This window comes from Macadamia integrifolia, chromosome 5 (genome assembly GCF_013358625.1).
Source record: "Macadamia integrifolia cultivar HAES 741 chromosome 5, SCU_Mint_v3, whole genome shotgun sequence".
In the NCBI taxonomy this organism is placed as follows: Eukaryota; Viridiplantae; Streptophyta; class Magnoliopsida; order Proteales; family Proteaceae; genus Macadamia; species Macadamia integrifolia.
The window spans coordinates 34,385,330-34,446,939 of NC_056561.1; the positions used below are offsets into that span (position 1 = coordinate 34,385,330).

The following is a 61,610-nucleotide window of genomic DNA, read 5'->3' on the forward strand; positions in this document are numbered from 1 at the left end:
TACCCAATCATAGAACAATTGGGGGTCATGTCTCCCATCAAACTCCCTCAGATCGAGCTTGACCTTCTGTGAATCTCCAAAATACCTCTGTGGCACGGAACTCTCAGTCTCAAAATATCCTCTTACATGCTCTTCAAAAGTAGATTGTGCTACCGGAACCCTTTGTGGTGCTCTCAGATTAGGGTTTGCTCTCCTATTAGTCAACTGAGCAACTAAATTCAATGGGGTTTCTACTTCAGGTGTTGTACGTGAATCGCTAGTAGGTGGTTGTGGTGGGGTCTCTTCATTCAACAACCTGGCATCCAATTCAGCCTTCAATTCAGTTTTCCATTTTTGCAAAAACTCCATAATAGAAGCTAGGATGGGGGTGTTGTTCTCAGCCATGCTCTGATACCACTTAATGTAGGACAAAGTTTGAAAACTCAAACTAATCCAACTGCAGGAACTTTTAGTCAAAAGAACAGCCACTAAGCACCCCAAAAGTAAACAACAAACAACAGTCCAGAAATAGGAATCGAACAGCCCTTTGTAAATCAGAAATTTTGACTCAGAACTCAGATTTTCATAAATCAGATATCATACCAACTGAGGACAATTCAATAGCAGAAAATAGAGTATTAAAATAGACCATACTCAGTAACAACACCACAGGGACAGAACAACCAAAACAGAACTCAGTTCTGGGCAGAAGCACAATCGACCAGAATCAGAGAACTAACCAGACCAGACCATCCCCTGGTCTGATGGGCATGAAATTAGGATCGAACCTCCCTTCCAACAGGGGGACACTCGATCCAAAAGGGAGCTCAATCCGATGGCTAGATAGCCTAGTAAGAGTAGTCGATACTTGGAGAATTCTGGAAAAAAACTCAGATCTGAACTTAACAGTAGATTAGTTCTCTTACCTAAGTTGCAGAGCAATAACAGCAGCAATAAGTCTTGCCACATTAAACAACAATAACACAATAAAGAAAACCAGAAAATAATAGCAACCCACTCGGACTTCTCGCCGCAGAGTGTCGCTTGGATCAAACACCAATCCTTATGCCTTGATCAAACACAAGGAGTAGTCATCAAAGCCAGCGACAGCAACAAGAGTCTTTTTTTTTTAAGCATAAATCGTTCTAGGCTTTTAGGAGCCTCCTCTTCTTTATTTATAATATTAATGGGGGAGGAAATTACAAAATGGAAGGTTCTCAAAAAGGAAACCAAATATTCTCCTAATACTATAGTTACTAAAAACTAAAATTAGAAACTAACTGAAATTAGAAACTAGTTGAAAAAGGAAACTAACTACTAATGACTTGACTCAATTAATAACTTGACTCCTAAAGAAACAAATATAACTCAAATCAAGCCCAACTAGAAAGGAAACTAATGAAAATGGAAACTAACTAGTAAACCCGTATTCAATCTTAGACCTCCCCTTTTAGACCCATAAAAGTGGTCTATTACACTCAAAACACATGGGATCAAAGGCCCAACATGTATGGAACCCAACCCTATGCTTATTCCTAATAAAACAAGCCTATTTTGGTAATTAATCTGCATCATTAGCCAAGGGAAAGGAGGCCTTGAAAGAGGTTGTTTGTATTGGGCCATACCTTAATACATAAATATAAAGCTGTGTTTTTTAGCTTCTATCTTGTTTCATGTACCACTTCCCAAAAGTGAGAACCTTGTTTTCACTATTTGTAATTCATCTAATATTTTTCCTTTTGAGGTTTACAAAAATAATGAGGGAAAGAAGAAGAAGTTGTCTGGCCTTCATAAATGATAAATTAACACAACTTCAGGGTACCACCATTTGATTGGTCCCAAAAAGGAGATTCCAATCCAAATTGGACAAATAAGATGACTATTCAACCAGTTGGTTCCAAAAAAAAAATTATTGCATTTCCATCCAATGGTCGTCCCAGAAAATTATACAGTATTATGTGCAATATTAACTCAAGGAGGACAACTTCCTTCGAATTCCGGGGTCAATACCCATTAAAAACTTAATAAAAAACTAGAATAACAGTAGGTCTGGCATATAAAGAGGCATGATGATAACAACAGAGTTCTCCTTGGCACTTTCATTCCACTCTGTACATACAATCCAGGAACATCGAACAGAGACAACCAATCAATTGGAAGAAACTTAATTAAATATGGAACCATTTCTAGTGTACCTTCCTTTCTGGTTGACAAAATCCGGTAATAATCCTCCACTGTAAATTCATTGGAATCATCAGACTCGTCTGCCAAAACAATCAAAGAGTCATCAAATAAAATCTGCACAACAGATATCACAGGCACACACAAATCCTGAAAGAATCATCAGATAGAGAAGCCATGTAGATACAAAAGGATTGAATAAAAAAAGAGACTACAGATAAACAACGTTCAAGATTGCAAGTTCAAGCGGGTGCTTACCATCATTCACTGTCATGGGCGCGGAAACCTTTAGAGAAGCTGCTGATGTTTCAAATACACGAACTGCTCGTCCAAGTTCTTCTGCCACAGCAGCTAGCTTATTCTGAAAGTGGGAAAGGGAAGTAATTAAATAGCAAAGGTACATCGGCTGGTACATGACATTCATTTTATAAGACAGCTAACAAAATAAAATCCAGATTAACTGGTGGCCGAAAGGTGAACAGAAACTAATTTTCTTGAAAACAATACCAAGTACTAGCAATTCATACAAATATTTAATTGAATAATATAATTTGCAAAAAAATAGTCACCAACTCTCACTTTTCATGTCAGAGGAGACAATGGGACAAATAACGTTTAAAGCTTAAGGAGTTTCAACCAACAAGAATGATGCAATCATGCAACATCTGGTTACAGTTAGGAGCAAAATATTAGAACAACTAGGAGATAATAAACAATTTTGACAAACAACTCCAAAACTCAAAAAAATCAAGTACACGATCTCTTACTACAATGGCCAATCGTCCTCCTCTTAATGTGATCACCAGCAAAGACAGCTTCCTCACATTATTTTGCTAGAAAATTTTATATATACATATATATATATATATTCTTCCACAAATTCTGTCATTTCATACATATATAGTAATAATTAACTGAACTTTTTACCTCCTACCAACACCCCACCCCCCCCACCCTAAAAAAAAAAAGATGTGCAACAATTTGCATGCTCATGCCTATTGTTGAGGCAGGGGGGTGACGATATTGACTATTTAGCATTTGATGGAAGGACTGAAACAGCTGTGGCTCTAAATAGGAAACTAAATGCTACCAAAAGCATTGTAAGGCATCAAGATCCAAAATTCAAGCTTACTATCACCAAGTTGAGGTATTTCAACGGCTGCCCCCATTTTTAGTGAAGTAGAAGGAAACATTTACAATGAGATTTTTTTATTAGGTCAGAAAGTACCAGATAGTATGTTAAATAAGTTTGTCCCCTTCTCTCTCTCTCAACTAGCTTACAGCATCAATATGAGGTCTGAGGTAGATAAAGAAAAGCACACCAGACTTTCAATCTAAAAGCATCCTACTGAATAGAGAACAAAATGCAATAGATAATGACTAAAAATTTCGATTGCAAAGTCCACATATTCCTTCATCTTGCCAATCAAAGTTTCGGTTGCAAAGTGCAAAAGACTACAAGTATACAAACTTGGTATAATCGTTTCTATTGGGTACTTCCTACGACCGTTAATCTCAAGCTCAATGACTCACCCCAAAACGTGCTCTTCACTACGAGATTTCCAGCTACTATCACTGAAACGGAGGAAACGCACCATCAAACTTCCTTACCGGTTCACATCCAACCCAAATTCTGAACATTAGTAAAATTTGTCATTGGTCCTATGGCCACTATAGGATGAGATTTGGGTAGCACTTCCCCAGTAACAAATAAAACCAAAGAAAATACTGAATGGAGGAAAAAGACTACATCCATGAAAGACAACAGGAGCTCATAACCTGTATGACGATACCAATACTCATAGGAATCCACCGATTCAAGACAAGTAGGCTCTTGTGGTGGAAGTGCACAAGATTATTGACTAGAACAACTTTACACCTCACAAAATTTCCCTTGGATATGGAAGGTGAAGAGTTTTCTTGACCACAGAAGAAAATCTGTGTTCCTATCGAAGTCCATGCAAATCAACCAGAACTAATGTAGAAGAACAAGTACCGAATTCAATAAAGTAACCACAAAGAAAGAAGGGGGAGGGAGAAAGATAGACATCAAATTCATGCAAGGAGTCCAGAGAATCATCAAAATTGGAGATTCTTGGAAAAACCAACAAACCCATTACCAGAAACCAGAAGATAAAGATCACAAAATATCCCATCCAAGAATTCCCAAAATCACATAAACTAAACTGAACAGTAGATGATGATGATGATTACCTTGGCTATTTCTGCTTCCATGGGATCAAAGCTTGTCAATCTTATCCTCTTGAAGAAACAACCTATCAAACCCTTATCTCTCATGAGATAAGAAATAGAGTAAAGACGCAGAGAAGAAACAGAGTTGAGATTTAAGAACCACTGAGAGCCCTTAGCGATTAAAAAGGAATGATGTTTGTTAAAAGAAGTGTCCTGTCGTTAAAACAGGGTCGACAATGATTCTATTTACTGATCTCCCTTCCCTCTTTCGCGATTTCGTGTACGGTTCCCTACATATAGAAACCCATTATCATAAGCTATGACATGGAGGAGGAGGAAGTTTCCATATTCCCCTTCAGTATGAAACCACCGACATTGATACTGATCGTATCGGGACGTATCAGCCCATATCGGGCCTGTGTGAGGTGTAAATTGAAAAAGAATCGCTCTTTCGTGGATACCGTTTCGTATCTACATTGGGTAAGTGTGTCAATCCGTTGTGTCAGGCCAGTCTCGGTCGGGCCTGACAGGCCTACACCCATGCACCGTGATCTATCTAAGGAATGAGTCGGTATCATGTCGGATTTGATTGGGTTCTGAATTTTTCCTAATCAAACTATAATTGAACCTTAAATGGAGTAATGTACCAAAACAACCTTAAGTGGGCCTTAAATCGATATTTAAATGTCTTAGATCTAAGAAATTTTAATATATTTTATTATGATTAATAACAGAGAAAAACATATTACACTTAATCACACTCCGCAATTGATAACAATATATATACATATATATATATATATATATATATATATTCTCTATATAAAATATAAAATATACATATAAACGATTGGACTAAACGTATTAGTCTGAGTCAGGCTTATAAACATGTGAGGCCAATCGAGTGTTCATCGGTCTTAACCTTGTATTGTGTACTACTAAAAAGGACATGTCTGAACCTGACACGTTTAATAACTGGTGCGACCCGAGCCAATCTTAAAACTGTTAGAGTCAATCAATCCAACCGATGTGGGCTCGGGATTGACGCCCCTAAATTTTTTTTTTTTTTGAGTGAAAGACACCCCTAAAATTGGGAACTGACTATAAGATACATATCAGCCTATATGTTACCGATACCTAAACCATGGGCTGGCTTGGTCGAACTAGGTTTAGGGGAGTTTTATACAGCTTCTAAGCCAATTCTGACCCAAATCATAACCAATCAAGATCGAGCCAGCTACTGATTATGTTCTTTAAAACCTAGCTCCTGCCCTTGTTTGTAGATGGTCGATAATACCCTTTCCAAATGCAATCCAAGGGCTCGACGAGGTGGCTCCAAGAGGTTCCCTTATCACCGTTGGTGAAGGGACACATGGGTCCAATTTGAATTAAAACATAAATTAGGAAGTCTTCTAAATGAAAGTTTAAGGAGAAAGTTTTATTCACGATAATTGAAAGGGAATTTAGACATCATGCCCCATATTGACATTGGGGGTGTCATTATTCCTTATACCCGATGTTTAGAAGGGGTGTTAAACGGTCGGTTTATTTTGATTTTGGTATTGAAACAAATAGATAACTAATATTAAAATCACAAAATAAACCATATTATCTAATCAATTATTTAACTTTCTAATTAATTTTATATAGTGAACAAAGAGATGAAGCATTGTTACAATTTACAACTCTATTTCTCTATTCATAACCTCATATTCATCGATTTGTAATAATTCACCTTACAACAAAAAAACATTCCCACTAAAATTCTAAAAGATGGATAATCAATTCACCTATTTATAACATCATAATTACTATTTTTTATCGGTTTGATCGGTTCGATTTGATCTGATTTTCAATGATCCCAACATACCTCAGTCCAAAATCAATCAAATAAGGATCATTTTGATTCGATTGATTTTTATTTATTTTATCGGTTTGAGGTAGGTTTTGACATCCCTACCAATAATATATGAAGTTTAAAAAGCCTTTAGCACAATTCTAGGAGTCCCATCCATGGTTTCAAGTATTGGTCTGGTATCAGTCATATCAGATTGGTATCGGCTAAGACCGATCCCTGATCCCTGACCGATCCATATCGGTTATCTATATCGTATCAAGGGTAACATAGTAAAAAATTAATACTTTAAAAAAAAAAAAGCATGAGTAAAATCAACTGATACCCACCGATCCAAATTGATCTAGATACCAATACTGATATCAATACCATCCCCTAAATCCATGGTCCCATCAAACCATCATAACCCGTGGATTAAGAAATTCCCTTTCTAGAATAGGCGAAAGAAAACAATCCCATTTTAAAACACAACAACAATAAAAATTATATTCTTCCACCAGTAATGGTGATGCACAGGACCAGACAATGAATGTAAGTAAGAAGGTTGAGCTAGGTATGCACCTAATCTTCTAGGCGGCACCATCTGTGCTGCCAGGCGCCTACCTAGGGTCTATATTCTCCATATCAGGATTGAGGACATCTAGGCTTTGTACTGTAACATTCTAAAAAATCAATTCTATTGTTTTTTCATTTTTTTGGAACAAAAATAGGGTAAAAGTTGTATGATAAGTCCGGTTCAATTTCTTGTTTTTTGGAAATGAATCGGCACTTTTTAGGTTTTAGAACCCATTTTTTGAAGCATGAAAAGCAAGCTTCTCACACTCATAATCTATTATGATCAGAAGGTGTTGAATCATATGAGTGACTAAAGTTAAGAGGGGTAAATCTATCCTTTACTCTCAAAACATAACAATAGGGCTGATCGAAACCCTATTACCCTCTTTTCTTTTGCAACGACGAGAGGAGAGAAGTGTACAGAGCTCGGTGAAGGAAACTGAAGCAAGAACGCTGCATACTCTTCAATGTCTATCGATCTGCCGTCTGCCGTCTGCCGTCTGTCATCGGTGAGGTGGGTGAGACACTCTCTCTCTCTCTCTCTCTCTCTCTCTCTCTCTCTCTCTCTCACACACACACACACACACACACACACTAGTACTTTTTTCTTGTTTTGCAATTTATTTTGTTGTTCCAACAGGTCGATGTTTGTTGTAGCCACTATGCATGAAGACGAAGCATATCTGCCGTCGGCGAGGTAGGATGATCTCAGTCTCTCTCTCTTGGTCAAGATTTGAAGTTGCAACGAGGTCTCATTCTGCAGATTCGTTGATTTGTTCTAGTAGATTCTTTTTCTTGTATTTTGATGTGGATGCAATTATGTGTCAATTTGTGCCTTATGGCTCTCTTTGCACTCAAGTCATCTCAGATGGTTCCTCTATTCTGTAATATTCAGCCACTGACGTGGTACTATGTTAGGTTCTTAGATTTAAGATTCATTATTTTTCAACCTAGTGGTCCAGGTTCATCTTTGGTAAGTTTTGCCCGAAAATGTAATAGATTTTGACTAAGATAGCAGGTTACTTATTGCATTCTTTACCTGGACGAGTATACATGTAACGATATGGTGGGAATTTGCAAGAAATTCTGTAACTATCATTATAATCTTCTATCATATTTGGGTTGTTTTCAATAAATTGGGAACTAGAATGCCATTTGAAGTTAATTAAGATTAAGATAGGTAATGCAAGTTATTGTTTATGTTGCTCTGTTCCTATAGCCATATTGGCATATAATCTGAGGAGATAGCTCGTATATATATATATATATGATTCCATGAGTCTCATCCATCAATTGGAACCATGAAACAATCATTTTAGGATATTATGTCATACAAGAACTTTATAGTGCAAGAGATAGCTTACAGTTCATGTAGATTAATGCTGCAAAAATTTGTGTTTGAGAGTAGGATCCAAAGAGAGGAAGATCTTCTTCTCTACTGCTTGTGCTTACTTATTCTTCTTCTTCTTCTTCTTCAGATCATTGACTACAATTTTGTTACTCATGGTATAGATGGAATTTTATGTAAATATTGGTTTTTAACATAAATGATTCTCTTAAGTGCGAACCATACATGTTTTTGTTTATTTCAGGTAACAAAATATATATATTTTTTTTGTTGGGTTACCATATAACATTTATGACGCAGAATCACTCCAAAAAAATAGAAATGCAAAAAAGTGTGCCAGACCCATAATCAAGCTTAAAAAACATAATCGTTACAGTACAGAGCCCATAGTTTCTATTTTTGGATTTATAGTGCATCCATGTTTTAGATGCCTCAATCGGTGATTGGAGATGCATCACATTTTTTCTTCTTATTTCTCCGAACGTAGTGCAACTCATTAGCATATTCATTAGTTAAGAAGGCATTGTCCTGTACGAGTATGATAGTTTGGCCAAATTCTACTTTATGGTTGATGGAATCTTGTAATTCGATAACTATGAGCTACGCTAGCTTTAATGAATAGATTTGTGTTTACCCAAGGAAAAAAAAAGTACTCATGTTGTGTTTGGTAGCCAAGAGAAGAAAATAATATAAATGAAATGGTAAGAAAATAGTAAAAAGTATGTATGTTTGACTGTCATTATAAGAGAAGAAAAGAAAAGTTCTTGTGTTTTCTTTAGTTTTCTTGTTTTTTGGCAATATATAGAAAACTTCATCACTCCCATGGTGAATTTTGAAATTCAAAAAACAAATCTTCTTTCAGTTCGAACATGCCAAGCACAAAAATAATTTCTTAAACCAAGAAAAAAATTACAATCTTTGTACTTTTTTTCTTTTATTCTCTTAACTACAAAACACAACCTCAAATAACACCTATTGCGTACATCATAAAATATTTTTTGATGGATTTAGTGGTGAAAAAGAGATGAGAAAAAAGGGGCTAAATTATCATATTTTGATATAAATTTAGTACATAAGCAATCAAGAAAATGAGCCAAAGTTTGGTATGTCCACTTCCTGAAGCGGTTATTCTTTGCAGCGAGTGCGACAATGCGGTGAACATCAAATGGCCGAGAGCATTAAGGCACGATGTTTTCACCACTTCCTAGGCAATGCCTAGTCGCAGCCTAGGAGATCTGTTGCCTCGCGAAGCATAAAAGATTTGACAACCTTGATTACATGTAAACAACATAAAGAGATATGTCGGATCACAAGTACATACCTCATCTTACCTATTTGCATGGATAAGTAGAAACATTCAATTAGTGTATATTGATTCCTTTTCTTTTGATGAAAGCTTCAAAAGTCCAATCCAGGGGCAAGCTAGCTAGAATATCTTACCCTCGTTACCTTTCTCTATTAGCCGATTAAATTTTCTAAGGTCACCAAAGACATCCTTCGGACTTTTTATGCAATAAGGTTTTTATCGTGGAAGGTTCAAGATAAAACAAGGAAGGAACATCGTAAAAGACATTTAAGTTATTCAACATCACAAACAAGCACTAGCAATGAAATAAAAACATAATGGAACTGAACCAAAGAGAGATATAGATGGCAACAATAGCTCGCAAATAAGCTCACCTTTCTTATGATCTTGCGTAGCGAGGGACATATCCATGACCTCTGATCTATGTTGTGTGATTAGGCTCTCCACTGATATAAACTTACAATCCTAACATAACAACCTATCGAAAAATGGTAGTAAAGCTCTTAAGGCATATATTATGCAAATGCGATACATCATAGCTCAATAGAAGACTTTGAATGTAGGCATCTTAGAGCCTTTCTTAATGTACTACATTATGAACAATCTCCCTAAAGAATTCAGTTTATTTAAAATCTCTACACACATCAACAGCAGTGGTTGATAAATGAACTCTCAATCACGTGTTTACTAGAGGAAGCAAGAGAGATACTTGAGAGTGCAATTTGACCAAGAAAGAGGGCAATCCAACAAATATTTTCAAAAGAAGAACAAGGGAAAATAACATGAAAACGAGAAAAGGCATAAAGACAACTCCCAAGTATTATTTTTGTAGGAAGAAGGGACACATGAAGGAGGATTCCTTCATGTTCAACCAATGGCTGGAGAAGAAAGATGTATTCAAGCAGTTGTTGTATATGGGATGAGTGAGGCAGAAGGGGGTTGCATCAGCCATGTTCGCAGATGGGGTTGGGACGAGGGTGAGGTAGAAGGTGTTGCAACAATGGGGATAGTTTGGAGTTGGGGAAGGGTGAGAGGGTGAGGGGGGGGACTATCGTAGAGAGCCAAGTCTCATCACATTTGTAGTCATCGGGTTGCCTTTGTTGGGAAGAAGAAATTAGGGAAGACGTAAGAGAAAATGTTGAATTAAAAAAAATAGGATAGATCAATGACAGATTTAAACTACCTAATTTAACGGCGGATAAACACTAGCACATTTTATTCCTGGGTAACCCACTAGCTTACCCACCCTTCTCCCTTATTATTATTATTTATTGTTTTGTTGAGAAGAATTATAATTATCAAAACTCATTCTTTTTCTAGAAAGGGTCACAACTCACAAGTCACCTAATCCCTTTTAAAACCAGCAAATCACATTTTGGTCCTTTATTTAGTCGATACACTCATACTGTTCCCTGTTTGGGCCATGTCATAATTATGTGTTTCTTCTAGGGCCCATATGAAAGGAAATTTCAATTTCAAAACTCTTCCAACAAAATAACATCAAATAAAGGGTAATTTACAACGCCACCCCCCTGAAGAATGCAAGATTTATAGGAGCACCCCTTATCTTTCACCAAATTAGACTCAGACCCCTTGTCGTCAGTCATTGTTAAATGAAGAGTTAAAATTACCGTTATACCCTATTCCCTAAAACTCACGTTTTAACCAAGATTCATTAATGATGTTTCTGCCGTTGCAAGAATAAAAAACAGAAGAGCTTGAGATCGCCATTGAAGTCCTTCGATCGAAGGGCTATAATCTCTTCGGCAATGTGATCAAACCCTTCGATATTCAGTAGGAGCTCCTTGACGGCAACGGCAGAGAGAGAACCAAAACGATTCATTCCACAATCATTCACAGATAAGCAGCAAAGACCTAAATAGATAAAGAGCCAAGGAGAAGAAGAAGAAGAATAAGGAGATATGCTACGTTCGTGTTACAGACCATTGGAGCGATGCTTTGGGGGCTTATGAGGGGGAGACGGACATTTTTATTATTTATTTATTATTATGTTTTTTTGTAGCAATTGATGGATTCAGTGGTGGAAACTGGGAAGTAGAAATTTGTGTGGGATAGGGCTTCATTTTTTATTCAGTTTTGAGGCTTTGTGGTTAGGTGAATTTGGGATTTGAAGATGAAGAAAACGAGAAACCTCTTCCCACTTTGATCCGGCTTAATTTGATGGTTATATGAGCTTGGTTAGCTTGATTGCACTGAATAATTGAATCTAACGAAGAATGGGATCTCATTTGGATTTCAAGAACATTGGTGATGGACAGCTACAGGAAGGAAGTGGTGCTTGTGTGGGAAGGCTACCGGGAAATTTTCCACTAACACGACAATCTTCCGTCTATTCGTTGACCTTCAATGAGTTTCACAACAGCATGGGTGGCCTTGGGAAGGATTTGGCTCGATGAACAGAAAGAACTCTAGGACTAGCAGGGAGCTCTTGTTGAAGAAAAACCCTTAAAGACACTCATTGTTTCTCAATAACTAATGAAGCACAAACAAAATTATACCTCGCATATGAAATCGCCTCTCCCACTCCAGCCAAAACTGCAACAAACAACAACAGCAGCACAAAACACAGAGAAAACCACCTCAGAGAAACCGCCATTGTCGCTTCAGAACTCTCTCTCTCTCTCTCTCTCTCTCTAAGTCTTAATCTCTGTCCTTCTCATTGTCTTCCTCTATGGATCTCGAACGTTCAATCCCATCAGTGGCATTTCATTGATTCTTGACTTAGTTCCTATCTATTCCTATGGTCAATTATCGCTTCCTCTGAAAACCCTAAGACGCTGGAAGGGACGGTTGAGGTGAAATCACCTGAAGGAAACGTTCTTCAGCCGTAGTCGCCGTCGTGAGAAGGGTTGTGGTGAAATCGATTTGGAGACTACAAGGGTTTGGAATCAACCTATCACATTTTTTTTAAGGGTAAAATGGTATTTAGAAAAAAAAAATAATTTTACTGATGTCAGCATTATTGGTATATTCTATAACAGTGACTGATGATAGGGGTCTGAGTCTAATTTAGTGAAAGAGAGGGGGTGTTTTTATAATACTGACATTATCCAGGGGTGACACTGTGAATTACTCTAAAATAAACGAGCACCTGTTAGCCGGAAAGATAAGAAAATACACTCACACAGAGACTTCACGCCGGGAGAGAAATAGGGACAGAGAGAGAGAGAGAGGGGAAGGAGGAGAGAAGAAACACTGAGAGAGGGGGAGAGATAGAGAGAAATGACAATGGAGAGAGAGAAGGAGAGAGAGGTAGAGCTAGAGAGTGCAATGTACACAAACTGTTTGTTACTAGGTCTTGATCCTTCGATCCTTGGTATCGTAGGCAATAATGGTAACCCTCGAGTCGGATTTTTTCGCCATTCAAACCCTAAATTGGGTGAACAGCTTCTTTATTTCATCTTATCTTCTCTTAGAGGTCCAATTCAATCTGCAAAGGTTCACATTTTGTTCTCCTCATTGTTTATTTCGCTTTTTTCATCTTATGTTGAACTCTTCTCGTTCTGAATCCATCGAGATCTTGCAGGATTTTGATAAGGTATGGCCGATCTTTGATTCTGCACAGTCTCGTGACTTCCGTAAGGTAAATTTAGAAATTACTATGTAATAATTAATCGTGTTCATTGATTTCTAAATTTTATTTTTGTTGCTTGTTTGATTCCCCTTTGGTTACGCAATTTTCTTATTAATTTGCCCCTTCCTCTGTATGCTAGGTTGTCCAGGGAATTATAAATGAGCTCGAATTGCAAGGGGCACTTCCGAGAAGCAATTCAAGGGTTTCCTCCCTTGCTACTTGTTGCGGGCCGAGGTTGGTGATATATCCAATTGTGTTTCAGTTTATGTTATTTGTTGATCCTTCCACCCCAACCCCCCAAATACTAAATAGTTTTGGTGCAGTTGAAAATTTAAAGCAACTTTTAAATGTAGCTCATCTTAGCGCATTTCTGTGTCATACTATCATAGACCTTCCGTGAGTTCTGTATAAGGCTATGAGCCACAAAGTTTTTGCAGATTCCAAATGGGATTTGAGACCTGATTTAGGATCATCAGGTGTTGTTATAAACCATCTGAGTTTGGTTATTTAGCTAAACTTCTGCCCCATGTTATATGAAGATTCATCGTGCATCTGTCCTTTGAAACCAAGAATACCTTTACTAGTTGTGTCTCATCTTCCAATTCTACCATTATTTATCTAACTAGAAATAATTGGAGGCTAGAACACTGTCGAAATATTTCTGTGGCTTGGTGAGTCGTGTGAGAATGACGTTTCTATGTTCTACTTCGAGTGAGCTAACAACTAAAAGGCCTACATTTGTTGCTTCTATGGTCTTGTTTGAGTAACAAGAATGATGATTTCGTTCTTGCAAATGAGATGCAAATACAATAGTTGCAGTAATGGATGCCCCAGCTGCGTAGTAGATCACTCTTATCTTTTTTTTTTGGTTGGATGTGAATTTCAGTGCCATATTTTTTAATTGCACACACAATATTGTCACCGATACCTCATTTCTATTCTTTTGATTCATCAGGAGTGTTAGGGACACTTTTCGTGATTTCCATATGTCCAATGAAAATAATCGAGATGCCAATGCCCAGGGAATCAAATGTATTGAATAAATGGGTCCTTACCATTTCCAGGGTTGTTGTAAAGAGTTCCAGTGTTTTTTCATAATTTTAGAGTACATGAATAATTTACTCCCCACCCCCCACTGAAGATGCGAATGCGACTAGACATATTTATGTAACATAGTAGTCATTGTTAAAAACTCTATATGATTTGGAATCTAGCTAGGTTTGTTTACCTTACTTCTTAATATTGGTGTTAATTTTGTTCTTAAGATATTCTGGTCTTAGTTTGCATCTGGTTATCCATATTTTTATTGATGTGCATATTGCCTGAGGAACTTTGCCTCATGTATTTTTTGGATTTTGTGCTGTAACATTGTATAATTACTGATGTGTGAAAATGTTACCCTTGATCATTTCTTGTACTTTTTTCTGTTTGAAATCACAGATAATCCAAGTTATTTAGTTTTGTAGTGGCATAGTGATTAATGAGGAACTGAAGGATGACTTTGTTACTGTTACTGCAGATTTGTTGAACTTCTGTGGCAACTTTCTTTGCATGCTTTACGAGAGGTTCACAGAAGAACTTTTGCGGCTGATGTAGCTTCTAACCCTCTTCCTGCTTCATTGACAGATGTAGCATTTTCACATGCAGCTACATTACTTCCTGTGACAAAGGTAATATTAGATTTTCTTAGGGAATTGCCTTGTTGATTTTTCTGGAACTTTTGAGCTATTCCTTACTGAAACTTTTCCTTCTAAGTTTTGAGTTGACCATCTCTACAATAATGAACAACTGGCTGGTTGTTTCAGAGTTGGGATTTCATGCATGCATTAGGTTGTATTTTCATTCTGATTGTTTGGTTTCCATATAACAAAATCCAATTTGAATGCTGTTGTAGTGATCAGAACATGGTTTGAAAGAAAAGGTGTTGGGGGTTGGGAGTTTTGCACTGCACTTTCTGCTATTCCTTTATGGTGCTTTCTATTTATTTAATTTCCTCATGTGCTTACTAGTAACAACCTCGGTGAACAGTCATTGGTTTGCTCTTAACTCTGTCATGTCAAACAGGCTAGGATAGCTCTTGAAAGAAGGAAGTTTCTTAAAAATGCAGAAACAGCTGTCCATAGACAAAACATGTGGTCAAACTTGGCTCATGAAATGACAGCTGAGTTTCGCGGTCTTTGTGCCGAAGAGGTAAAGGTTAACTTGTTCCCATTCATTTAGAGGTACCAGCTTTTCAACATGTTCGTGGTTATATCATTTCTCACATTTTCCCGTAATCATGCAACACAGGCTTATTTGCAGCAAGAGCTGGAAAAATTGCAGGACTTGAGAAATAATTCAAAGTTGGAAGGGGAACTATGGGATGACCGTGTCTCTAGCCCCTTGGGTCAAAACTCACATTTGGTTTCCAAGGCGACTCGCCTATGGGAGTCCTTATTAGCTCGTAAGAGTAAGTATAACTCCATTGCTTTTTGCATGTGTATTGTTGGTTTTCACATCCCTTGATTGAGTTGATTCTGTAAGCTTGTTATTTGAACATCAGCAAGCATAAAACATCAACTCTAGAAGGTGGACGTTTTCCCTAAATCTTTCTTATGCAATCCAGTGGAAACTTTTGTTTTTATATGCTTAGATGCTCGATCCCACTTAACTACTTAGCTGGTATAGTATGATTTGATTTTGGTGGACCACCTCTAATCAATCCAATATTGGGATTTTTTCAATCTTCTTTTTAGAATGTCAACTGTGAAAAGTCCCGCTGCTTCTTAAAGAATCACAATTTGGGCACCTTGCCAGGGACATTTTCCAAATATAACTGTCTTTGACGTTTACTGGTTCTGTTTACAGGTCAACATGAAGTTCTTGCTTCAGGCCCAATTGAGGATTTGATTGCCCATCGTGAGCATAGGTAATCCTCCTTCTCTCCATCCTTTCAAAGTCTGTAAATGGCATTTATCTACTCTCATATATAATATTCCTTCCCAGGTACCGCATTTCTGGATCATCCTTGCTTGCTGCCATGGATCAAGGTTCTCAGGTTCCATATCCACATGTATCATCTGGTCAGCCTGGTCATCTATCTTTGTTAAAAACAGATGCTAGAGAACCAATAAATGGATTATCTCCCAATGTGAATAGGGAAAAACAGAAAATCTGTTCAGATTCAACTCATTTACAAGTAAATGAAGAAACACATTCTAAGGTGGATGATAGAAGTGGAAGGGTCCACCCAACTGTTGACGTTGCAGAAATTCTTAGACGTTGGACACATGCTCTACAACGTATTCATAAGCACTCACTTTATCTGGTACAAGATTTTCTTTTATGATATTAATCTGTTGTGCCATGTATTGTTTATTGTCTTATGGCATCATTCAATAGTTGCATGTAGCTACCTTTCTGTTATTGTGGTCTTATTGGTGCATTCATAAGCAGCAGTCACCTTATTAGTTTATGAAGCTTTTATTATACTGGGGATGACCTAATTTTAAAATATGGTCATACAGACATTATTTGATTACTGTTGTACAGCAGGCTTTTATCACGTGCTTGTTAGTGGATCCATGCCATCCATTTCATTTTCTTTACCTCATTATCTATGTTTGCTACTCTGAGTTTTTGCATATTCCAACCCCGAAATTGACTAGGCATTGATTGTCATTTTGTTACTTTTTTGCTTGGGCTTATACCTTGCCTTTATAATGATCACTCTAGTATATCGGACACTTCAAAAGCTCTATTTTCGGTGTACTATAACTGCTTTATGTTTCTTTATTATCTTTGAAGAAGTAACCAATGATAACACACCTGCTAGCTGCTATACTGTTGTAGGCCAAAGCTAATGATGGAGAGGGTCCAGAGCTTTTACGAAGTGCGCATGATGGTGGTACTAGTGGCCATGTTGAATCTTTAGCGGCAACACTTGCAGAACATCGGCAACATTTAGCTAGTGTACAGGTAATAAATAGCATTATAACCATGGGTGCATGAAACTTTTTTACTTGGGTATGTTTTTCTGATTTTGGTCCTGCCTGTAACTTCAGTATACCACCAAACCTTTCTCATTTCTACATTGTATCATTTTCTGTTTCTTTATTTATTCATATATGACATTTATGTTTCTTTCTCTCGATGGTATTGTGGTATATGATTCATGGTCTCCATCTCAATCTGATATATATTTCTTATTTCCTAATATTTGATTTTCTACTATAATCTCAATGGAGGAATAGCTGGTAGAGGAGTACCGACATGTTGCCCACCCACAAAAGGGCTACTGACACATTGCATCTATTCCTTGAAGAACGTTACCTCACAGTTCCATTGGTTTATCTCTATGATAAAGGTTTCCTACCTGGTCCATTATGGAAGCCATACCGAAATGGCCCTAATAATCTGGCATGTGGCTGATCAGATGGGGCCTAAATTTTGTGGTCAGGTTAGACCCATAGGTCCCTTGCTCACATATCAAATTTCAGTCCAATTGGAGTTTGCTATGTGGAAAATTAGGACTTTGCAAATTCAGGACTATTGGAGAGTGCACAGTGTTGGTCCGGGTACTCTACGCATGCATAAATGTTCATGGGGATGTATGCCCACACACTGGAGGGTGTTTGTTTGAATTAGGCCCTGAAATTTGACACATGTTTAACGCGGACCATGTCCTTTCTATTCCAACATTCAGAGTTACCACGTCGTCAGTCCAAGTGGCTCAAAATGGACTGTTTAGGAGGCCCTTCCTAAACAGGGCCATGTAAAGGCACTTTTCCCTGAATTCTATTGGCTTATACTAAATTCATTCATGTAATGGTTGGAAATGGTCTAGCTAGTGGTTCCATATTAAATTGTGCTATTAAGGTTCCATTTCTTTCCATGTAGAAAGGAGGAAAACGAAAATTTCCGTTGTTTGTTTGGACGTGAAATGCAAAAAAATGACATTAAGAAATGAGAAAATGGATTTATTATGTATATCATTTACAAAAAAAAATTTCAGCAAAAAACAGGCCATAAAGGAAAAAGTTGTTAGTTTATAGTAAGAAAGTAACCCTACTTTGGCTGTCGTTATTTAGGGAAAATGGATTTGCTATACTCTGACAATTGGATTTTATCAAGGTCAGCTCTATGCGCATATTTGTTTTACACTAATTATAGTCTATAGATGAGCTGACTAGAATCATTTAAGATCAGATCCCTTAATTTATGTTTTTTTGTTAATAATATTGTTTTGGTGGATGAAACAAAATTAGGGATAAATGCGGAGTTGGAGTTATGGAGATCAACCTTGGAATCAAAAGGTTTCAAGATAAGTAGAACAAAAACGGAGTACATTGTCTGGAACTTTATAGTAACAATAAGACGTGGTGAAAATTGATGATAGGGAGATACCACGAAGTGACAGTTTTAGTTACCTAGGTTTATTCACAAAATAAGGAGAAATAGAGGATGGTTTTGCATAAAGAATAAGAATAGGATGGATAAACTTGAGGGGTGCGTCTGGAGTGTGCGTGGTCGGCATAATCCTTGAGAAGTCAAAGGAAAATGTTATAGGAGAGTTATACGACCATGAATGATGTATGGAGCTGAATGTTGGGCAGTAAAGAAACAACAAATAAATGGTGTATGTTTTTTGTTAATAATATTGTTTTGGTGGGTGAAACAAACATAGGGATAAGAAGTTGGAATAATGGAGATCAACTTTGGAATCAAAAGGTTTTAAGATAAATAGAATAAGAACAAATTACATTGTTGTATAACTTAGTAAAAATAGGATTAAAAGTGGGGTGTGTATGTGTGTGTGTGTGAAAATTAATGATAGGGAGATACCATGAAGTGACAATTTTAGGTACCTAGGTTCTTTCATAAAATAAGGAGAAATAGAGGATGTTGTTGCATAAAAAATAAGAATAGGGTGGATGAAGTGGAGGGGTGCGTCTGGAGTGTGTGTGATTGGTGTATTCCTTTAAAACTCATAGGAATATTTTATATGAGAGTTATACGACCATTAATGATGTATGGAGCTGAATGATAGGCAGTAGAGAAATAACACATAAAACAAGCTTAGTGTAGCTGAATTGAGGATGTTGAGGTAGATGAATCGTAAAGATGGAGAAAGATAAAATAAGGAGTGGACAAATTAGAGCTAATTTAAGAGTAACTCTGATGCATGATAAGTTGCGAGAAAGTCATTTGAGGTGGCATGGACGTGTTATGGAGGGCTTTAAATGCTCCATCATGGACAGTGATTTGATTCAGATTGAATAAGTTAAAAGAGTTAGGGGTAGGCCTAAAATGGCACTGGGAGAAGTGAGGAAAGAATAGGACTATTAACAATATAGCTTTGAATAGAGATGATTGGAGGAAAATGATCCATGAAGCCGACCTCAGGTTGAGTTGAATTGAGTTATGTTACATCCTGTCATTGCAGCTGTGCAGGTGCATATATTTGTCACTAATGAGTAAAAAATAGAAGGTTCTAAGAGGATTTAAGGTTCAGTTTTGAGACCTATTTCGATTGCAAAGTTCACAGGACAGTTTAATTCTACAATTTTCTTTCATGTTGTTAGTATCAATAGTCTTTCTAGTCACAATCTCCAATCCAACATTTTTGGTACATATCAAGTGAGAAGCACGAGTAGATCAATTTGCAAAGTTACAACCTATAATGGTGAAGGCATTACAATGCTTGCAAAAGTAGCTCTTCTTCCCTTTTTTGAGAAGAGGCTGGAGCAAGCAGTTGCCTACAAAAGTGGGCAGCATATCAGCGCAATATATTTCTTCCTAACAAGAAGGTCTGGTAGACTATTTTATAAGGACTGTAAGGTTACCCTGGGGAGAGGCTAATCACCCAACATAGATTGGTTTTCTTGGATATGTACCTTAATGCGCATAAACGTAACGTAGTGGAGCCCATTTGCCCTATGATAAGGTGAGGGGCTTAAAAGGCATTTCCTTGAATTTATTTATTGATAAAGTGGTCAAACAAGGAAATTGGGACTTTGATGGAGACACTGCTACAATGTGGAACTAGAGGACATTTTGTATCAAGAAGGTTGTAAAGAGGTTCTAGGGGAATCGAAAGGAATAAATTAAAACTTGGTGGTGGGATGATGCGGTTCAAGTAGCCATTAAGACTAAGCAAGCTTGTTTTTAGCAGCCATTAAGACTTGGTCCTAACCAAATGTTGGCCAAGACATCGTTGGATTATCCCGTTTCATGGAGAATAGATTTGGATTGATATGACTTATGCGGGCTCTACTCTTTGTGATGTGGGTGGTAAGTTTATTTAATGCTCCATCAAGCAAATCTAGATGGACGTAACACTGTAACCTCAGGAAATGGACCTCCAACTCTTAGATTTGGGACTCCATTTTATTTGATATTAAAGCCAAGCTATCTGTTACCACTACTACTTGTTTTGACTCCCCAAGGAACAAGCTTATTGTTGTTTCCTGGGATCTCCCCCCCCATCTTTTACTCACCAAGACATCATATGTTGTAGATATCTATGCAAAATTAGGGTGTTGAAAGTGAAAAAAGCCTTAAGAAGGATGAAATTAGGCAAGGAATTTGAGCCATCGAAGTGTGGAAGAGTTTAGGAATCCGTGGTTTGATAAGATTAGGAGCACAAAGAGAATGCTAGATGAATGGAGAAGAAATATTGTGGTTCCGATTTACTAGAATAAAGGTGATATTCAGAGCTGCAATAACTATAGAGGCATAAAACTAATTAGTCATATAATGAAGTTATGGGAGAGGGTCATTGAAACCCACCTCAGAAAGAAAATTATGATTTCGGAGAATTAATGTGGTTTTATGACAGGAATATCTACGATGGAAGCTATTTCCTTTCTTAGGAGACTCGTGGAAAGATTTAGAGGGCAAAGATTATGAATTATGATGCAGGCAAGCCTTTCGGTTGGGCCAATGCAGAACAACTTCTGCCAAAGATTAGCCATCTACAGTCTAACTAGGAGAAGATAACATCCAGCTTTTGGTGGGCCCCATGGCCATTGCGGGGAAAATCCTTTGGAGGGTTATGACAGCTTGCAGTCATACTCTAATTTCGGGAATTATAATTTATTGCGTAGGGGTTTATTAGTAGTCCAATAGTTTCTAACTTGCAGTTCTCTTTATTTGTTAGCTAATTAGTTGGGATTGGCTAAACTTTGTAATTGGTTTTATTTAGGCAAGGGGTCTAGATTGCTATAACTGATTTAAATATTATAAATAAATGTATGTGGTTGGACATAATAGAAAACAAGAGTGATAAGAAAAAGAAGAGAAAGCTTTGGTTTGGAAGATGTGAGAGGCATTGGCAGTGAGAGACATGAGTCTGAGAGAGATGACCCTATCCCCCTTACTTATCCCATCCTCTCCCCCAATATTCAATTTTCTTCTCTATTGATTTTACTTTCTATTGTTTTGTAAACCTGCAATTTTAATATAAGAGAAACATTCGAAGGTTTATGTGATCTGTTGAGATCATTGTGGGATGATCCTACTGTGAGATCAGTACCTGGTTGTTTAGTTGGGTGTTGGTCTTGTTTAAATTATCTCCATATGGTCTTTATTGATCTAGAAAAATCCTACAATAGTGTCCTTAGAGAGTTAATCTAGCATATATTATAGAAGAGAAGGGTTTCAAGTAAATCCGTTGACATAATTAAAGATATGTATGTTGGTGTAGTGACGAGCGTTAGAACTGTGGGGGGTCAAAGTTGTGAATTCCCAATTACAACGGGGTTACGTCAAGGATCAGCCTCAAACCCTTATTTGTTTGCACTTATCATGGATGACTTAACTAGAGGCATACATGATGAGTTGCCTTGGTGTATGCTTTTTGTTGATGATATTGTCTTGGTGGATGAGACAAAAGCTGGGATTAATGTCAAGTTGGAATTATGGAGATCAAACTTGGAATCAAAAAGGTCTTAAAATAAGTAGAACAAAGACGAAATATTTGATAATGAGGTGGTGAATATCAGTGAGTCGGTGATCCCACAAACTGATTATTTTAGGTATCTAGGCTTATTCATAAATAAAGAAGGTGATACAGAAGATGATGCTGCTCGAAGAATTAAAATAGAATGGATGAAGTGGAAAGATGTGTTTGGACTGTTAGGGTGATTAGCGTATTCCATTGAAGCTTAAAGAAAAAATTTATAGGACTATTATATGACAGGCTATGATGGATGGTGTGGAATGTTGGGCAATTAAGAAATGTCATAGATAAACTAAGTGTAGTGGAAATGAGGATGTTGAGATGGATGTGTGGCAAAACTATGAGGGATAAAGTAAGGAATGATCATATTAAAGCAGAGTTAGGAGTAACTCCAATATAAGATAAGTTTTGAGAATGTTGTTTGAGGTGGCATGACCATGTTCAACGGAGACCTTGAGATGCTTGAGTATGGAGGAGTGATTTGATTCAGATGGAAAGCACCAAAAGAGCCAGGGGCAGGCCTAAAATAACCCTAGGAGAAGTGGTGAGAGAAAGACATAGCTTAGGCCTCAACGCCTCGTATCTTGTATGACTACGAATAGAGCTGATTGGGGAGCAAGGATCCATGTAGCTGACCCCATTTAGTTGGGATAAGGCTATGTTGTTGTTTTTGTTGTGTTGTGCACGACAGTTTGCTTTACATACGTATTTTCCCAGACATGAACCACCATGCTAGTGGTAAAAAGTCATTTACCTTCATGAGTTTTTCATTTTTTTTTGTTTCAATTCCACTTATTTTTGTTGAGTAGTTTCATTCAAGGGTGTCAATTGCGTACCTATACAAATACTGATAACGTGCCGAATTATCATACCAAGAGAGATTTGGTACGGTTTCGGTCTGACAATATTTATTTTCTGTGTACGTGGTACTGTATCAGTATTTAAGAAAAACTGTTTTGTACGTACCGAACCATACCGAATTACCAAATGCATACTGAATACCGTGCTGAAATAACGACTATATATACATAAATGGGAAAAATATTTTACCGAAACCGTATCTATACCATACGGTAGGGTTTCGGTATCTACTCTTGGTCTGCTGTACCGTACCAAAACCTTACTGAATACCGAATATCGTACTGGTTGACATCCTTAGTTTCATTCTTCCTCTTTTTGGCAATTGCTTTATAGAATTGGTCTCCTAATCAGTTTTCGCTTGAGATTGATATCACATACTGTAATTATCTGTTACAATCAATGGTAACACATTCCAAACTGATATTTTGGTGTGCAGGTGCTCATTAATCAACTGAAGGGAGCTGCTCCAGCAATGCAGAAATCAATTTTGGAGCTAACTGAAGAAGTGAACAATATTTCATCTGGTCCTCCGATGACCAAAAATCATGGCAGATCTACCTCACCTATGCAAGCTCAAAGTAGTGGAAGATCTGTGGTAAGATCTTTGGATAAGATTGATCTAGATGGAACAATATCCTGCTATTTTAACTATATAATATTTAGTGATTGATAGTGTCTTTTAATGGTTTTTGTAGAACTAATAGCATTTCTTCTGACCAAGCAGGAAAATAGCATTGATGAAGTTGCAGAAATGACTTCAAAATTTTCAAATGCTCATCTTGATAAGGTTTCAGCAAGCCCTCCTGCTTTGAAACTCCCACATTTGTTTAGTTTGACTCCAAATTCTTCTGTGAAAGGAGGACATATCCAAAAGCGGCAAACTTTGGTTTCTCAAGCCTGCCAGGTGGTAAATTTGTCTGAAGAGAAATTTCTGGACCAGCCTTCATCAATCAATCATGTTGATACTTTGTCTCAAGGTTTTCACATAGTCTAAATATACTTTCGACTCCACATCTGTACCTTTAACTCTTATAAGATTGTCTAACCGAAGGCCCACGAATAGAGTTGGTCCTTAGTTAACTTGTGGTTTACTCTGAAGAATTGTCTTTTCTTGCTGTGCAGATAGTGACAGTTCTTACGTCCAGAACTTGAGGAGATCTGTTCGGGAAGCTGCTTTTTCAGTGCAATCCTGCAATGTGGACTCTACACGAGATAATCGATCTGATGGTAGCTCAGAACATTTTTTTGTACCTCTTTCAGGGACTGGATTATCTCGCATTGCACCAGAAACCAAATCAGTTGCAATTAAGAGCAAAAAGCTATTTGTGTCTCCATCAGACACCACTTTTTTACATGGGAATTTTGTCTCTGAGGACCCTGCTAGGAGCAACTATGATGATACACCAAATAGGTTGAATGATACAGATTCACCACATCAGTTTAACAGTGAAGCTAATGGATTCCTCTCAGATATTGGTTCCAAGTATGCTGCTTCTGATGCTGAAAGGGCATTCTATGACATGGACGATACCCTGGATCAGGTCTTCTCACCTCCATTGCTAATGGAGACATCGTTCTTCTCAGATTCGTATGAAGACTTGCTTGGTATGTTGATTTCACCAAACACTTCCGAAATCGCTTCAAGATCAATTTTGATTTTTTCCTTTTCAATTTTAGGTGTGTATGGTATGTGGTTATTTCTACAAGTTACAATATCAATAAAAGGAATGATGACTGTGTCCTATGCTAATGATTTTGGATGTCAAAGCTTTGGGTTAATCTTTGCCCTCTGACAAAGGACACCTTGTTTCTCCGACCAGAGGAATCCATCTGTTGGTTGGTTAGGATTGTATTTAGTTCTTTTTGGGGTGTGCATGTTGAGGGAACTTGTGCCTAAAGTGAAGACATTTCTGAATCGTTTCCTCCTGCTTTTTTTGTTGTTTAACAATATTTTTTCTTTCCTTTAGCACATATTGGTTTAAATGCTCGTGCTACTGAATATTTATTATTTTTTTTTCCCACAGCACCATTGTCTGAAACTGACACAGCTTTAATGGAGTGCTGAGAAGTTTGGTTTGTACGGCAGTTATATGGAAGGGCTAAATCCAATTATCACATGCTTCAGTCTTTGGAATGGGTTGCTGTTTATTATGGCACATTTAATTCATCATAATACCTCCTCTTCCATTATTTTCTGCAAGACCCACTGTTTTTTGTGATTTTACTATGTATTATTTTGGTTATTTTTATTTGCTTTAGTATTTGGTTTCATTACGTCTGCTATGGTTTTGGGTTCAATAAATGTTCTATCTGTACATGGGGATGGCCGTCTTTCGGCACCCCACCTTGTAGATTTCCAGATTGTAGATCAATGGGATCAGATGATTGTAGTACTTCTAATCCATCTGCTTCCTCCTGGAGAAGAACGGACATTTTTGGATGTGATTTTTAAACATCAATGTTTGGTTCTTGATTTGGAGGACTGAAAAGGTGGGGTTTGGCATGTGTAATAGCCTTCCAAACAGTACTTTGTCTCACCAAATGCAAAGGTATGCTACATGGTGGAGTGTGGAACTATATTTTGTTAGATGACTTGTTAGCATAAGGATTTTTTATTGAATTGATATGTTCTTGATCATATGCAGGTAGCTTTGTCTGGTGCTTTGGATTTTCTGCTGAAGATTTAATAGGGGATTATTGGTATGTGAAATCACATGCCTTTACTGTTTATTTTTTGGTCCGAACATCACTGGGTTGGTCTTTGTTGATATTATGCATTCCTACTAACCATGTGGGGGGCTACACAGGGAAGTTCCTGAGACTACATACCTCATTTCAAGTGTAAGATTGACCCAAATGAATCTTGACATGGTTCATATGCACATATCCACCTGTAGACTGGAAGCTTATTTGGGAATGATGATGGCAAACACTGTATGGGTGAGACTCAGGTGGGGCAAACCAGCACATGGTCCACCTCCAGCAATGGAGTGTGGGGGAATGATCAATGAAACAGGGCTAAAAGCCAGAATTGTCAACTGCAGTTTCCGGCACATATCTGAATTCTTAATGTAGCTGGATGCAAATGTGAAGAATGCTTCATCAACACGCAGGCGCTGCCCTTGCTGATAATTCCAAGTGATATTGAAGCTCTCAAAAATTATAAATTGTTCCTCTGTAATCAACTGGCGGAAGCACCTAAAATGGAGGCTTAGATGGATACTGGTCCCTCCCTTACCCTTTCTTTAATTCCCCTTTTCCAAAACTCTTGGTTAATAGAGTGGGTGAAGTGCAAGTATTTGTGTTACAAAAGAAGGGTTTTTATTTTTTTTTATTGAACCCTTTAAGGTGTGAATTAATTTGTAATTTTTTTTCCTCTTCTAAGTATAATGCACTTCTTTTTTTTTTTTTTTAGTGGATATAATAGGAAGTCTTTTTCAAATTATTTTTATTTCAACTTTCGACAAGAAGACAAGGAGCAATCAAAACAAAAATATGTGTTTTAGGTACACATTTTTGAAAATGAAAAAGAATATTTAAGTTAGGATCATAATAATTCTTGGATGAGAATGGAAGGGTATTTTAGAAGTTTCGTTCAATATTGGAAGTATTAATAATTTTTCGCACAAGCAAAAGTTATGGTTCATCCAACCACCAAACTTAGGTTGCCACTAGGAAACTTATCATGTTAATAAAATGTCACTTTCATCCAACTACAGAACCATTGCAATATTCATTTATGAAATTACTGTATTGTACATCCCGGAAAGGAAAAAAAAAGAAATCTCTCACATGATAGGGCATTTCAGGCATTGCACTATTATATACAAGTCACCCCTACGCTGCTTCTCATACCACCCGAAAGCGACAAGGATCGCCGTACTTTGGACCTATTTTGGTAAAATTTTGAAGTAGAGACCTAAAATGTTAATTTAGGTTTAAATATACATTATTCAAATAAATAATTCTGACTTTGCAATTGGGTTGGTCCTCTTCTTACCTGTCTTTGACTTGTTTTGACACAAATTTCCCTCGCATTTGACGTTTGGGTAGACTTCAATCACACTCACAGAGAGCTCTGAGCAGAGCCCTCAGAGAGAGAGAGAGAGAGAGAGAGAGATAGGAACCGTTCCGATGACGAAAAAAAGGAGAGATTCTCGAATACTGGCTTTCACAGGCGCAGCAGCTCTCGTCGCTGTTGCTCTGAACATCCTTATCACAGCTATCAATTCCCAAAAGAAGAGAAAGAGTAAAGGTATAAATATTAATTCTTCGCTCATCCTTTTTTATTCTGTTTTCTGAAGTTCTTTTCTTCTTTCAATTCTTATTTCTGTGAACGATAATTTTGTGTGACTGTTGAAATGAAAAATACTTGCAATCAAGAATCTACTCTTTCTCTGTACGTTCGTTTGCTTATTTTGTTGTTTGGACCTTCCGATTTATTTCATTGCTTATGTTCCACATTTTCTGGTGCCAATGTTGAAATTGTTAATGTATTTGTCAGGGCCTTCTGATTTCCCCTTTTAGTTTTATACAAAAATATCAGTTTATGAAGAAAGAGTGAATAGAACGGACATTCTTTATTCTATTTCAGATACTGTTATGGCTGTGTTCATTTATATGTGTAGCATTACTGCATTAGCCATTAAGGCTCGAATGGCATATGACCTCTTTTTTTTTTTATGGTGGATATGGCAGAACTACCGGGTTTGAATGTGCATGTTAATCTCTCTGCATCTGACATTCTCAAACTGACTGACCGTGTCATTACAAAGTCAAAAGAGGTCCATGATGCAGTGGCTTCTGTTCCCCTTGATAAGGTATTATTGCATCTTTCTTCCTACTGGCAAATTTCATTTCAATTCTGTGGTGTTGTGCTCCTGTAAACCTTTAATTGATGTAGCTATCCTCGCAAATAATTTGTATGCCATGAATAATCACGTAGTGTGAGTTGTAACTGGCTAAAATGTAATCGTAGTGCAAACAATTTTCTGCTTTTAAAATGTGGTGTTGACCATTGACTGTTTCTGTTCGATGAATATACGCATGTTCCTGAGTGATATTTTGTTGCTGTTATGTGACATTTTTTTAATGCTTATTAAGATAAGTGGTATGATTAGCACAATCATAATTTCTGTTCTCTGGATCCTTGGTTTATCTGAGTGATATTTTTTTGCTGTTATATTTTTCAGGTCACATACATGAATGCTATTTCACCTCTAGCAGAACTAGAAGCACAACAATTTCCACCTCTGCAATCATGCACATTCCAAAAGATGGTATCTGTTTCTGATGATGTACGTAAAGCCAGTGCTGAAGCTGAGAGGAGAATAGATGCTCATAGTCAGATGTGCAGGTGAAACCTGCTGATTTATTTATTTTTCCTGTTCTAGTTTTTTCATCTTTGCATTCTTAAAACTAGTGCAGGCATGTGTCCAGACTGGAAAGGTTGCACTGAATCTCCGTGTTATTGACATTATTGACTATTACATAATCAGAACTGGTTAGTTGGATTCTAAAATTACAGAAAGCGAGATTCATGAAACCCTCCTTGGAATATGTTAAAGCTGCCAAAACTAAATCTTTTTAATTCTGGCATTTTTAGGAAAACGCACGCATATAGCTAAATTTTCTGTGATTATTAACAGTCACAGATAGAATTTCCACCTCCATGAAGGGCTTATGTGCACCACTAGATTTGCACCATCTATAAGAAATTTCCGCCACAAAAATGGGTAAAATTCATCTGATGTTGCTATCTTTAGTGGACCGGGACTTGGAGGTGGTACCCAGCCAATGGTGGGTCTTATCTTATGTGCATGTGAAGTGGCAGCTGAGCAGAGCATCTTATGCATCTTACATGAGGACATGCTTACTGTCATCACTCTTCTTTTTACTAGACTTTTTTTTTTTTGAATAGTTTATAGTTGGATATAATTCCTTTGCATATTTTGTCTCTAAAAGGTGGAAGAGTTAATGTTCTTTGTATTACTATTTCATTTGTGAGGCTGAAACACTTTCAATTATGTCTGCCATAATCATTTCTCTCCCATTATGTACACATATTTATAATAATTACTAATGAATAAAACCGTAACTACCCAGGCTTCCCTTCAATAGTCAACCATCTCTCTCTTATTATGTGTGTATGTTTGTATTTGAATGAAATCAGAACTACCTTAACTTCTCAATGCCTCCTGTTGGATTTTCATGTTGCATGTAATTTTCCTCCATGCACAAAATAATTGTAATGTCACCTGCAATCCATGCTCCTGTATCACTTTACATATTCTTGGTGTTTTTGGTGTGGTCATGGGTCCTTCTAAGGCATTTCAATTGTGACTTCTGATTTGATTTGTGGGTCATAGACACGATTTAGCTGAAATGCACCTTGGTGAATCATGTGGACATGTTTTCTTTCTCTTTGTGCTAGTTTTTGTAGTGGGGAGCTTGATTTTCCTTTATTCCTGTTTACTCTTTTACACTTTTCAATGCACAAGTCATAGTAACTATAAGATCCCTTACGGCCTTACTTGTTTTTTTGTATCTGATGAACTTTTATTGATTTACTTATTCCTTGTTGTTTGTTCTATCTGAGGACCTTTAGGATAAGTTTTGAATCATCCAGTCCAGAAAAGTACACTTCTGTTTATTTCTCACTTATATTTTTCTTTAGTGAATTAACATCTTACATTCCGGTTCCTCCCCACCCTCCCTCTCTTTCAATGGATGTTCTTACCTAGTTTTTGTCAAAGAACAGATACACTTATGATTCATTTGTCTGTGTGAATAAACTAATGTTCTTTAATTTTATGCAAGGTGATCAGTCAACGTGAAGATGTGTACCGTGTTGTCAAGGCTTTTGCCGCCAAGGAAGAATGGATGAGCCATGAAGCTAAACGCTACATTCAGTGTTTGGTGTGGAAATAATGTCATTTTTCACTGTATTATACATTATTATTGTTTCCTGTCCTAGCTAGCATCTTTTTTAAATTTTAATTAGTTAAATCTAATATAGGGATGCCAATCTGCCATGATCTGTTAAAATTTTCTTCCACATCTAACTTATAACATTGTGTTCATGATCTCTTTCCCCACCCCTCCTAATTGGATATGGCTTTTGGAATATGCAAACAAGTTCCTCTTCAAAAGGGGACTTAATACCTTTAGTGCTCTTTCTTTGATATTCACAACTTGTGTCTTTCTTCGATGACCATTTAGTTAGGATAAAGCTTTAGTTGAGTTGAACTTTTCTAGTATTAATTAAGTCAATCAGCCATGCTGTATTACATCGTATCATAGGTTTAATTAAACCTTCTCTTTTATAGACTTAATGTATTTCTTTTATAAGTTGAATGGTTCTTATTCAACCCCAGCATGACCCGGTCCATGTGGTTGTGGGGTCAGTATGGGCCCGCGGGACTAGTCAGGCCTAAGGCCTGGGTACCCGTCGTTAGCCCAAAAAAAAAAAAAAAAAAAAAGGAAACGATTTGGACAGTTCAGTGGTGCTCTCCTCCCTTTAAATGGAATCTTTGAGCTGATTTGGAAGAATATATTGCAATCACTATTTACTAAGATGTTAGAGTATTATTCATTATATTTTGTTGTCATTGTGTAACAGTAATGCTTGTTTAGCTTGCTTGGATTCTTGTTACTTTTTTGCTTACTTGTCTTTCTAGTGTCCATACAATTATAAGATAGTGGTTCTACAAACATTAATGCATTTGCTGTTTCTTATGTATTCTATTTACCCCTAATCTCAAAAGTTGGGATGTATTTTGCATTCCTCAAATAATTTTGTAAAGCTAATCACATCCAAGTGGTCAATTCAGGGCTGCCTTAAAATACTAGTGCTTGGATCCTGTTTCTCATGCAGAAAAAGAAGAACAACGTATCGCCACTAGTTGTGATGGAAGGACCAGACTTAGGCTGACCCAATGGACCAGTCTGGCCCGGGCCTGAACTATGAGTCATGCATTGATAATACTATGTATATGGGGTGGCAATAGGTGGCCTTGTTAAGTCTGACCTGTGTTTGGTTGGCGTGGGGCTAGGATTTCTAGTAATCAGCCCCTGCCTGGCCTCTGCATGGTGGATGCCCGGTGAATTTAAGGCAACAGCCGGGCCCTTCCTGGCCCAATATTTGGTATCTGATTTCCTATTGACCATTCAGGGGAGACTACAAGTTCCCGGGAACCAACATTGTTCTTGGCAGTAGAGCAGAATGTATCTTAATTTTCTCAGTACAACAAATAACGTCATTCTTATGAACATTGAAGCTTTGAAGCTTATGTATTTGACATCTTGCGAAGTTTTGTAAGGAGACTGGGGGTGTTGTTCTTTACAATGTATTTGTGCTATGAGGAGAAGCAAAAATAGAGAATGCAATTGCCTATGTATCTATCAGTTCACATAGAGATTGTTTCAAAATCAGTGACAGATTCACATACTAATTGTTCATAATGAGTGACAGATTCGAGATTTTGAGCGGAATGGATTGAATCTTACTTCAAGCAAGAGACAAGAAGTGCAACGGTTGAGAGCCCAAATAGATGAGCTGAGTATGCGGTACATCCAAAATCTGAAAGATGATAATAATTTTCTTCTCTTCAGTGAGACAGAGCTGTTTGGGCTGCCCCCAGATTTTATTGAGGTTAAACACACTCATTCTTCTCTTTGTTTCTTTACCAATCTGTAACCAGATTTGATTGATGTCATACTCATAACTGGTCTTTCTTCCATTCCAGAATCATGTTGTCTGGTGTCACTCTTATGAATGTGACAAGTGAAAAAGCACATCTTTATATATTGCATAGTCCTCTCACTTGTCCAGAGTTGAGATTTTCTCAAATAGTGAAGTTTTTGAAATCTTGTCACCTAGATTGCAGCAAAAACTTTGTAGTCCAGTATTACAGAAATTTTTGGTCATCAATTACTAATACTCTTATGTACCTGGGTTCATGATGGCAGATGGTTACATACTTTAGATGTTGTAAAAGCTTGTTATTGTTATTTTTTTTTCATATGTTGCTTTGCAGATTTCATGTTGCACTTATGATTTATTTACCATGAACTAGTAAATGCATGCAGTGATTTGGCTTTTTATTTCTTCAAGTTTGTATTAAGCCACTACTAGAGTCTTGAATTCAATTTTCCCTTGTCTTCTGGCTTCCACAGTGGATTTCTGAGTACAGTTTGAAATGTTTTTCTTCACAGAGTCTGGACAAAGCTGAAAATGGTAAATTAAAGGTCATGCTACAAAGTCACCATGTTGTTCCTTTACTAGAGTTCTGTAAGGTAATGTCTTCTGAGTTTACAGACTGGGATTGTTTTTCATTTGTTTTTCCTGATTTTGAAGAACTGTATTTTACTTGATAATAAATATCATAAATGGCTTATTTATATTTAGAAGTCCTTTTTGGGTGATGCAATGATGCTACTGCCGGTGTTTGCTGTTCTATTCTGCATTCTATGATTACTTGGGCCAATTGTGTCTCAGCAAAATAGTTTCCACTTTATTATCCTGTTCACTAATTATTTTGTTGTGAGGGTGTTCTTCAATCCTCAAAGATCACCGTGTGCATTTTAAAGCTAATTTTTATGGATCTGATTGGGCAATTCTGATGGGTGCTTGGTCAGAAGCGGAGAGATGCCTAGTTGTGTGCACATTATGGGCAGCAAGTTTCTGACCTGACATGCTAATTCAGGGGATATATGTTATTACTTTTAACCTGATAGATAGCAGGTTGAATTTTTCTCAGGTGCTTAGCTCTAAAAGTCAGTAGTCAACCCCCCCTTTTTTTCCTAGGGACCCTGCTAATCTGAACAGGCTAGATTTTTCTTGGGTGTTTAGCTCTAACCGTCGGCAGTCAACCCAGATTTTTGCTAAGAACCCTTACTAAGCTGAACACACTGATTTTGGGTTATGCTTGTTTTCTCAGCTGACCATTGGACAGGTTGTGTATTTCAATTTCTGTTTCATATCTTTTTTCCCTTTTTCCTAACCTATTATGTTGTCCATTTTCATCAACCGAACCTTTGGATTGCATAAGAGCATACATCTCTTGCGCTTTACAGTCCTTTTCAATTTTGTGAAGGTAGGAACCACCAGGAAGACAGTGGCAGTGGCATATGGGCGGAGATGTGGAGAAGCTAATCTTCCTATCTTTGAAAATCTGGTAATGTCATTACAAATCCAAAGACTTGGAAGGTTTTATGTGATTTTTCTAGACACATAGTTGTCAAAGCATCAGCATCGCCTAGGCGTCCGGGCGCCTTGGTGCCTTGTTGGTGTTGCCTTGCGTCCAGGCTTCCTCCAAAGGCTTGGGTTGCCTAGATGCCATGACAACTATGTCTAGACATATTAAGAAATGATTATTCGATTAGTTCTGTGTTACTGCTATATTTATATGATTATATTTTTGGTAGATACACTTATGTGCTCTTTCTGGTTGTATTTTATTCATTTAAAATTTTAAATAATTTACCATGCTTTAAAACCTCATTTTTTAAAAGGACTACCAATCATTGATATCATCATTGGGTGGTTCCTAGTAGTGGAGGTTGGGATATGTCAGGAAAGTAGTCATGAAGTGGACTTTCACTACTCCATTTCCCTACAAAGCTCAGACCCATGTCCACACACACACACACACAGAGTACTCGCGTATACATAAACTCAGAAGCAAAGTGATTGGAGTGCTTGTATCTGGAAGTTTTAACGAAGCACAGTAGCACACTGTAGTCTTTGAAAGTGAGTTTCCAAAAAGGACACACCTTGAGCTTTGCCATGTTACTTAACTCTTGTGGTGAAGGGATGGGTGCTGCTGGGATGGATGGGTAGCTAGCTCCTTGGAAGCTAACTTTCCCAATGGTTTCAGGCAACAACCCACACAAAAGATGTACTCTATATAAACTACTATGGAAAAACAGACCCATTCAAGAGCTTGCCTTTTAACCTGACCGTTGAAACATGGTTGATTACCCTTAAGAAGCTAATGTTACATTTAAGCGGACAAGCTTAGAGGACTAAGTAAGTTGTGCACTATTAAACACTCTTAAAAGCGGTGATGCACTGGCATCTTCAGCAACAATTTTCAGCCTTTGATTTATTGAAAGAATTAAAATTTAACATGTCTTATGCTTAGGTATGTTGTGTAATTATACTTCGATCACAAGGGTCCAATTTTAAGTGACAAGGGGTTTGTCTTCAATTTTTATTTTGAATTCAAACCAGTTTTAATGACTAGCATATAGGATGTGGTTTAATGGAAATTGTAGGCCATAGAATCTAGTCTATTGAATTGCCCCGCACCAGACAGGTGCTAAAAATACATTGTTGTTGCATTTGGGAGGCCAACTTAAAAGGATCTCAACATTTTGGAATCTTTTAGACTTGGGAATTGATAAACCGTTTTCAATGGCATCTGCACCGGAAAGTTGGATCATCTACATTGTCATGTTGCACAACTATTGAAAATTGAATCGTCTCAAGGTCATAAGATTTCATTGTCAAAGAAATGATGACCATATCAATGCATAGTTGGCATGACAACCAAATGCCCGAACCTTATGTTCCGCACGGGTAGTTTACCCGGGCAGTATATTTCAGGGTTCGGGTTTTTGAACTTTAAATGCTTGCCACATTATGGGCTGGATCATATGGACCGTCCATTGATCACTGAGCCCAAACAGTATAGGCTTCTGGCCTGTTTTTTTTTAACATTGCAATTTATCTTATAAGGGGATCCTGTAGTGATGAAGCCTACATCATGATATTTTTTGCACTCTGAAGCTGCAAATTGTATGTCTTGGGAATAAACTTGGACCCAGACATCCTTTCTGGTGTCTCAGTGACCAAGAGAAAGGATATGACAGTCTTGTTTTCCTCTTGCAGAGGAGTCTTTCTGCACCAAACAAATCGAGTTTCTAGGAGAATGTCATTGCTTCATCTGCAATGCAACTCAAGTAAGCCTTATCCCAACTAAATAGGGTCGGCCACATGGATCCTGTTTCTTTGTTCAAGTGTATCCAAAGCCATACTTAATGTCAACCCTAAACCTTATGTCTTTTCTCAACACTTGTCCCAATGTCATTTTAGGCCTGCCCCTTGATCTTTCAGCTCGTCCAATCTGATTCATATCACTCCTCCTTATTGGCACATATGGAGGCCTTGGCTGTGGTAAAGTTGCTCCATTGCGACCTAGGGGACGCAAGTTTGAGCCTGGAAACAGCCTCTTTGCTAAGTGTGGATAAGGCTGCGTAAATTATGACTCTCCCCAGACACTGCAGTGACGGAGCCTCGTGCACTGGGTACGCCCTTTTATAGATGCCTTGGTTGTGCATGTCTATGCCACCTCAAACAACTCTTTCAACTTATCATGTGTCCGAGGTTTTTCATTCCTTATTTTATCTTTTCTAGTTTTACTATTCATCCATGATACATCTCAACTTCCTTATCTCAGCTACACTGATTTTATTTATATGTTGTTTTCTTTACTCTCCAACTTTGAACTCCTTACATGATTGCTAGTATTATAGGCTTTATAGCTGTCCAATAAATTTTTCTTTTGAATTTTACTGGAATGCATTGATTGTACAACAGTTCAAAAACACCTCTCCACTTCATAGCCTATTCTAATTCTTTTTGCAACATCATCCTCTATTTCTCCTTCCTTATTTATGATTGAACCTAGGTATCTAAAATGATCAAATTACTGCTTAAATTAAAATGCAGTCAATATTTATAGAGCTTTACATGATAAGCATAGTGTCATTTTCAAAATGCAGCTACATTACTGCTTCCCTAGTCAGTCATGCTGCTGGAAACTGTTATCTTAAGGAATAATTGCATTAATTTATAAAATAAATGACCTGGTAAACGTGTTAGAGATCTGTATGACCCACATCCACATAAGTTGTTTTTGTATTTGTGGCTGGAGGCAATGCCCTTTTTTCCCCACTTGAAATTGACTTTCTGTAAGGCCTCACCATATGCAAGGTCTAAGTATGGATATGGTCTTATGTATCCAAACACCTTTCTTCTTTAGGCAGTCTCCTGAAGTAATATTGTGCCTCTATTTCTTTGATTTCTTATAGTTGAAGCATACATAAAGGCTTTTTCTAACCTAAATATTTTTTTCTTTTTGCTGTGAAATGTCCCACAATGATGCCAAATCAACTATTTACTTGTGGTTGCAAATCATGGTTGGGAAATAGTAAATATCGGAAAATTGTTATGCAAACAAAGATATGATGACTATAAATGTATCGGAAAAAAAATTTGTTACTCTCTGGAAATTTGGAGATGTATTAGCTATTTTGATACATAAACACATAATAGAATGGCTGAGCTTACACATATTGTAGAATTGTGCAGTCGACAGTTTTTTCCTTTCTAGTCATGTTGATACATGTTTAACAATGCCTATCCTAGAAGATCATGTCTAGAAACATGAGGTTGTTTGTTCATGGTTTATAGTGCTATATGAACAGATTGATTTTATTAACACTGTTTATCTAATTTTTTTGCAGGTTCGTTTGCGCCATAAACTTGCTCGTTTGCTTGGCTATCTGAACTACGCAGAATATGCTGTTGAGCCTAGAATGGCAAAATCATCTGCGAAGGTCTGCAATTTCTTGTGGAATGTGAAGCTATATTCTCTACAGTATTCTCAAGTTTAATCTGGATAATGTCTTGGGTTTTAGCAAGTAATAGTTTTTGAAAGAAAGAACTTTTTGCTTTTCTTGGGCTTTACATTGTTTATTTTTCAGACTTCTACATCAGACATCAATTTGGCATGTTATAATGCATAGTCATTTACATTGAACACATTGTTTTTCTGTTAAGTAATCAATAAGATATGTAGTAATTGTTCTGCTACGACGCATTGCGATGATATGCTACAATAATAGGATGCATGGAAACCTAGTGTGTTATATAATGTTTGAGTTTGATAATCCATCATCTGGTCTTGGTTTCCACCTGAAATAGGAGGCATGACAATGACATAGGCTGCTTTATTTGGGGGATAAAGAAGCACATATTTTGTTTTTGGTTTCTTCACTGAGCCGAGTAAAGAAAACCAATGTAAACACGTCTTTGATTGCTCACTATAGGACAACCACCCATTTTTTTTCTGAAACAAGCAAACAAGATACAGTATGATATGGAAATTCATACAAATGAACCTTAAAAATTCCGATTCTTTGGAGTTCCATCATTCTTTCTTCTACTTCCAAATCACCACATCACAGGGTTGTTTGGCAGTCAGTTCTTTTTTTGGATTTTGGATCTTTGTGCACTAATGGCAACTAAGAATAGTGGCGCATCTTATGCTTTCACTTCCTACCCTAGTTCTCTGTCCTCAGTTTTTGTTCTTCTTTGAGATCTTCCCTTTTGAATTCAATTAAGTTCCTCATGAGGCCAATTATTTAGTAGCTTCTGTTTATGATTTCCAGGTATTTGAGTTCTTAGAGGACATCTCTGTCAATTTAAATGACCTGGCTACCAGAGAACTCACTACACTTAAAGATATTAAGGTTGGTTTTCACCAATTTACCTAGTGTTTGTCCTTCTATGCTACAATTTTTTTTCTTCATTGGGGATATCTCATTTTGAGCATGTTGGAGCTTCAGAAGAAAGAGGAAGGGGAATCTCCATTTGGAGTTGAAGATTTGTTATACTATGTGAAAAGGGTAGAATCACAAAGATCTGATCTAGACTTTGGAGCTGTAAAGAAATACTTTCCCATCAGCGTGGTTCTTTCTGGGATTTTCAAAATATTCCAGGACCTTTTTGGTAAAGTTTTATCATGAGGTTAATGCAACTTTATAATGTTCTTGAATTTATCATTGTAATTGTATGAAAAAGTAACATCCTTTTTGTCACCATGCAGGGCTAAGATTTGAGGAAATTGCAGATGCTGAGGTTTGGCATAATGATGTTCGCCTTTTCTCTGCTTTGGACTTCAGCTCTAGTGAACTACTTGGTTACTTCTACCTTGATATATATTCCAGGTTTACTTTTCTACTTCAATTAGAAACCTTTAGCCTGCTGCCTGCACTTTTGTTAGTGAAATCAGTTATATGGGATAGCCTATAAGGGTTTAATCTTTATTCTGAAACAGAGAAGGAAAATATGGTCACACCTGTGTCATATCTCTTCAAAATGGCTCCTTGTCATACAATGGTGCACGGCAGGTGACTATCTCATTAAGTGGCTTTCAGGTTTCTTGAATCTTGGGATAATGGGAATTCTTTGAACTTGTTTGCTGTGTGACTATATCTTGCTTTTCATTGGGACTTTGTCATTTGGACAATTTGTTGATCATGAAGTTTTCTAGGTTGATTTTTACTATTGTCTGCTGTCCTGCTCTTTGCTCATGCTTGTGGGGCCAATGCAGTATGTATTTACGGTTTAATGTTATGCTGCATAGTGCATACTGCTGGGTTCTGATGAGGATGGTTATAATCAGCTAGTATTTGTATTCATGGGCCAGTTAGTTGGACCTTAATCTTCCCAAACTGAAGACAGTGTTTAATCTGTCATTTGTGGCATAGGTTTTCCTGTCAAAGTTTGCCATGGTCCTTGAATTTGGTTAATGTTGCAAGTTTATTTAAGTACTTTTCAAGACCATGAGTTTGAAAGTTATTTCAGCATGTTAGGTTTTTGTCACAGCTGAAAATGTGTTTGAACTTCGAACATATATGATGTGCATGCTTTTTACAGAGCCAAGACCCAGTGGTCTCTCTGACTCTCTCGCTTCCAAACATAAAATACTTAATCAATCAAGTCAATGCAGTAATGCACTATTATTTGAAAGAATATTTTTTTCCTTGTGTATCGTAGCTATGATATTTGTTGAGTAGATAAAAGAATCTCATGCTTTCCTGCTTCTAGATTCCCTCCCCCCCCTTTTTACATCTCAAATTTATTTTTCTTCTTCTTTTCATGGCAACATTTTTCTTTCTATGTTTTCAGTTGAGAAATATCAGCCTTCGTATACATCAAGTTATTTACATCTATAGAATTGTAGAATTGAACTCAACTAAGCCTTATTGCTATAACTTGGAGTTATTACTTTAGACCATTGTAGATAATTAACGCTCTCCTGTGTATTTCCTCTATTTATCCATGCGTAGATTCCAGTGGCATTGCTAATTTCTCAATTTCGAAAAGAAATGGATGGCAATCTTGGGTTGTTGCGGTTCTCAGAAGTGGTTAATCTTTTCCATGAGTTCGGCCATGTGGTATGTTGATCTTTATCTTACTCATTGTTACTTCGAAACCTTTCCATTTTTTAATATATATATATATATATATATAAAAGAAAGAAAAGAAAAGAAAAGACCCAGTGCATGATGCTTCTGCCACTGGGGTTTGGGGAGGTTCATAATGTACGCAGCCTTACCCTGCTTTGCGGAGAGGCTGTTTCCTGAATCCTGACTCGAACCCACATACACTAGGTTGCAATGGACTAACCTCACCATTGCTCTGAGGTCCGCCATTTGACTACCATGCGTAATCCTCTGAGACTTTTTTTTGGTATTATAAATATAGCAAGTGTAATTCAAAGCCAATGCATATGCCTTTCTTCAATATAATTCTTTTGTTGACGATGGATTTTTAGGTTCATCATATCTGCAATCGTGCATCATTTGCAAGATTCTCTGGGCTTCGTGTTGATCCTGACTTTGTGGAGATTCCTGCTCAATTAATTGAAAATTGGTATGCAATTGATCTCATATCCCTTATTTTGAATATGAAAGAAGACATGATCTTGCTAAGATACTTTAATGTGCATTAGGTGTTATGAAGTCATCCCTCTCAAATTGATATCAGGATTCCATCAGGTGACATGTAGTTGGCTAATTAATTTCTTTTCTCTGAGTTATTTTTTCCGATTTTTTATCTATTGTTCACTTTAACTTTTAAAAAAGGGCGTACCTGGTGCACGAGGCTCCCGCCCTTGCAGGGTCTGGGGACATTCATAATTATGCAGCCTTACGGCCCTTACCCCCACTTCATGTAGAGGCTGTTGGCTGACTCAAACCAGTGACCACTAGGCCGCAATGGAGCAACCTTAACCTTTAAACATTTTACTGTGAAATTTTTTCCTGGCTAACAATGGCATTAGCATTGCATTCATCTTCAGAATTGGTACAAGGTGTGAGATGTGTTGGCTTATGAAAGTTGGAAACAATGTCTTGTCTGTGCAGTTTACTTTGTACTATGAACTAGTTGTCGAAAATAAAAATAATTACAATAAAATCTGGTGTGCAAGAAAATTTGTGAATTGTATGAATAGTATAGTTGTAGGGGGGGGGATACTGGTATTTGATCAATTTTGTCCAAATGAAACACTTAGTTCTGATATGGCTAAATTTCAACAAGTGAGGCACCTTGTTAATTATTGGCTATATATAGCCTCTACTGAAGCAGAATACTTAAATTATTTCATCCAAGTTCTCCTAGTTTTGGGCTCAGAAAATTATTTTAAGCTGGGTAATCAATCTCTGCCCAAATATTAGATTCTTTCCTCATCATGAACCATGAAATACTAATTAAGCCCAATGTCAAAGTGATGAGGGTTGGACATCAGTAATCATGCCTCTGAATTTAAAGAGCACAATTCTAGCTGCTCCTCAATTATTGATATTATATCAGATTATCTTTCCATATGTATTTTGCTAAACTAACAAAGGTTGCAATTCACAGGATATTACAAATCCCATCACAGATGAAATTTGTGGGGAGCTGAAAAGAAGGCAGGAGTGCTTTTCTGCACTTAAATTGAAGCAAGAAATTCTCCTTTGTAAGTCATCATGTCATGCCTTTACTGTCACATAACTGAAAATTAATGATTTGTGTCAGTAAGGAATTAAAAGTGATGCTTATGGGTAGGATTGTGTGGTCTACGAAGTTTTATTTGTGATGAGACTGCTCATAAGATTTCAATTTCTTTTGCACTGCTTGCTTTGATGATGTGGTGTTAATGGTTTAGTAAAGCAATTACTTGCACCTATTGATTTTGATTAATGGTTAAATTTGGAGTCTATTTTATTTGGTGTATTAAGACATCTATTTGTTTTGTCACACAAAATGGTGGTCTCTGGAAGGCACCATAATTTTGTATCAGCTGGAAAGAAACAACAGGAGCAATGATCTTGGTTCTTCTTAATGGATTTTTGATCTTCAATTCCTAAAGAATCTGTAAACATCTCTTTATGACTAACCTCATTCGCTGCGTTGTTGCATTACAATATGTTACACTATATTGCTAAACAAAACCAATTATATGTAAGAAACATGTAAAAGTGTATCTACTTTAGACTTTTGTAGAAACAATCAATAATGTAGTTTGTGTAATCCATTTAAAATGTATTTTTATGTTAACAGTACAATAGTAGTTTTTCTATTTTATAACTGACTGGGATGGGATATCCAATCAGCTATTGCAAAAGGTTTCATCTATGTCTAATGAAGATGGATCTGTAGTGAAACAGTTGCATATCAAGGAATTTATTTTGGGAAGGTCTCAGATAAGGTAGTGAGAGAATGAGATATCTTTCTTAGATACTGCTTAGTTGGTGATTTGTTGGGTCCTAGCTGAGTGATGCTGTTGGTCAAGAGTGGTTCACTGGAGGTTGATTTCCGACACAGGTCCCTAGAATGGAAGGGAGTGGCTTCTATCTTGATCTCTCTTTTTTTTCAGCAATTTTAGTTTTTAGGGAAACATCCCAATGTGTAGCAGTGTAGGGCATAACCTCGTGCATATCCCACTTTCACGGGGTGTCATGGTTATAAACCTTTGGCATTTCTTGCTCATTCCCACGCTTTCATGCTGGCAGCCTGGGCATTTTACCATTGCACCATTTAAATCTCCTGGAATTATATGATAGATGTGTCTGGGTGATGAGCTCAGTAGTTGGGATACAGCTTTAGTGAGTTGAGTTGTTAGAGTATACTGTTAATTTATTTTATCTTTGACAGGATGTATTGATTTAAAATTTGTAAAGTTACATTGGTGTTGCTTTATGCTTATATTTCAGTTTAAAATAGCATTAACAATGGGAAAGGTAACTTAGTATCAAGGTTTGAAAACTCGCCGAAATCTCAAATATTTCATGTATTTATTTTTTCAATATTATTTTATTTTTTTAATATACCGAGACGAAATGGCATACGAAATATAAAAGTACATAAGTTCGGTCATCTCGGTCATTTTGTTCGGAACTTTCGCTCATTTCGGCCAAAAAATTCACATTTCGTCAAAATTTCGGCCGTCTTGGTCATTTCGTTTCGCTCATTTTGCTAATTTAGGCCACTTCAACCATTAGTCCCCTAAATGGCCAGCGAGACACATGGGAAAAAGTACACCATTTCGACCAAATTTTGGTACTTTGGTGGTTTTGAAACTACCGAAACGAAACGAGTTCTTGAACCTTGCTTACTATTGACCTTGCAGAATGCTAGAATCCATATGCATCATACATTATTCATATTACAAATGATTTCCAATGAAAGGGACAGTTTCTTCGTAAAGTTTAATCATTCCCATTCTCTCTTTCTCTTTTATTTTTATTTTCTAGTAAGGCCCCAAGGAGCATTGAACTCATGACCACTTAAATTTGAGGCGTTGGTCTTTGCCATCTGAGCAACCCCCTTGGGGTTATTCCCATTCTCTTTATTGCTTCCCCTCTTTAATATGCCTATTATTTTGGTGTAGAATTCCATAAATGTATCTGGCTTGCTACTTTGATATAAATGTTAATTGGAGCTCTATTTTTCTGCAAGAAACTATAGTTCAGGATATAGGTTTGTGAAATCATCTACATCAGAAGAAGCATGCATTTCTACCAAAGAAAAATGAGGTTTGCATTTAGGAGGGATATATGCCTCCACACAGCTCTTCCTTTTCAAATTTAGCTTTCATTAGGGTCCAAAACAAGGTAGGAATTATTTTCTGTGAGTACAATCCAATGGATGCTGAATCATTTCAGTTGTATTCTTTTTTTTCTTTGGGGAGAAAGGGAGGGTGCGGGGGGTGGTGTGGGGAGTTACTATGTCATATGTAGTATTGAGATGATGTATATGATTCCTATGTGATCAAACTTAACATAAATTTGGTGCAATGTGCACTTTTAATGTAGCTCAGAAGTTTATTTACGTGAGTTCTTCAGGCTTTTTTGATCAGATTATTCATACAACTGAGAATGTTGACACAGTGGAGCTGCTCAAGCTTCTCCATCAGAAGGTTAGGATGCTGTGGTAGTTCATTTTTAGTTTACAGTGGCCTCACTCCTCACATAAAAGAACTATCCTCCAGGTGATGCTAGGATTGCCAATGTTGGAGGGTGTAAATCCGGCTTCATGTTTTCCACGCATTGCTGTAGGCTATGAAGCTGCTTGCTACAGTCGCATTTGGAGTGAGGTTTGTATCACTTAGTTGGCTTCATCTAAGCTTCGGTTTCTGTACATCCTTTCTGATATCTGTGATCTTGCAATGGATGCTTTATTTTTACAGGTTTTTGCTGCTGATATATTTCTCTCTAAATTTCATGATGGTCTTTTGGACCAGTATGTTGGCCTGCAGTTCAGGAATAAGGTATAAGATTTTTGAGGTCCGCTGATTTTACTTTTTGCTTACTTATCAGTACCCTTTTTATTTTAGTACTGCAATATAACCGACTGGAAAACTTGGTTTTGATTATCCTGTCACTACATTAAATTAATGGTGTGCTAATTGTTCTCAGAGGAAAAAAAAAAAGAGCAACCCAGTGCATGAGGTTCCCACTACTGCAGGGTCTAGGAGGGGGAAATGTACGCAGCCTTACCAGGCTGTTTCCAAGTTTCGAACCTGCTATTGTTTCTCCCATACTCCTTAATGTTTGATAACAGCCATTTTAAAAATTTAAGGTCCATTAAAGTATCCATTGCACCACCAGCTTTTGGAAGGTTATATTTTTTCCAAAATTTTCTGTTTTAACTATAAGATAAAATCTAGAGGTTTGTTTAAAGAATAACACATTATAGGAGGAGGAATACTGAGTTAACTAACTGCTATAATGGTATTAAATTCTGTAATGTCAGAAAGAATCATAAAAGGAAATTATATTTGTGACCCATATATTTTTGCTCTCAAGATAACTCTAAAGTCACATGCCAAGCAAGTCAACTCCATAACAAGCTAGGCACCAATTGTTCAAAATCAAACATTCCAAGGACCAAGTTTGAGGAATGGTTCTTAGCCAATGGTGACCGGCTCAATGAGCACCTTTGGGCGATTACGATAGGAACCCCCTTTAAGGATAAAACAAATGCACCCATTATGTGTTTAGATGAAAGTAGTAAAAGATTATGTCTTGTTTTAACTTAAGTGGCAAAACCAATAGGTAATAGAAAGATTTTTTTATGGTTTGCACTTTCACAGAAGACATGGCTCTGGATATGCTAGAATGGCAGAACAATATTCTTGACCTCAAATATTTTATGGACAAACTCAGATGATATGTAGAAGGGTGGACTTGGTGCAATGGTAAGGTTGCTGCATTGTGGCCAAGTGGTCATGGGTTCGAGTCCGGAAACCACCTCCCTGCGAAGCTTGGGTAAGGCTGCATACATTATGACCCTCCCTAGACTTTGCAGTGGCAGGAGCCTCATGCACTGGTTATGTTCTTTATTTTTGAATGGTGATAAGTTCATCCTCTAGAATCAGCAAAACCTGGGTGGAAACATGTAAAAATTGGAGGGAATAGAAGTTATTGAGAGATCTTAAGTATTTTGCACTGGAACTTTAGGAAATGGCAATACAATTATAGATGAACATCTAGGAGTGATTAGATATAAAACACATAAACAGTAGAGGCAAAATCACCTTGCAAAACACCTACACAGTATCACAAAGCTATTGTCTTCAGACCAATTTCTTATTTATGAGAAATTATGGAGTGAATTCACCTTGTAAGGTTATCTGTCCTCTGATTGCTAAAGATGAATAAACAATAGTTAAATTTCACAGGTGTTGGCTCCAGGAGGAGCAAAGGATCCCACTGAAATTCTTTCAGACTTTCTGGGAAGAGAACCATCAATTCAAGCATATATCAAGATCAAAACCAGAAATAATTTGTGATACAGTTGTATGGATGCTTTCCTTGCCCATCATGCAACACAGTTGTGGTGAGAAATATTGTCTTCCAATGTTTATTTGCATTACAGTTTTTCTTACTCAGCCCAAGTCCTTCAGAGAAAGGAGAGTGCAACATCGCTCATTGTTGTATTTATCATTGAACTCAGCAATGCGGGCAAAATCTTCTAGAAGTTATTTTGAAACTACTGCTCAATACAAAGCTTATCAATCTAATCTGTCCAGTTTGTATTACTGGATTTCCTAAGTGATGGTATTACTCCCAAGTGGACCAGATGGGGAACGAATCATAACCATTACAGCTGATAAGTAGATGCTGATTTGTGGACCATTAGAAGCTATATTTAGGTATCTAAGATTAGCAAACTGGTACAAGGATGACCTCTTTACTATTTATGATGATATTTATCTGACTTTTGTCATTGTGGAGCAACAAAAAATGCACAGGGTCGTCCCTGACCTCTAGAGCTGACCTGCTTACTGTTGCTGCTGATACCAATCACCAGGAATCTGCTGCCTTTCATCATTGCTATCGTAACATCCAGTTCTATTTAAGGCTTTGGAAATTGTTTGAGAGATAAGTCATACGGTTGAGATAGGTCATCAAATTTGACATTTGATATAGTAGCTTTTTATCCATCAAATAGTTGAAATGATAAAAAGGGTACTACTACCACATGACAAAAGTGCAATAGTGGCAAAGCTCGTTTCTTGCAAAGGTGTGCCCCCTTTCTTGTGTATTACTTTAGAAAATTTGATAAAATAAAATCAGAAATAATATGCAAAAATTCATAAAATTGTGAAATTAATTAATTTTGAAAAGATATCCACTTATGCCCATCCAAAATTATGGGATATTTGTTTTATTTGTGGCCATATTTTGGTCTATTATAGATTGATGCAAATTGAATAAAATTATTTTGTGTGGAAATATTCAGAATCTTAGATATTCAATTGTGTCATTCGGAAAAATCAAGTATCTATGATGATATTAAAAGAAAAAAAATCTAGTTATTTTGGCTGCCTATTGAAATTTTAAGACATTCATTCCATTGTGGCCAATGGTTAGAATTGCTACATTGGATCCTCGTTGATTTATACACCGAAAGTACTAAGAAGAAAATCTATTAGATAGATGGAGTGCCATGAATTTTAGAGACAACCCAAGGGTTGTTTTACTATTTGACAAGGATGACATTTTATAAATCATTTATAATAGGTAGGGCATCTTCTGGATTGATTTTTAGCTAAAGTGTCAATCAGATGGCCTAGTATGTATTAAACTTTTCGTATGGTAGTTTGAGCGGTTATTTTATATGATTTTGACATTTTCAACTACTTTCAAATCATTAAATTACAATAAGGCAAAAGTCTGTTGAGTCTGAAACCGCATAAGCAGTGATGGGGATAAAGTGTTTAAAATTAGAACATCAAATTAGCTGTCATGGGCCCCATGACATTCGGACCCAGTGGGTAAGCTTGCCGTAATGGGCCATGAAGGAAACTTTCCCCTAATGTTCTATGATTTAATGGGCCGCTGAACTACATGCTGCTGGTGTGGAATGGAATCTCTCATGTCAAGTCAATAAGAGCACGGGAGGTGCGTTGCATGGTTCATATATAAGGAGATCCGTACGTCAACGAGAAGAGACAGTGTAGAGGGTGCATGATAACGGCAGCGTAGAGATAATTTTTCCTAATTTTATTTAAAGTGGAGATTGGCTTTCTTTTCTTTTCTTTCTTTCTTTCTTTTTTTTTTTTCTTGTCAGAATGTTTGCCTCGTTTACACATTGCCGCGAATCCACATGGACCGCATGGAATAATCAAATGTTAGCCCAGCTATCGAAGCTGAGCCTTTAATATTCTTAATTAATTAATTAAGCAAAAAAATTAATTGATATTTTTTTATTAATTAATTCCCAGCGGTTGTTGATGAGAAGATTAAAGAATGCTGGATGGTGCATTTGCCCTTTTTTGACTCTTTCCATTTCGAAGGATTTGATTTAGGTCAACACAGCTTATGTTAGAATAGAATATCCTCTCGCCTTACTAGTTTGATTCTCCTTGTTACTTAAATATGTTTGATGTATTTGGAGTTCGGTGTTCGAGTTTAGACTATGGACTTCTTCTCCTGTCGTGGAATGACCAAGGAGCATATATTAACATCGAATTTGGATCCACTGGTCATACATGTGAGCATTCAACATTTGTCCCTTTTGTTATCATATACACCCCTCTTCACCCTTGTAATGGCAAGAAGTGAGACGTGTGTTGGATGCTCAATGTACAACCAACGATTGTACATGAAACAGATCCAATCTCTATCAACACCTTTGTATGATACCGTTAAGTCGCACCTCACTGATGTACACCCCTATGCCAATTGCTCAGAGAACCCTCTCTTCCTATCTTAAACAGGTAAATGTTGATAATTGAAAATTACAAACTTTAGATAATATCTCTTTGAGACATTTGAAGTCGTTTTGCCCTATGAGAAATCTTGTTTTGGAATTTATTCCCTAGCTAGGTATCTTTGCAATGCAACTCAAGTCAATTGGGTAGATATGGTTTATGCAATTTTCACTATATGGTAATCAAAATTTACTGACCAAATTATTTCTTTTATCATGTTTTAGTTTAAGAACCAGCTTGGTTTCACTGTTTATTAATATAATAATACCATTTTGCAAATTAAATTAAATTTATATTTTTAGTTATTAAAGGACTCATGACATCTCCACCATTAACTGATGACTTTTTATATATGTTTCCACTCTTTAGTCTTGTCATATTTGCTATTTCAGTCTATTGATATTGTTTGATTCTATTTACATACTTAAATTATTTTAATTTTGATTTCTAATTTTACAAAAAAATATTAATTTATTATTATTATTATTATTATTATTATTATTATTATTATTATTATTATTATTATTTATAAATACCAACCTATTATTAATCTTTTTAAGTGTATCTATTTTGATCATATACCCAGGACTCTTTCAAGTCATTGTTTCAACATTTCCAGCTGCACTTCTTCCATCTGCTGACCATCCAACATTTGACTTCGCATACCATGCATTTGTAGTCTTCTGATTATTTTTACAAACTTAGCAGTGTAGCAATAAAAAAGGTTATCTAACTATCAAGGGAGAGAGTTCTATGAGCAAATGGCATAAGAGAGCATATTAATGAGAAGCTATGAAATGATTTCACACGTATTTATACGTGAGAGAGAGAGAGAGAGAGAGAGAGAGAGAGAGAGAGAGAGATCACATTTTGTGGTTGCCTCATATAACCTTTGCCCAACCATCAAATAGCACTGTGAAAGTGCCTCTGCACTTCATCCACCTTACTTTAACTCTCTTGATTGACATTATCTGTTATCTTTCTATTGCCAACTTATAGTGATCCAACTTGAGGAAACCGATCACTTGATTAAAACCCAACAACCTGATGGTCGCCGGACTAATGATTTGGCGATAAGACTTCTAAGTTGTTTGATTTGGTCTACAATGGTGTAAACTGGTGATGAAACATACAAATGGATCAAGGAGTAAGTTTTCCTTCCCCAGTTCAATGGTGCTCTGATGTTGTTTATTACCCAAATTACCCATCTTTAGGCCAATCTTAGGTTTAGATGGAGGTGGAAGAAAAGAAAATCATGGATGGAGAGAGATTGTGCCCATTAAAAAAGCTATTGAATTATAGTCTTAAGTATAAAACAAATCAATTAATAGTTGAGTTTCGATCGATTTTAATGATGGATGCCATCCACAAATGGCTAGACTTTAAAATTTAAGTTTTGGGGGCGATCATCCAATCTATATAGAATAGAGTATGGACTCTTAAGATGTCACGATTTCGAGTGTTCGACTCCTCTCTTCAACTTGTGCTGCGAGCCTGCGAGGCACTCTCTCCTTTTGTAGTTTAGTAAGATAAGGTAGGGAGCAAAAAATCTAAATACAATCTTGACTTTAAAGAGCCCAATTGACCAGAGCAAACAAGGAGATCACATCGCAATAAAGACCCCACCATTCTTATGATCCTGATCAACTGTGCTTTCGCACAGCTTTAGATGATCTGTCTCTCTCTCTAGGGTTTATCTTTGAAACACCACCAACCAAATAATCTTTTATACTATGGGATCAGATGTTTATTCTGAAACTTTTATTGTAGGACTCAGCCTTATCTTTTATCCTCTCAAGTCTCGTCAAACATTTACACAGACTTCTTCATTTGAACCATTCACCTTTTAAGTGTATCTTTATGAAAAAGAGTTATATGCGGTTCATTTGCAAGCCAGTTGTTATTTGTTAATGGATGAGAATGGGATTTGAACCTCATTCTAAACTATGCCCTAGTCATGATGTAGTCAATCTAAATAGAGCGATGGAAAGAATTAATCTTGGACTAGTCATATGTTTGATAGATCTGGTGGATGTGGTCAACCCTTTATGCAAGTTTTTTTTTTTTCAAGCCATTATACAGGGTTATCATTTTATAGGATTGTCACCTGTTCAGCTATGATTTATGGTGTTGAGTGGTTAAACCGTTAAAAAGTGTTATAAATAATTTGTGGGTGACGGATGGAGGATGTTGAGATGAATATGGTGGAAAACTTAGAGTGGTTGCTTTTGAAAATAATTTAAAATTAAGGAAATTAGATAGATAAACTCATTATTAGTCTTACTGGTTTTTTTTTTTTTTTAATCCAATTTTCACCAACCAAACGTCAAGAAAACTTTAGGATAAAAGCTAAGAAAATCCCAGGATACGAAGGAAGTGCATGTTAAGACATGAATTATAAAGAGGGTACAATACATTGGGGGGGGGTATAAGATTGATTTCACTTATAAAATCTGATAAATGACCAATCTTGTCTGTGTCTTCTATCTAATGGTTTGAATTGATCTTCTAATCTCTAATTCAAGATATATATATTTTTTTATAGAAAAATATCGCTTTTTTGCTTTTCCATTGATGTTTTTATTTACACTAGTGTCACAACTAAGTAGATTATGTATTGAGATAAGTCAGTTATCACAATTGAACCAATAATCATTACATTACAAATCTGATGCCCTAAGCTTCAAGTTGAGGAGGCTCACATAACAAAAATGTGTTTTGGCATTTCTCCATAAGTTTTGTTTTACGCCATGTTGAACATCCATCGCGTTTGTCTGTATTATTGATCTAAAATGCATAACAAATGCAGCCTTTGTTAACATGCTATTATAAGGGTCTTTCTATGCAACAAAATAGGGTGCTAACTGAAACACCTCATGGCAATTAATAAACGACCCATCATACTTCCATCTTTCCCATGAAACATAGGATCCAATTTGTGGGTGAAAAAGGAACTTCTTTATCGTTGCCCCATATAATTGAATTAAGAAAAAGCTTTCGAAATCATTATTTATAATAACACAAAAATCCAATCATAAGGTGAAATCACAATTAATAAAGCGATTCTTCGTTCTCCACGGTTGAAGCAAAACCTTCCATCCCAACACAACAAGCACCTCAAAACTCAAGCTCTTGCAAGGGCCACAGAGGCACAGACCACACCACTTGATTCAAAATGTCAATTTCAGTTAAGAGTTTAGACCAAGTATTCCACGGGCCCATTGCTAATAAATATACTGACCAATGATCATGCAAAAGCATTACAAGAATTGCACCACGTGTCAAGTATTTATTGGTCTAATTTAACATAATGTCTTTGGACACTTGGATTGATCATTGATGGCTTAAAGAGAAGGTTTCTTCAGTGTAAGGGCATCCAAATTACATTAAAATCCTTCTACCAAAAAGTATAGTTACTCTAAAGATCATCAATAATAATAGAAATACAATTAATACAGGTTACTTGCTATTAATTTTCATAACTTTCTTATTAGAATTTTTTTTTTTACACAGAAGAAAAATAAGTACAAATATTATAAAAGATACAATGTAGAAAAAGAAAACATGAAAAAGCAAAGGAGAAAAAGCTAAACACTAGTTGTAAAAGGAAATTGCTTTTCTTTTCTGAACCCATAATCTTTTTTTTTTATATATGTTTTCGCCCTTTTACTGTGTTCTTTTTCCTCTCAAACCCATAGCCCATAGAGGGGGGGGGGGGGGGAGAGAGATTTTTCATTTTTTTTCTAACAAACAAAAACGATTAATGTCTGTCTGACCTTTTCAGTTAGTGGGTTTCTGGATTTCGACTAATGACTTTTATGCTTGCTCTTATATCTCTCATCAGGACCAGTTGAACTCTTTGTGAGTATTATAATCACTCATCTTATTATTTCCAGTTGGGCATCTTCCTTCTTCTTCTACTTCTTCTCTTTAGCTGTTTTGGAAGAAATTATCTATTTGTATAAGTAGGTATTTGTGAATTTATTTTTTTGCTTAATTTTGATATTTTCCTTCTTCTTGGATTTCGTTTAATGAAGATTGCTACCCTGTTTTTCTAGATCATACCCAGATCTTCTTGCCTTTTGATCCAGCCGAATTACAAGTAATTTGGGGGAACATAATGGAAAAAGCGATACCGGAGATTATACTTTTCTTGCACCCTTCATTTCCTGGCCCTTGGTTTTAATTGGAACAGTATATAAAACATAAGCTTCAGTGGTGTGTTTCCTGATCTCTGGTTTGAGTTGTGCTCTTGCATCTGGGCTTCTGATTTTATGATAAAAATTTGCTTCTTTTTTTTTTTTTTTCGTCTTACTCTCACTTGGGTTTTACAGAAGGAAGGGGCAAATGTCATCTTTCAGAAAGTTGAAAAGCTGAGGGGTTTTTTAGCTTTTGTGGTTTGATTGGGATTTCGTTGGTTTGTTTGATCTCGGATTTTGAAGGGCGGTTCAGAGCAGAAATTTTGCTTTAATAGTGGCTTTGATTGTTCTCTTCAGATGAAGAGGGGGACCTGGCCCCCATGTTTGGAAATTTTGAAGAGGGAAAGAGCACAACTATTCAGATGGGGAAGTAGAGATGAAATATTTGGGTGGATTAGAAGACAGTCCATTGGTAACACTGGTTTGATATGGGTTGCTGAATCTCGGTTTTTCATGTGACTGATATCATTGGTTTTCTGTTTTGTTGATTTGAGTGTTTTCTGCATTTAAGGAGCTGTAAGAAACCACTCACCTAGCAGGTTTCTGGGCTTAAGAGGAGCTGGTTGTTTATTAACTCAATTATGATAAAAAATATACTTGGTAGGCTCCCTAGGAAGCCCTCTAAGTCGGCGGAAAATCGTGAATCAGGTGGATCCTCTGGCCCTTCTTCAAATTCTTCTGCCAGTTCAAGAAGCAATGATCTATTAAATAGCCGGTCTGCAAACCCAAACCATGCATCTCTTCCAGCCGTTAATTCTGCTTCAAATTCTGGGGTCAATCATGGGAATAAGCTTTCAGCAGTTGCAAACTCAAAGCTGAATGGAAATTCTGCAACTTGTGCTTATGAGGCATTGCCTAGTTTTAGGGATGTTCCCAGCTCTGAGAAGCAAAACTTGATTATCAGAAAGCTGAACTTATGTTGTGTCCTGTTTGAGTTCACTGACCCAACAAAGAACCTGAAAGAAAAGGAAATCAAACGGCAGACTCTGCTAGAGCTTGTGGATTTTGTTACTTCTGCAAATGGGAAGTTCACAGAACCTGTCATGCAAGAAATAGTAAAAATGGTATCGGTGAATTTGTTTAGAGCACTCACATCCCCACCGCGTGAGAACAAGGTTCTGGAAGCCTTTGATTTGGAAGAGGAGGAACCTTTAATGGACCCTGCATGGCCACACTTGCAAATTGTGTATGAGTTCCTTCTAAGGTTTGTTGCATCACCTGAGACAGATGCAAAGTTAGCTAAAAGGTACATCGATCACTCATTTGTTCTGAGGCTGCTGGACCTCTTTGACTCTGAGGATCCCAGAGAGAGGGAATATTTGAAAACAATTCTACATCGTACCTATGGAAAATTTATGGTACACCGCCCATTCATCCGGAAAGCTATCAATAACATCTTCTACCGTTTTATTTTTGAGACAGAGAAGCATAATGGGATTGCTGAGTTGTTAGAGATTTTGGGCAGTATAATCAATGGGTTTGCTCTACCGCTGAAGGAAGAGCACAAACTGTTTCTTGTTCGAGCTCTGATTCCACTTCACAAACCAAAATGCATACCCATGTACCATCAACAGTTATCTTACTGCATTACACAATTTGTGGAAAAAGACTGTAAGCTTTCTGATACTGTTATAAGAGGTCTATTGAAGTATTGGCCAATCACTAATAGTTCAAAAGAGGTCATGTTCTTAGGTGAACTGGAGGAGGTTTTGGAAGCGACTCAGCTTCCAGAGTTCCAGCGCTGTATGGTTCCATTATTCCGCCAGATCGCTCGTTGTTTGAGCAGTTCACACTTTCAGGTATCAGTTTTGCAAGGTTTTGTTACTGTCTACTTCCTTTTCCTATTCCTTTCTGTAGGAGACATGCTTCCCTTGCTCCAAGTAAATGAATCTTCTGTATGTTTCTTCTCTTCCTCCAAGTAAATGGTTTTATGGTTTCTTCGTTATGATGTCATATCTTTGTTTAATTCAAGTGAAGACTAAATGGTCTTCTCCAATCAAGAATAAGAAGTATGGTTTACCTTGTTGTATACTTACCACATTATTATGTGTTAATAATCCTACCTTTATCTGTACATTCTCCCCTCTCTCTTTTTGGATGATTCTGTTCAGTATCATAGATTAAAATAGACAAAGTCATATGTACTGTGTCAGAATCTCCTAGAATACTTTTCATCCTTTTATGGCTTCAACCTCTTATAATGCTTTGGCTTGTGTCTGATGCATCCTGACGTGTGTTTTATCCAGAATAGTTGTGCTTATATTTTATAACAATGAATAGAAGGAGAATAGAAGGAAAATGAAGAACTTATTCTACATGTTTAGGTTCTTTGTCAGCTGGCAATGAGTCATGAATGATGGGTTGTCTCATCCATTGGAAACTTCTCATTTACATCTACTAATGAGGACATTTGTTTGATTCTATCAAGTGTGTCTTCATCTCCAAGGTCTTGCTCTCCATGTCTTTTCCTCCTGTCTTTGCCAATTGGATTTACTCGTGTATCTCCTCCCCAAAATTCTCCGTTCTTGTTAGCTGGTCCCCGGCTGGTTGTTTCGCCTCTTTTGTTGGCATTAGACAAGGCTGCCCCCTTCCCCTTTTCTCTTCTCCCTGGCTCTTAAAGTCCTTTCTAGATCCATTCAATCCCACACTGATGATCTTATCATTTTTCCCATCCTTAAATGTAGAACCCTTAAGCTCACCCACACTGCCTTTGTTGATGATTTCATGATCTTTTCCAAAATTGACCTCCTCCCCATTGAGAAACCATTCTTTCTTCCCTCCATTCTTTTGAATCCTTCTATAGCCTCCGTATCAACCTCCTTAAGTCCCATATCTTTCTTTTTGGTGTCTCAAATGACACCAAAGCTCACCTCCTCGAGCTTACTGGCTTCTCTTGGAAAACTTCCTATCAAATATTTTGGCCTCCCTCTTATCTCCTCCAGGCTAACTGCCCACCATTGTACTCCTTCCTATGTTGGATAATATCCGCAAAAGACTTCAACTCTGGAAAGGAAAGCTTCTTTTCGCTAATCGATTAGAGCTCATCAGATCTGTCCTCCAATCTTCTTACATTTATTGGTCTGGCATCTTTGCTCTCCCCCAAAGCCACTATTAAGCCTATTGAGTCTCTCTTCCGCTCCTTCCTCTGGAAAGGTGCAGACTCGGTTGAGACTCAATCCCTTTTTCTAGGCATTACAGGCTTTTCCTTGGGATCCTTGTCTGTCAAATACCTAGGCCTTCCCCTTATCTCCTCCAGGCTCTTTGCCCACCATTGCTCCACTATTCTGGATCTTCTTAGAAAGTGTATCCAGCTTTGGAAAGGCAAGCTCTTCTCTTATGTTGGCCGGCTTATTCTAATTAGATCTGTTCTCCAATCTCTATATCTTTATTGGTCTGGGATCTTTATCCTTCCTTCATCTACTGTCAAATCCATTGAAAGTCTCTTCTGTTCCTTCCTCTAGAAGGGCTCTGATTTCTCTAAGTTCTTTTATCCGTGTCTTGGGACAAGGTCTGTCTGCCCAAATCTAAGGGTGGCTTTGGTATCAGAAGAATCAAGGAGGTCAACTCAGTGGGCATTCTGAAGCTCATCTGGAAGCTCGCCTCCAAGCATCGGAGTATCTGGGCTGGCTGGGTCTACTCCTCCTTGCTTTCCCATAAATCCTTCTAGACTTTCCCCATTCCTTTTGATGTCTCTTGGATCTGGCATAAAATCCTTCATCTTAGGCCCCTTGCCCTCACTGCCATCTCCATAGCTATTGGTAATGGGCAGTCTACCTCCCTTTGGATGGACCCTTGGCACCCTTCTGGTATCCACTCCTCTCTTGTCACTCCGAGGATCATCTGCTCCTCTGGTCTGCCCAATTCTTCTCTTGTCTCCTGTATCCTTTCCCCCTAGGGTTGGTCCCCTCCTCCCTCCCCCCCCTCTTGCTGATTTGTGGGTCTCTCCCTCCCGTCCCCCTGGTCATCGTGGTAAGGATGACAAATGCGTTTGGCTCCCCTCCTCCAATGGGATATTCACCTCAGCCTTTGCTTGGTCCTTTGTTAGATCTTCTAGCCCCACTGTTCCTTGGCGTAATCTCGTCTAGTTCATAGGCCATATTCCCCGCCACAGCTTCACTACTTGGAGATGTCTCTCCAACTGCCTCCCCACCCAATCCTTCCTTCTCCATCGTCACATCCTCATCAATCCCTCTTGTTGTCTTTGCCCTCTCAGTCAAGAGAATATCCCACATATTTTCTTCTCCTGCTCCCTATCTTCCTTGGTTTGGAAAAATGTTCTTGCTCACTACTGGCCTTCTAGTAGGCTTATCCTCCCTTTCGATAGGGAATGGATTTGGGTTGACATGACTTTTGCTGGATCCTCCATTTGTGACACTATTAGTAAGCTAGCCTTCTCCGTTACTATTAACCACCTTTGGATGGAGCGTAACATTCGAAGATGGTCATCCAACTCCCACTCCCCGTACATGATTTGGACAACGATCTTCTTTGATGTTTCCTCTAAAACCCAATCCCTTCATTCTATCCGTTCTCGGCCAATTCCTCTCTAGTAGAAATTCCCATATCATCTCCTCCTGGAACCTCATGCCTCTCACCTCTCCCGCCCCTTGACCCTTCCCCCCCTTGACCCTTTGTTGCTACAATGGGTGCTGGTCTCTCCTCCTTGGTTGCTTGAAGTTTTGCTGTTTTGATTTGATTTTTGTTGCTTATTTTGTATTTGTATTGCTTCTTGCTTAGTTCCCTCTTTTCCCCTTGTTTTTTCTTTGCTCTTTGGATATAAATTTATTTATTCATTAAAAAAAAAAAAAAAAAAAGGTGCGGACTCGGCCAAATTTCTCCATCTCATTCGTTGGTCCTCCGTTTTCCTCCCTAAGGCTAAGGGAGGTCATGGACTAAGAAAGATTAAGGATGTCAATTCTACTGGCATCCTCAAGCTCATCTGGAAGGTATTTGGGTCTCTTTGGTCTACTCCTCTCTTCTCCGCAAAGACTCTCTGTGGACTGCTTCTCCCTCCCAGGATGCCTCTTGGGTTTGGCGTGAAATCCTTTAGGCTAGGTCTCTAGCCATGGAGGTTATCCACTGTAAGATCGGTAATTGTCTCTCCACCTCCCTTTGGCTTGACAACTGGCACCCCAGTGGTGTTCTTTTCTTAAAAGTGGGGCCTAAATCTGTTTAATCCTCCGGTCTTGCCAAAGACACCTCCATCTCCTCCATTATCTCCAGTGGTGCTTGGTCTAAACCCACCTCCCCCACCACGCTTTCATCTATTTGGTCCTCCCCCCCCCCCCCTTTCAGCTTGGCACCTTGTGAGAACCCATGGCACCATCTGTCATTGGCATAAAACTATCGGGTTCAAATCCCACATCCCACGGCATAACTTCACTGTTTGGAGAGCCCTCTCCAATTGTTTGCCCACCTAGTCCTTCCTCGTTCATCGACATATTCCTGTCTCCCTTGCTTGTTGGCTCTGTTGGAATGGTTTTGAAAATAGACAACCATCTCTTATTTGAATGCCCCTTTTCCTCCTCCATCCGGAGAAGAGTCCTAGCTTGTTGTTGGCCTTCCAGGCGATCCCACCTTCGGGGTTGTATATTCTCCTTCTCTTCTTCTTTTCTCCCTTGGTAATGAATTTCTTATTCACCAAAAAAAAAAAAAAAATGAGGACATTTGTAGATATGTCTGGTTTGCTGGGTTTCCTAGGGGAGATACATTGTTTAGTGCATAAGAGGAGAAACAGGAGGGTATGGATATGGATATGTTCTCACTTAATTTTTTCTACTGGACTATACCTGGCCAAAATGGGGTTAAAGTTGTGATTGTAACGCAGAATCGATCTTGAAACAGGGAAGAACCAGGGGGTGATCAGTTGCAACAAGATTGCTTGTAAACCATTATTGGTAATAGAATTTTTAACACTTTTTTTTTTCTTCTACTCGTGAAAGAACAAATATAAGAGATATGACCAAGGCTTCACCATCTTGCTTGTGGGAATGGATTCACTACCAATCCCAACCTATTAGGGCTGGAGCTGCATCGCCACAGTCCAAGGAACAGCATCACCACCGACGCAAACTTCTCAATATAACTCGAATCATTCCAGCTGAGACCTCTTTTTTTCTTCTTATAGTATGTAAGAGAACAAACAAATTGAAACTTCCTAATTCCAACGCTGGTTTTATTCAGTAACCTGATTACAATAAAGACTGAGATAACAACTAAATTAAGACCACGTCTACAATTTAATGAGATCCAGAATATTAGGAGTAACCTACAAATATCCTTAAGCTGGGCCCCACCATAGATCTTCCATGCAAGGAGCATATTGGGCTGCAGATAAGCTTCATTAAATCTTTGCCAAATCTGTCAACTGGGCCACAAGTGCTGTCCTCTTATAAGAAATATCTCCGTATGTGATAATTCCCTAAAACAACTGCCTTGGTTATGACAGATCCTAAAAGATAAGATTTGTCTAACTTCCATATCATAAGCCATATCTTCTCCATATTGGGCCCACAGAGGCTGATTTTAAGGAGCTCTAATTCCTCCATACGTGGGATATAAAGATGGCAGTTTCAACAACAAAAAACTCAGCCTTGTCCCAACTTAATAGGGTCGGCTACAAGGATCCGTGCAAAACAAAGTAGAGAAAACTGAGGTCCAAATAGAAAAGGAGAAATGAAGAAAATAAGAGAATAGGAAATGATACAAGAAAAATGACAGAGACTTGAAAGTAAGAGGAAAGAGGCACAACCCAGCAAGTTAGGGGATAAAGATGGCAGTTTCAGTTTTCCTAAAATAGGAAACTTGTAGCTGGAGATAATATTCCTTGAAAAGAAGCTGTAAGATACCAACTGGCCCAAAAACCTCATTTTTCAGAAATCCCAAAGTCTTCACACATGGGTCAAGTATGAGTCAAAGAACTGTTTCAATAATGAACCAAGCCCACCCCATTTCAAACCAACCAAGTCGTAGGAATCTGCATCAGATTGGTTCCCGCTTCTCAGTTCTAACTTATGGTTGATGGGTGTAGAAACTGGCCATTGAGGCCAAGAGTCTGTAATGAAGGAGTCCTGTGGGAGAAATAACTCCAGAATCCAGCTCACTGACACAACTTTCTGAAATTTGTGAACAGAAATTGTGAAAATATTGAATGACTCATTGGGTCCTTGGAGATGTGGGGAAGTTGGGGCAATAGAGTTAAATTTGTGTGGTCCAAGACTGGCTTTGGAGGTACTTGTTTATTGATGTAGCAGCAATGAGGGGAGGGAGTTTGTAGTTTTTTTTGTCGCTGAAGTGAGGAGAGAAATTGCTTTATCAAGTCCCAAAAGCAATCTATCATTTTGGCTGCAAAATTTTTTCTGCTTCTGAGAGGATTTTTTTTTTTTTTTTTTTTGTTCCTCGTCATCACCTCATATTAACTCACTGCCTGCCAATTTTTTTCCTGAATGTTGTCCATCTCCATTAGTTTCCATTGGGACCTGGAACTGAGATTCTAACCATTTTGCATGAAATGATATTGTCTGATTACAGAGGATGAAAGCCCTTTTGGGCCATGGAACAGAGTGGCAGTCTCTATGCAGATGCTTTTATATTGTGGGAACAGATCCACCAAATCTTGGGGGCTATTTGGGGACTAGTGCTGCTCCTGTCCTTTTCCCTCTGCTAGGAGAAATCTGTATATGTGTCAATTATTAGAATTATCTATTCAGAGTGTACAATAAAGGATCAATGACTGTCGTGTAGGTGCAAGCATCGAGATTTTGGTTTCGATCTTAGTCAAAACCAAAATATTTTGGGTTTCTACTGAAATTAGCATCTCTAAACATATTGGAACCTTTAGACTGTAGAAAAACACACCCAAAATGATAATGTATATTGACGCTGCTTTTCCCTTACAGTTCAAGCTTTTAGGTGAAACGGTAGCAAACTTGGTATTAGAGCAGGGAGGTCGAGTGTTTGACTCTTGGGAAGTGCAAAAATCAGGTAAGGGCTGACACTTCTTCTCCCTTGGTGCTGCACAAAGAAATGCCACGTGAACTCGACGTGCAAGGACCATGGGATCTTGGCCTGCACATGTGGGGGGAGTGTTAATGCATACCTTGACACTGCCCTTCCCTAACAGTTCAATCTTTTTGGTGAAACAGTAGCAAACAAAAAATAGTAGTTTGTTTCTGTACCCTAGGTAGGTGCTGTATGCTGTACACTGCTGTGTATTTTCTCAAATATAACATATTCTGCACAGAATTTAGTATTAAAACACAAAATTCAATGAAAACAACTAAAATATGCCTTGAGAATGAAGAAAAACCATTTGACATTACACAATATCAAACTGTTTCAACTACAAGTGTGCAATTGTTACAAGTAGTCAAGTATAAGTGTACAACTGAAGTTAATACACCGGATGCAGGGGCAGTTCTTTCACTTCTTTGGACCGGGCCAAACCTATTTGAGAGTTCCAACCAAGAACGGCCGATATTGGGATTTGTGTCTAATTTTAGAGTTTGATTTCATTATAGATTTAGATTGGGTTAGATAATTTGGATATAAAGTTGGATTTTACTTCTGTTTCAGTTTTAGACTACAATTAAGAAACTTTCAGTTTCGTTTTTGTAATTCATTGGACATATTTGATGGAATGAAAGTTTGAGCGGTTACTTCCTGGTTGTGGAGTTTTGCATCCAATTGGTTGAAAGTGATTCTTCCCCCCCTTCCCTGCGTGTTGATCTTCCTCCCTCAGCTTTTCTTCTTTCTCCTGTTTTCTCATTCGTTTGCCTTCTATTTTCTGTTTCTGTATTGTTACCCTGTCCAGATTGTTACCTTGGTTGAATAGGGAGAGTGCTCAATCTCTCTTGTTTCCTTTTCTTTGGGCTTCAAAATCTGGGGATTATTCCTTCCCCAGGGGCAACCTTAACCCTAGACTCTTGCCACAGAAAACTCAGTTGGTTGAGAGTATCAGACACATCTCCAAATCTGTTTTCAGTTCTACTGCCAGGCTTTGTTTGCTGGGATTTTACTAAATATTATAGTTGCTGTTTTGAGTGATTGATAGTTGGCATCCATAGCCCCATGGTTAGGGATTCACACCTGAAATTTTAGCTTGAACCAAGTCCATTTGAGGGAGATCTCTCGTCTCCATCTGTAAGAGTTTACCACTGGTTCTGGTTTCATGAGAGGAAGAAGAGTTCTTCTTTACATTACTTACTCCCCTCTTTTGGTACTTCCAAATCTACCCTTAGACTTTGTGTCAATTCATTCCTTACCCGTATTTTGTTTTTGATTCCAGAATTACCCTCCTCATTCATTACTCTATTCCCCCCCTACATGTGCCTATTTTGCCCTTTGAATTTCATTAAATTACAGAACTTCCATCCACCTGTTATTTGAGTTTTGTAGTATCGGGGTGAGCCCATAAGCGATTCGAACCGGGTTTTTGGAACCCAGATTGCATCAACACCCCTATGAAATCGTTCTTCCAACTTTATGTCTGTACCACACAGAGTTCCAGGGAGGCTCAATGCTTGAGACCTTTGGGGAAAAAGGGTATACCTCTAAGTTTGAATCTTACTCAAATCTTGCTCTAGTATGGGAAATTGTCATTGTAAATGCGTTGTAGCAGTCCCCCAACACTTTGTTCCACCAAGAAATGTAGGTGATTTTTTGGCAGAAAATACCAAATCTAGGTTTTTTAGAGTTTCCCCCCTCCAACAGGTTAAACCACTCGAAACTCATGAAATTGGTTGAAATTTCTACCCATTTTGATCGAAACTATGCTTTTATATGTATTGTTTTGTACCAAAACCGAGTCAAAACCTACATTTTGGTCGGAACTCGACATTTCTACTGAGTTGTACCCAGTTTTGTTTGGATGAAGACCTTCATCAAAACCAAAGTATTTTGCAAAATCTTGGTGGTTTTAACCAAGATTTTGAACTATGCCTAGCCGGCGCCTTCCATTCAAGCCCCCTTAAATGCCTTGGGTTGCCTAGACACCGTGATAACTATGCTATTATGTATCATAGCCAATCTACTCAAAA

The 61,610-nt window shown here is 37.5% G+C and overlaps 4 protein-coding genes across 10 annotated transcripts in view; 3 read left to right on the forward strand and 1 right to left on the reverse strand.

Annotated features, from left to right (window-relative positions):
* Positions 1-1,441: 1,441 nt before the first annotated feature.
* Positions 1,442-4,669, reverse strand: LOC122080240 (plant UBX domain-containing protein 1-like). Its single transcript, XM_042647179.1, has 3 exons — positions 4,375-4,669; positions 2,419-2,521; positions 1,442-2,243 (listed from the first exon to the last, which is right to left on the reverse strand). The coding sequence occupies exons 1-3, from the start codon at positions 4,456-4,458 to the stop codon at positions 1,993-1,995; spliced, it is 438 nt and encodes a 145-aa protein (XP_042503113.1). The 5' UTR covers positions 4,459-4,669; the 3' UTR covers positions 1,442-1,992.
* Positions 4,670-12,563: 7,894 nt separating this feature from the next.
* LOC122078157 (AUGMIN subunit 6-like) lies at positions 12,564-26,233 on the forward strand. The gene is made up of 15 exons (XM_042644022.1): positions 12,564-12,876; positions 12,965-13,021; positions 13,152-13,246; positions 14,532-14,682; positions 15,077-15,202; positions 15,302-15,461; positions 15,860-15,920; positions 15,998-16,319; positions 16,844-16,969; positions 23,251-23,409; positions 23,539-23,791; positions 23,937-24,419; positions 24,839-25,363; positions 25,460-25,514; positions 25,622-26,233. Exons 1-13 carry the CDS (start codon positions 12,661-12,663, stop codon positions 24,877-24,879), a joined length of 2,250 nt encoding a protein of 749 aa, XP_042499956.1. The 5' UTR covers positions 12,564-12,660; the 3' UTR covers positions 24,880-25,363; positions 25,460-25,514; positions 25,622-26,233.
* A 542-nt stretch (positions 26,234-26,775) lies between these two features.
* Positions 26,776-45,209, forward strand: LOC122078158 (probable thimet oligopeptidase). 3 transcript variants are annotated; one of them, XM_042644024.1, is made up of 20 exons: positions 26,776-27,069; positions 27,513-27,634; positions 28,007-28,170; positions 29,642-29,732; positions 31,288-31,467; positions 32,031-32,111; positions 32,912-32,992; positions 36,348-36,440; positions 37,275-37,355; positions 37,452-37,614; positions 37,712-37,832; positions 37,943-38,015; positions 38,958-39,065; positions 39,446-39,543; positions 39,623-39,668; positions 40,534-40,630; positions 42,999-43,072; positions 43,145-43,249; positions 43,343-43,439; positions 44,837-45,209. In XM_042644024.1, exons 1-19 carry the CDS (start codon positions 26,949-26,951, stop codon positions 43,427-43,429), a joined length of 1,986 nt encoding a protein of 661 aa, XP_042499958.1. In that variant the 5' UTR covers positions 26,776-26,948; the 3' UTR covers positions 43,430-43,439; positions 44,837-45,209. The 3 variants fall into 3 exon arrangements, 2 of the variants coding, with proteins under 2 accessions (XP_042499958.1, XP_042499957.1); XM_042644023.1 differs by having other exon boundaries at positions 26,777-27,069; positions 43,343-43,423; XR_006139982.1 differs by lacking the exons at positions 43,343-43,439; positions 44,837-45,209 and adding an exon at positions 42,622-42,689 and having other exon boundaries at positions 43,145-43,162.
* Positions 45,210-51,076: 5,867 nt separating this feature from the next.
* LOC122079471 (serine/threonine protein phosphatase 2A 57 kDa regulatory subunit B' theta isoform-like) overlaps positions 51,077-61,610 on the forward strand; it is a 14,650-nt gene continuing 4,116 nt past the window's right edge. For 2 of the 5 annotated variants that reach the window (XM_042645973.1, XM_042645978.1), the window contains exons 1-2: positions 51,077-51,235; positions 51,433-53,372. In XM_042645973.1, coding sequence (XP_042501907.1) covers positions 52,155-53,372 — 1,218 coding nt within the window. In that variant the 5' untranslated portion in view covers positions 51,077-51,235; positions 51,433-52,154. Of the gene's footprint in view, positions 51,340-51,432; positions 53,373-61,610 lie in introns of all 5 variants that reach the window. The other 3 variants (XM_042645974.1, XM_042645977.1, XM_042645975.1) reach the window with 3 other exon arrangements.

Excerpts from the sequence above, each read along its gene's own strand:
- LOC122080240 (XM_042647179.1), bottom strand. The coding sequence starts at position 4,458 with ATGAGAGATAAGGGTTTGATAGGTTGTTTCTTCAAGAGGATAAGATTG. Across the intron at positions 2,522-4,374 it reads TGGAAGCAGAAATAGCCAAG|AATAAGCTAGCTGCTGTGGC; the intron begins GTAATCATCATC and ends TCCCACTTTCAG. Across the intron at positions 2,244-2,418 it reads GCCCATGACAGTGAATGATG|ACGAGTCTGATGATTCCAAT; the intron begins GTAAGCACCCGC and ends TTGTTTTGGCAG.
- LOC122078157 (XM_042644022.1), top strand. The coding sequence starts at position 12,661 with ATGACAATGGAGAGAGAGAAGGAGAGAGAGGTAGAGCTAGAGAGTGCA. Across the intron at positions 14,683-15,076 it reads CATTACTTCCTGTGACAAAG|GCTAGGATAGCTCTTGAAAG; the intron begins GTAATATTAGAT and ends CATGTCAAACAG. Across the intron at positions 23,792-23,936 it reads TGTTGATACTTTGTCTCAAG|ATAGTGACAGTTCTTACGTC; the intron begins GTTTTCACATAG and ends CTTGCTGTGCAG.
- LOC122078158 (XM_042644023.1), top strand. The coding sequence starts at position 26,949 with ATGACGAAAAAAAGGAGAGATTCTCGAATACTGGCTTTCACAGGCGCA. Across the intron at positions 32,112-32,911 it reads CTTTACTAGAGTTCTGTAAG|GTAGGAACCACCAGGAAGAC; the intron begins GTAATGTCTTCT and ends AATTTTGTGAAG. Across the intron at positions 39,066-39,445 it reads TCCATGAGTTCGGCCATGTG|GTTCATCATATCTGCAATCG; the intron begins GTATGTTGATCT and ends ATGGATTTTTAG.